The sequence below is a fragment of the Enhydra lutris genome, unplaced genomic scaffold, assembly GCF_002288905.1.
Source record: "Enhydra lutris kenyoni isolate GAN:26980312 unplaced genomic scaffold, ASM228890v2 scaffoldscaffold22, whole genome shotgun sequence".
NCBI lineage: Eukaryota > Metazoa > Chordata > Mammalia > Carnivora > Mustelidae > Enhydra > Enhydra lutris.
Window position 1 is genome coordinate 16250279 of NW_019154106.1, and position 63926 is coordinate 16314204.

The 63926-nt window shown below is 45.9% G+C and overlaps 5 protein-coding genes and 1 pseudogene across 11 annotated transcripts; 2 read left to right on the forward strand and 4 right to left on the reverse strand.

Annotated features, from left to right (window-relative positions):
- The first annotated feature begins 3439 nt into the window (after positions 1–3439).
- On the forward strand, positions 3440–7859 carry LOC111150265 (C1q and TNF related 4). The gene is given in 6 exon segments (XM_022507708.1): positions 3440–3487; positions 3490–3546; positions 3549–3626; positions 3628–3679; positions 3682–3849; positions 6761–7859. Coding segments are annotated over 6 exon segments (1386 nt in total). The 3' UTR covers positions 7744–7859.
- Positions 7860–8549: 690 nt separating this feature from the next.
- On the reverse strand, positions 8550–10703 carry LOC111150184 (family with sequence similarity 180 member B). The gene is made up of 3 exons (XM_022507585.1): positions 10619–10703; positions 9706–9776; positions 8550–9486 (listed from the first exon to the last, which is right to left on the reverse strand). The coding sequence occupies exons 1-3, from the start codon at positions 10701–10703 to the stop codon at positions 9091–9093; spliced, it is 552 nt and encodes a 183-aa protein (XP_022363293.1). The 3' UTR covers positions 8550–9090.
- A 1190-nt stretch (positions 10704–11893) lies between these two features.
- LOC111149396 (NADH:ubiquinone oxidoreductase core subunit S3) lies at positions 11894–17403 on the reverse strand. Of its 2 annotated transcripts, none has more exons than XR_002640762.1 (7): positions 17083–17403; positions 16775–16840; positions 15267–15364; positions 14908–15057; positions 13685–13810; positions 13429–13548; positions 11894–12142 (listed from the first exon to the last, which is right to left on the reverse strand). XR_002640762.1 is itself a non-coding variant. In XM_022506422.1 (7 exons), the coding sequence occupies exons 1-7, from the start codon at positions 17015–17017 to the stop codon at positions 11975–11977; spliced, it is 795 nt and encodes a 264-aa protein (XP_022362130.1). In that variant the 5' UTR covers positions 17018–17077; the 3' UTR covers positions 11894–11974. The 2 variants fall into 2 exon arrangements, 1 of the variants encoding a protein (XP_022362130.1); XM_022506422.1 differs by lacking the exon at positions 17083–17403 and adding an exon at positions 16951–17077.
- Positions 17152–22525, forward strand: LOC111149394 (kelch repeat and BTB domain containing 4). Of its 6 annotated transcripts, none has more exons than XM_022506417.1 (4): positions 17152–17181; positions 18106–18723; positions 20517–20623; positions 21066–22525. In XM_022506417.1, the coding sequence occupies exons 1-4, from the start codon at positions 17163–17165 to the stop codon at positions 21924–21926; spliced, it is 1605 nt and encodes a 534-aa protein (XP_022362125.1). In that variant the 5' UTR covers positions 17152–17162; the 3' UTR covers positions 21927–22525. The 6 variants fall into 6 exon arrangements, with proteins under 6 accessions (XP_022362125.1, XP_022362124.1, XP_022362123.1 ...); XM_022506416.1 differs by having other exon boundaries at positions 17163–17202; XM_022506415.1 differs by having other exon boundaries at positions 17163–17182; positions 18080–18723.
- An 863-nt stretch (positions 22526–23388) lies between these two features.
- On the reverse strand, positions 23389–29622 carry LOC111149395 (protein tyrosine phosphatase, mitochondrial 1). Its single transcript, XM_022506421.1, has 4 exons — positions 28903–29622; positions 28709–28789; positions 25703–25894; positions 23389–24393 (listed from the first exon to the last, which is right to left on the reverse strand). Exons 1-4 carry the CDS (start codon positions 29290–29292, stop codon positions 24235–24237), a joined length of 822 nt encoding a protein of 273 aa, XP_022362129.1. The 5' UTR covers positions 29293–29622; the 3' UTR covers positions 23389–24234.
- Positions 29623–36033: 6411 nt separating this feature from the next.
- On the reverse strand, positions 36034–37323 carry LOC111149917 (annotated as a pseudogene).
- Between the last annotated feature and the right edge of the window lie 26603 nt (positions 37324–63926).

The following is a 63926-nucleotide window of genomic DNA, read 5'->3' on the forward strand; positions in this document are numbered from 1 at the left end:
TTGAGTCATGGAAGGTTTCCTCCCCAAGCCCTGTCTAGGCCACCTCACACCTTTGCTCATATTCTTACCTTTGATGGGATCCCACCCCTGCTCTTCCACCTCACTGCCAAATCCTTGCATTATTTAAAAATAGCCTTCTCTGTCTCTGTCTCACTCAGTCAGGACACCATCAACTCTTGATCTCAGGGTTGTGAGTTCAAGCCCCAAGTTGAATGTAGAGCTTACTTTTTAAAAAATGTAGGGCACCTGGGTGGCTCAGTGGATTAAAGCCTCTGCCTTCGGCTCAGGTCATGATCTCAGGGTCCTGGGATCCAGCCCCGCATGGGGCTCTCTGCTCAGCAGGGAGCCTACTTCCCCTTTCTCTCTGCCTGCCTCTCTGCCTACTTGTGATCTCTCTCTCTCTCTCTGTGAAATAAAATCTTTTAAAAAATGTAAAAGAGCTAAATTTAAAAAGAAAAAGAAAGAGCCCCCTCTGTGACATCTTCCCTATACACACATCCACCCCACACACTGCTGGTGGAATTCCTCCCTCCCTGAGCTCTCATAGCACTTACCAGCTCAGCTCTGGAGGCTGATCTCTTTCACCTTGTTAGGGTTCTTTCTATGCATATCCAGCCACTCCCACTAAAGGATTAGCTCCTTGAGGGCAGGGTCTCTAGATCTTTTTCATCTCAGCTTCTTCCTGGGCACCTACCTTAAGACTGTGCCTTAAAACCCTTCACTGGTGTTTCCTGGCCCAAGATGGCAAATGGGGCTCCAGACTTCATGTATGCATTCCAGGAAGAGGGAAGAGAAAAGGGGATAGCAAAAGAGAGGGCTTTCTAGCTGAGTTGGCCCCTTTCAAGCACTTTCTTTCCCAATAGCTTCACATTGGCCATGCCTAGCCCCAGGAGAAACCGGGTACATTGCTTCCCTTTAAACTCAAGAGCCCATCCCTTGTTTTACACATAAAAATATATGATCCAAAGAGGATCAGAGAATTAGGGAGGCTGCTGAACACAGTGGTTAAGGATCAGGTTTTGGAGCTAAGCACACCTGGGTTTCAATCCCTCCTCTCCCTGCATATAACCACTTCATTCCTCATTTGTAAAATTGGGTTAATGGTATCTACTTCAGGGGATGTTAAGAAAATTAAATAAGGGAACAAATGTGAAAAAGCACATACCACGGTTTAAAACACAGTTATTGTTCATTGTCTTAGTTTGGGTTCCCCCAAAAGCACACTTCGAGTCAAAGATTTGGGTATAAGTAGTTTATTTAAAAGTTAATCCCAAGAAGCAGGGTGAAGGAGTAGGGAAGTGAGACAAGGAAGGGAGAAAACCAAATAAAGCGAACAGAGAAGAGTGGGTTTTTCCCATGGGTGACTTCAACTTCATGCTGGAGTCTCTTAGACCGGAATGTGTCTGACAATCGGGAGTTGTCCCACCGAGGGCCCGAAACCCATAGAGTTTACCCACTAACTCTGGACCCTGCTTGCTTGAGGGTTCCCCTGGGGGTGTTATTTCTCCACTTGCAGCCTACCGCACACTCACTTTCCCAGCCAGGAAGGTCCCCGGAGAGACTGGAAGCAAATTCAGGAACTGTCGGCCAACGACCTCCAGGTCGACGTGGGGGTGGGGGTCACTAATAATATCTGCTACACTCAGTAAAAGGAGAACATTAAAATTGTTATTGCGTTATAATCAATGCACAACAAAGTAGGAGCAGGCAGGGAGTACAACATAGCCTAGGGCTCTTTCCACCTCCTCCTTCCATTCTGGCACACCCGTGCCCCCCACTCTAGCCTGCCCTAGTCACCCACCAGCTCATGGCATCCTCTTTCTCCAGATCTCTTTCCCAGTGGCCCCTAACACAAACCCTGCTGTCCTCTGCCCCAGCCACCTGTCTCCCCAACCCTGACTGCTCCTGTGGAACTTTTTATGGACCCAGGGAAAGTGTCAAATGGCTTTCAGTCTGAGCCAGGCCCCCACCAGGATATAATGGTCTTGCCTAGAGAACCCTGCCTTCCTCCCTGCCCTCCCACCATTGGAATGACACTTCAAAAGGCAGTTTCAAGATGGCAGCCTCACCCTTCTGGTCCAGAAGAGGACCAATGTTCTAACAGGCTTGTGGCTGACACAAGTCAGCATCCTGCCTTCCTCAGCCCTCCTGCCACATCCCTGCGTGGCTCATCCCACTCTTCCTTTGCCTCACGCCTTCCCATAGGCTCCTGACCCAAGCTTTTGAATCCGGTGAAGGGCACAGCCGTGATCTAACCAGGACTAGACAGGTACTTCACCGGAGGCCCCAAATATCCCCAGTGCCCAGCACGAAATGCCTCTGTTCATTTCCTTCCGTTGAGGCAAGTACGCATTCATCCTTCACCTAACACCCTGAAGAAAACTTAATGAGCCCATCATCATTATCAACGCCTTCATGAGAACTAACCTGCATCAGACTAACTGGGGTCACATGAGTTTTCGAGAGTTCCAGAAGGAAAGCTCCAGAGGGCAGACGGCTTCCCAGGGCGCCAGGCTTCTCTGGGTCCACACACAGGGTCTGTGACAGAGCCAGGACCAGAGCGCAGGTCTTCCGAATCAGCCAGAGGGAGACGGGGGGCACCAGCTCCTAGCAGCTGAGAGTAGGGCCCTTCTAGAGCCATCCACTCAATCAACACCTACTGAGTGCCAGGCAGGTGCATACCCCCACAGCTGTTGGGAGAGAGCAGCAGCCCTGAGGAGGGAGTCCAAGATGGCTGCAGGAGTCCAAACCCAGAGTGGAGGCCAATGGTGGTGGGGCGGGGGTTCTCTGGTGAGTGCTGAGATGGGAAGACAGCTGTTCCTGGCCCTGGTGTCTGGCTGGATCCTGCTACCCTCACCCCAGGTAGGCAAGGTGTCGGTGTCCCTCTGCAACGGGCCCTCCGAGCCCGCCCAGTGCCTTCTCCTTTCTTATGGGCACTGGGGAAGCAGCCTAGTCAGCCAAAACTCAATTCTGCCCCAAGGATGACCTTCCTTTGCATCCCCTCCTCAGGGGGTCCATCCTGACCCACCGATGTCTGGGGGCTTGGTCTTCCTCCCTTCCTTCCTAACTATCTATGGGCATTTTCAGATTCAGAGGCAAGGAAGAGAAACTAGATCACTCCAAGCTCTTTCTTTACTGGTGACATTGACCCATTTATCCTTCCCTTCCCTCAGACCCCCTCCCCCAGTGCCATTCAGCCTGGACATCTGTCCCAGCCAAAATCTCACCTTCCACTGTCCTTGCCGCCCAGCGGCTTGTCCAGTCTGTGTTCTGCGGCAGTCCCCTCTCCTCAAACCGGGGAGGAGGCCGGTCTGGAGAGTGCCCCAGGCCACCCCCAGTTTGTCCTCTGCCTCAGGCCTCAGTTTCCCCGTTTGCTAACTTGGGTTGATGATGTGTGTGTTCTATGGAACCAGAGCCTGAAGCTCCAGGGAGGTCACGGATGAGGAAGAACCCAGGGCTCGGCGCAGCCTGCGCGGGGGGCCTCCTCCGTGCGGTGCCCCTAGGCCCTGCGCGGCTCCCCTTCTTCGGCGCGCCCCTCCCTCTCCTTTCTCCTCCTCTCTCCCCCTTCCCGCGGCTCCCCTGCCGCTCCTCGCGCCGGTCAGCTCGCCTTGCTCTTCAGCCGTCCTCGTTCCCTGTCACCTCGCTGCCTCGCGCCCGCCCCGGGGTCCCAGGGTCCCAGCGCCCCGCCGCCGCCACCGCCGCCACCAGGCCCGGCCCCGCCGCAGCGCGGGCGGTCAGTGCGCAGCCCCGGCGCCCGTGTGGAGCCGGGAGCCCGGAGTCCAGACCCAGCAGCCCCGAGCCGGATCGCTGGCTCGGAGCGGACCCGACCCTCCAGCCGCCCCCAGCCAGGTGAGGGCAGCTCCGGGGCGGGGAGCCAAGCTTTCTCCCGTGTGGAAGCGGGGGCGGGCGAAGGCGCCGGGGTAATCGGGTTCCTTGATCGCTGAGAAGCAGGACCTGAGAGCTTTTTCATGAAAGAAGCTCAAGGGCTTTCACTCGGAAGGGATGGATGAAGGAAGGTTGGCAGGGGGGCGGACGGGGGGGGGGGCGTCTAGGGTACCTCCTCCCGAGGGATTTCTTTTCTCAGGAGGAAGGATTAATTGGCTTCTGTAAAACGAGGGCTTATCTTCTTGGGAACATGAGGGTCTTTCAAGGTGGGAAGAGGTTTTAGCGAGGCTTGAAGGAGGGGGTCATTGGGGAGTGGGGTTTGGCGAGGAGAGGGGCTCTGAGATCCCCTTCGCCTGACATAGCGGCACCGCCCCCGTCGGTTCCGCGGCTCTGGGTCTGCCCAGGTCTCCGTGTCCCAGTTTCGTCTCTTTGAAGATGACTATTTTGAGCCTCACCTGGACAGAGCTAGGAACAGCCATTTCCTTTCCTGGAGCTATGATGCCCACCTGACACCCTCCCACCTCTGACCGGCCCTGGGGTCGGGGAAGGGGGTTTAAGGAAGGATGGGGACGTAGGGATCTGGGAAATGGCAGTGCTGGTGAGAAATGGGCAGGGGGTGAGTACTGTACACACAGGAGGACCCTCTGGTCCTCGTGGAGTGCACGAGACTCTGCAGGGAGATCGCTGAAGGCAGGGTGGGCAGGTGCTCCAGGGGCAGGACCTGCTAGAAGGAGGAGTAGGGTTAGAAAGAGCTGAGATGTTCCCATACTCCAGGAAGGCAAAACGCTAGAGTTCTTGCTTGTTTCATTGGCTTCATTTCCTTTTTGCTTTCTTTCTCTTTCACCCTGAATCCCAAGATTCATTCCACTTCTCCCCTCTCCTATTTTTCCAAAAAAGGGAAACCGAGGCTAAGGACAGGTTCCCTGGAAATATCTGTGTCTATGAGGAAAAAAGGTGGTGGAGAGGAAGGCACACTGAATCTGGAGTCAAAAGACCTCGGTTCAAGGGTGCCTCAGTGTGCATGATTACCTTGGGCCAAAATTCTTTCCTTGTTTGGGCCTGAATTTCTCATCTATAAAGTGGGAGAGGGCCCACCTGTCTCAAAGTTTTGCTGCAAGACCAGATGTGTCCAAAGAGCTTTATGAAAGGGAATACTCAGGAGGTGCAATCTTCATCACTGTAGATGGGTCCCCTTCTTCCTCCCTGCCCTCATCAAGGGTATCGGCTACCCCACGGGGTGCCTTTGTAGGAATTACAAAAGGTCCCTCCTCTGTAGGGAGAGAAGGGTTAGAGACTTGGGGTCCTAATTAGAAAAAGGCACACTTCCCCAGGTGCAGCAGCTCTACACTGTAGGGCAAGTAGAATGTGGGCTAGATTCTAGTGCCCACCTACCCGAAGACGAATGTCCTTTTGGAGCGTGCTCTGCCCCTGGCAGTCCTTCTCAGCAAGCCCCCAGTGTCTCTAAGAGCCACAGAGCTACACACACTCCCGGAGTACTTCCCAGGCTGTTGTCAGCTCATTTTCTTTCCCACTTTGTCTCCACTTCAGGGCCTTTGGGTATTCAAGCTCCAAAGCCTATGCCCTACAGAAGCATGATGGAGTTAAGCATTGCCTTCACAAGCTCCCAGGGGTAGGAGTTACTGAGTCCCTAACTCCTCATGTCAAGAACTTGACCAGATCACTTTTCTCAAGTCTGAGAAGCACCTGCACACCAGGGCAACACTACCATTCACAAATGGGGTTTGCACCTGCCACCTCAGAGTATCCTCACAGTAAGACTGAGGCAGGTCTCCCTATTTACATAAAAGAAGCCATGCCCAGAGAAGTTAAGGACCTTGCCAAAGGTTTCACACATTTAAGTGGTAGAGCCAGGAACTGAGCCCAGGTCTAGCTGTCAGTCTTTCCCTCCACCACTACTGAGGAACAAAGCTGCTGACCTCACAGCCTTGCCAAAGCTTTGTTGCAGTTGTTGCTCCCCCTCTCTATTCATGGGAGCCTCTGATTCTCTTCTTCTGCTCAGGGACCAGCCCTCAAGCCCAGAGGAAAGAGTCTTACTCTGATTTCACCCATGGGAGGTTGAGGGGTGCAGACAGAGCTATGTCAAAGCCCAGCTGTTTTGACCTCTTTGCTGCAAGAAGGGCCCCTGGGGAGTCCAGAGGTCCAAAGTGGTGGCTGACCCTTGTGGGTCAGAGGCCAGGAAAGGGGTCAATGAGCAGCTATTTCCTTTCCTGTCCATGTGGGGGTTGAAACAGTGGCCATCAGTATAGAGAACTAGTGCTTGAGTGAGGGGCAGGCCAAGGTCCATAGAATAGCCACAGGAAAATTTAGCAAATCAGGCTGAAAGAAACAGATGCCCTGACCACCCTCTGTGGTGCCAAGGTGGGGAGGGGGTAAACCCAGCTGATGGGTTACAGGCCCCTTCCACCAAAGCATTTCTGCTTGTATCTGTGTTACAGGTGTGTGAGCCTTCACTTGAGAAAGGGGTTCGTTTCTTACAAAAAAAAAAAAAAAAAAAAAAAGAGGAGATTCACTGGCTTAATCTTCTGGTTCCCAAAGTGCGGTCCCTGGACCAGCAGCATCTGCATTACTTGGAATTTGTTAGAAATGCAAATTCTCAAGCCTCATCCTAAACTTACTGAAATTCTGGGGGTGCGGGCCCAACAACGTGTGCTCTAGTAAGCCGTCTACATGACACTGAGGCCCGCTGAAGCTTGAGAACGGCTGACCTGGTCCAGCTGCGTAGGAAACAGAGTCCTAGTTGTGGGTCAGGGGCAGGCTGTGAAAATAGCAGCGCCTCCCAGTCTCGGAACTCTGGGCGTTTGCGGGTAGCCCCTGCACAAGCCCCATCTCCTTCCCCTTCTGCCTCCCCTCCCAGGCACCATGCTGCTGCTCCTGCTGGGCCTGCTGGGCCCTGCCGCCTGCTGGGCCCTGGGGCCCGCGGCGGCGGGCTCGACAGAGCTGCGCTCGGCCTTCTCGGCGGCACGCACCACCCCCCTGGAGGGCACATCGGAGATGGCGGTGACCTTCGACAAGGTGTACGTGAACATCGGCGGCGACTTCGACGCGGCCACGGGCCAGTTCCGCTGCCGCGTGCCCGGCGCCTACTTCTTCTCCTTCACGGCCGGCAAGGCCCCACACAAGAGCCTGTCGGTGATGCTGGTGCGCAACCGCGACGAGGTGCAGGCGCTGGCCTTCGACGAGCAGCGGCGGCCCGGCGCGCGGCGCGCCGCCAGCCAGAGCGCCATGCTGCAGCTCGACTACGGCGACACGGTGTGGCTGCGGCTGCACGGCGCCCCGCAGTACGCGCTCGGCGCCCCGGGCGCCACCTTCAGCGGCTACCTGGTGTACGCCGACGCCGACGCGCCTGCGCGCGGGCCGCCCGCGCCCCGCGAGCCGCGCTCGGCCTTCTCGGCGGCGCGCACGCGCAGCCTGGTGGGCTCGGACGCGGGCCCTGGGCCGCGGCACCGGCCGCTCGCCTTCGACACGGAGCTCGTCAACATCGGCGGCGACTTCGACGCGGCGGCGGGTGTGTTCCGCTGCCGCCTGCCGGGCGCCTACTTCTTCTCCTTCACGCTGGGCAAGCTGCCGCGCAAGACGCTGTCGGTGAAGCTGATGAAGAACCGCGACGAGGTGCAGGCCATGATTTACGACGACGGCGCGTCCCGGCGCCGCGAGATGCAGAGCCAGAGCGTGATGCTGGCGCTGCGGCGCGGCGACGCCGTCTGGCTGCTCAGCCACGATCACGACGGCTACGGCGCCTACAGCAACCACGGCAAGTACATCACCTTCTCCGGCTTCCTGGTGTACCCCGACCTCGCGCCCGCGGGCCAGCCGGGCCTCGGGCCCCCGGAGCTCTGAGCCCCGCCCGGAGAGACGAGCCCCGGGGCGGCCCGGGGCGTGCATGCGGAGCCGGGCCGCGGCCCGAGCGACCCGCCGGCGCGAGCATGATGGCCCATTCCGTGCGGCTGACTCTGCCAATAAAGTGGGCCTGCGCCGGCGCCTGTCCGCCTGGGGTCCTGCGCTCTGTCCTCTCGGCGACGCTGTGGTCTCCGGCGGGGCGGGAAGGCACGGACTACTGCAGACCGCGGTGGGGGGCGGAAGGCCGAGGGCAGGATCTGGTCAGGCCCTGGGTGGGCGAGGAGATGGGAATGTGATTGAACGGAACCCGACTCGCCCAACCCCTCAGGGACTCCCTTTCACGTTCCTTTCCAGTCATTCCCTCTACCTCCTTCCCACAGACCTACGACGTCACTCTGGGTGCAGCTGGTTCTTTCTCGTGACAAGGGACCACACCCTGCTCCCTTCAAGGAAACAGAACGTTCCTTCTTCTAGCAGGGTTATGGGGGATGAGCGGTTGACACCTGGTTACCCCACCTCCTGCCCTCCCAGGACAGGGAAGGTGATTCGCCCAGGGCAGGGGTTAAACAACTTACTTGGGCATAAAAAGACACAGGCTGCAGGCCAGAACAGAACATTTTATGGGACAGCTACACAGAATCAGGACTACATCAGCCAGGTTCAGCTTGTCTCAGTCAGTCCCCTCGCAGCATCTCTTCCCCCTCCGAGGTGTTCATCTGAGCCTTGTTGAGATGGACCAAAACACCTGCTCCCCCACCCCCTCCACCCCACAACTCCACCCCTCCACCCCCGCACCCCCAGCCAAGGAAAGGTAACGTGCTTCCACCTGCTTACCTCCACTCCTCCAACAGACCAAACTAAAAATGTCCAGTCTATTCTAGACTAGACGGGGAACATGGGGCACAGGGACTCCAGAGCACTGGTTGGGATTTAAAAGGGGTATGTAAGTTAGGACTGGGTGGTGCGCATTCACAAGGTCCCCATAGATTCTGCAAGACTTGTCACAGACTGCCAGGGTAGGAGTTGGAGCATCTGACTTGGCCTTCCTTGGGGCAGCTTTCTTTTCAGCATCTCTTGAACATACTTCTCAACCCTGACCTCCAACACACACCTGCAAGTCCTGCTTTTAGCTCTGTGCCTGATGCCTGAGACCCAGGTTTTTAGCCTCCCAGGGCTCAGGGAAGAAAATGGGGAAGGGGTAAACTGGGTTCCAGGGTACAATCTAAGCCCAGAGACCTGAACACAGTGGGAAGGACCACGTGCCAGATGGAAGCCACTGCCCAGGATGGGTCTGGCTTGGGCCACGGGTTGGGGGGCAGTGGTGGGTTGGTAGATGAAAGGGGAGGGTCAGGGAAAGAGGTCAAGGATCAAGGCCCAGGGCCCCAAAGATGGGGGCTTCCCCTGGGGGCAGAAGCCCTTGCACAGGTCCCAGAGTGTTTCCTGTGCTAGCAGGGCGAAGACCTGGGCCCAGCGACCCCTCTCCTCAGCCTCACTAGCCTCGTGGAGCCGGTAGACACAGGACAAGCCTGTGAGAAGCAGATGTTCAAAGTCCCAAGGGCTAAGAGGAGGCCCTTTCCGCAGATCCTGGAACTGCTGCAGCCGCTGCTTAGCACCCTCCAAGTCACCGGGCACGTGGTGCTGCAGGAGGAGCCTGAGTCGGCGGCCTGGGCGTGTGGATGCCAGTTCCTCATCCTGGATGTGCAGCTGCCCCATGACATCCAGCTCCAGCCCAGCCCAGAGTAGCTGCAAGGGGAGCCATGTAAGGGGTGGGCTGGGGTCTGGGGGCAGGGCAGGGAGCAAGAGTGGGCTGGGTGTGGGGGAGCATAAGCAGGCAATAGGACCCATGCTGGGTTGCCCCCCTCCCCCGCCCAGCAGGCCTAGCTTAAGACATCCCCCTTCCCAACCCTGAGCTTAGGGACCTCTGGACACTCCCTCCCCCATATCCCAGGCTGGAGGAAAGACCTCAAACATCACTTCCGGGGCCTCTGGCTCCTGCAGGCCACCTCCCACGCTGGCGCTGTCCATGGGCTGCCCTGGGGCAGCAGAAAGGAATCAGGCTCCTGCCAAGCTCCACCCTGAATACCCCAGCCTCCCAGAGGTGCCCCTTAGCTATGTGGTAGAGAGGCCTAGAGGTTCTTCTATCTACAAAACCAGGAAGACCATCCCATGTTCCCCTTCCTTTAAATGCGCGTGCATGCGCGCGCACACACGCACACACACACATTGACATTCACCCTCCGAGGCATAGGTCTTGTGATCCCCAAATCATCATCCCAAACCCAGATAGCACCTTGGCAAATGTCCAGGACTCCTCCTTCAACTTCTACAGTTCCCTTGGCAAAGAACTCCTGACCACTGGGTCACAAGACACTTCACTTCCCCTCCCTATAATCATCTGGGACAATGTGACCTAAGACAGTGCCAGTGACTCTCCCCAAGGGTTGAGGACCCCTTTAGGAAGAAATCTGCTCCTTCCTTGCCCCTCAGTAGTGATCATGCGGAAGGCAGGGAAGCCAGCCAAGGCAGGTTGTCTGCTGCAGCTTCCTTCATCTCACACTCTGGTGTGCTGCCCAGACCTTAGAATGATGGTCCCGAGCCCAGGGCAGGTCCAGAGGTCCTGTTTGCACATCTAGAATAAGGGCACCGCCCACCTCTGTCCAGGGCTGGTGTTGAGGGCACTTGGGACTACCTCCCTTCATTTGGACCTCTCTGGTTCCAGGGTGAGGGCCCAGACTATTAACCCCTGCTGCACAGCTTAATCTGCCACTGTGCCCACGGTGCATAGGCCCTGCTAGGTTCAGATAGAACCAACTTTAACTGCTATCAGCAGGCAGCATTCCTTGGCTCCCATCCACCCCACCCTAAAGCCCCGTACCTGGATGGTGCTGGGTTGTAGTCACCCCAGGGAGAAGGCAAATGGCTACTATTAGCCAAGCCAGGAATTGCATGGTCCCAGCCATACCCCACCACGTCCTCTCAGTCTTCCTCTCCCCAGCTGCTCTCTGTTCCTGCATCCGCCTGTCACACAACACGACTCCAACTTTCCACTGCAGGCTGCTCAGGCGTTCCCTATTTTGTGTGTCAGTCTTCAATGCTAAACAGGGAGGGGCTGGCTCTGACTTCCCAGGACCTTCCGTCCTGTGGAAATGTGGAATCTTAAGTTGCTGGCAGTAGGAGCCTGGCTCCGGCTTCTCAAGCCCTCAGCCTGTTCCTGTCCAGATGGGCGGGATGCTTGCTTGCTAGAAAAACGGTGCTTGGTAGCAAACAGCTTTAGCTTGGCCCTCCCAAGAGGTAGGAAAGAGCCCAGGCGGTAACACTACCTTACTATCTGTCCTCACCCCCAAAGTATCCTGTAGCTGAGCTCAGGCTCTAACACCCAGTCCAGTCCAGCCCAGCCCAGCCTCCAGGGACCCCCTCAGCAGCCAACAGCATCAGCTGCAAAGCTTGGTTCTGGAACTGCAGTGGTTCTCCAACTACATGATGGGCTGGCTGGGTGGTCCCATGGACCAGCAGAGCTGAGCACTTCCACCTCAGGCACTCAGCCACCAGCCATACAGACCACAGGCCGGCTAGGGTAGAGTCCTGTCACCCAGAAGACAGATCTGCAGCTTCTGAGTATCTTTTGCGCCAGCCTTGGGACCTCCTTTGCTTGCTTACAACATTCTTAGCTCTGGCTGGAGTCTAGGAAGATTACCTTAGCCCAAACATGATGGGCTGTTAGATTGTAGGGAGCAGGATATGGGGTTCAAGACTCAAAAATGAGCTTTGGCTCATGGAACCCTATGGATGTTTGGATGGGATGAGTGGGGGTTTCCTGGGTTCCACCCAGACCCCTCGATCGTCAGCTGCCACCAGTCTGCAGTGGCCAGGGGTTTTCTCCTGCAGTTGTTGAGGGCCCTCCAGCTTTCAGGAGATGCCGTGCCACACCCATCCTAAGCCCTGTGGACAGTGAGAACTTTCCATTTCAGCTCCAGAGTCCCTCTCTCAGAAGTACGTCCAGGCCTGCAGGTCACCATGTCTGCAACTGTACTACTTAGTCCCATTAAAAGAGATTCCTGGGTTGGTATTCACTTTAAGGAAGACGGGAAAAACTGCTGAACCTCCCCTCTCCCAAGTCAAGCTTCATTTCTACCATTAAGCACACAAGAAATGGTTAGTCTCAGGAGTTTATTTACAGGGATGCTCAGTTATAGATAAAGCGCTTTCTAGTATCCACATGCCTTCGCTGGAGCTACTTGGTTTCAGGTTTCTTGTCTCCTGCTTCAAGCTTGAGACTCTCAGGGGGCTGGCGATAGGCAGGGAAAGCCTCCCATGGGCTGTTCAGGTCAAACTTGCGGAACTCCTGGGCCAACTCCACTGGCTCAGCCACCACCCGCTTCACCTCATCGTCATAGCGTAACTGCAGAAGAGAAAGACAGGCTTAAGCACTGAGGAAGACCTCGTTCAGAGCTATTGAGCCGCTAAGGAGCCTCCTTTTCCACAGGCACAGGTGACTTCACCAACCGCATTACTTCTCTGTCCTTGAGTGTGATCCCAGCCTCTGTCAGCAAGTGTCCACACACATGATTACCGATCAAGTCACATCCTACCCTTAGTCCAAAATGGCCTGCCGTCACCCAGCCAGGCTCCCCTGCTCACCATGCCCACATAAACTCTGAGCTCCTTTTCCAGCACAAATGACTTTGCTTACCCATCCATACTTACAAAGAAATGGCGAGCATCAGCCCAGGATTAGGAAGCAAGTCAGTGGCTGAAAAGAGTGACCCTAAACTGGCAAGCACTCAAGTTCTGACCACGTGGCTTTTGGCATTATCACTCAAGATGCAAGGCAGTGAATTTGGGATGCTTTTCTTGGTGGGAGGATCAGCTGGATAAGGTAAAGACAAACTGGTGGTGGGGTGAAGAGGCAACCAGATAAGGGAGACCGTGAAAACAAGGAGAGGGAAGTAGCCCTAACCAGAAGCAGCTGGAGAAGCAAATGGGCCCATGCAAAACACTGAGAAAACAGGCATTTCTGGGTACTGAGGAGAAAAGGTGGATGGCTACTATCTCAACATTTCTGAAAAGTTACTTTGCTACAAAATCACAAGTTTATGTATGCAATAGACCATCTTCCTGCTCATGAACAACCTGTAGCAAAGGTGGTAAAGCAAAGCACTGGAATTCTCCTTAAGGCCTTTGTAGTCACATGTTAATTATCCTGCCTCTGAGCATTCTCAAGGGCTAAACGTTTAGTGTCCTCCCTGTCAGCTGCCTTCTCAGAGGTCCAGGGCAGGGTAAAATGGTCCTTCGCTTTTAGATCTTGTGAACAGACGAAGTGTGTCCTCAAGGTCGCCTTGGTCATTAAAATGATCATTACGATAATGGCTAATGTCAACTGAGTATTTACAAGACACCAGGCTATACGCATACATCATTCAACTCACCATAAATCTTATTAGTTAAGTACTACTGTTCCCATTTTGAAGCTAAGAAAATCGTCATAGAGAAATTAAATAACAGGCCCCAGAATTACAGAAGTGGTGCTAGGATTTGAATCCAGAGCCTATGTTCTCCCCGCCCCGAGCCTATGCTCTTAGGCCCACCACAATACACAGACCATATTTCCCGCCATGCCCAGAATATCCCAGGTTCCCTGCCAGTCTTTCACTGAGGCTGCTGTCCCAGTTCCATGGTTCCTTCTACCTCAACGTAGCCAGAGAGGGGAAAGTCTTTCCGGAAAGGATGTCCCTCAAAGCCATAGTCTGTCAGGATCCTTCTTAGGTCAGGGTGGTTAGCAAAGAAGACTCCAAACATGTCCCAGATCTAGAAAAAAAAAGAGGCCCTCAGGCAACTAGTCCATCATGACCAACATAGGGCTGAGGATGCACTGCATACAAGAGTTTCAGCCAATTCTGCAACTCTGGCCTAAAGACAGGATCCGCCATGTCCAGTAACTCACCTCCCTCTCATACCAGTTAGCTGCCTTAAACACAGAAACCGTGGACTCAATGGGTGTCAGCTCATCTGTATAGGTCTTCACACGGATCCGAGAGTTGAAGCGCAGAGAAAGCAGGTTGTAAACAATCTAGGAAGAGCAAAAGGAGCTGGAAGACCAAGATGGCTACAGTACAGGGTCTAGGGTGGGAGTCCCTGAGTGAGAACATCAATAACGAGGATACAAGGTGGGTTAGGATTCTACCTGTAACGTGTCTTCCGTCCTAAAGCTCAAAAACCTCAAGGTTCTCCTATATTTAGAACTACTTCTGAAGGCCTAAGCCACGCTACAGCTTAGCGTGTCAGCATGCTTGTCGTTGCTCATGCTATTCCCTCTGTCTGGGATGACTCTGGACTCCCCTCTCCCAGCCCCAGTCCTTACTGGGCTAATTCCTGGTCTCTTGGTCATCCGTGAAGGTTCAGCACAAACACTCTTTCTTTCTTCAAAGCATCCCAGACAGAACTGAGTGCCCCTCCTGTATTCTCCTATCATCTAACATCCCACGCATTACATGTTATCACAGTCAGCTCTTTATGTGTCCTTCTCCCTCACCAGAGTTGGGGGGACTCCTTGAAGGCAGGTATTGGGTATTACTTCCCCTTTAATCCCAAGATCTAGCAAATAGATGATCAGTAAATATCAACAGCTAAATGTATTAAGAACATCCCATGTGCTGGAAGTCTACTTGTACTATCTCATTTCATCCTCACAACCACTCTATGAGGTAGGGACAATTTTATTCTTATTTTGAACATAAGAAATGTAAAGCTTAGGGGTCCCTGGGTGGCTTGATAGGTTAAGCATCTGACTCTGGCTTGGGTCATGATCTCAGGGTCCTGGGATCAGGCTCCCCACTCAGCAGGGAGTCTGCTTCTCCCTCTGTCCCTACCCTGTTTGTGCATGCGTGCTCTCTCTCAAAAAAAATAAGTAACCTTAAAAAAGAAAGAAAGAAATCTTAAGCTTAGAAAAATTAAAATGTCTGAAGTTAAAAACGTAGCCTATTCGTGGCAGAGCTAGGACTCAAACTTGAGGTTTGCTTGATCTGCGGCCCTAGTTTAACTGCTGTGTTGTATTGTTTGACCTGAACTAAAACTAAGGAGGCCTGCGGCTCCCATTGGTAGCTATTACTCTGGGACTTGTAGTCCCTCTTCTTTACCCACCAAATCTTCTCAAATTTCCCGACTGACCTCAAAACGGTTCTGCCGAGTGGGGATGTCCACTGCTGTCAAGTCAGCCAAGGACTTGAATTGTGCATTGGTGTGATCCCTGAGGAAAGTCAGCACTGGGATGACTCCATCAGGATGGATACAGATCTCTAACTCATTGAAGCAAGACACCTGCAGACATGGAAAGGGAGAAAAGAAGGAACAAAGAGCTATTGAAAGAGCAGCTAACTTCAGCTGGAGTCTCCTGGTTTAGAACAGAGAAAGAACACCAAGTGGCAGAGAAGAGACTGGTTTCTTTGACACGAGGCTGCCTACTCCTACATGCCCTGAAAACATGGTTCTTTCTTGACCCATGACCAAACAACCATTGTGAATATTACCTGAACTTGCTGGACATACTTGGGCAGAATTTCAGCCACATACTCTCCAAATGCTGAGAGCTGCTTGTGGGCCACATCATCCCGTGGTCTGACAGTGGCTGGAAGGAGAAGGCATATTTAACAAAGGAATGGAGAAGGTAGCAGCCACCCCTGCATTCAGTCTCGGGCTCACAAGCAGGGTTGTCTCCCAGCAGGGCTCCCTGCAGAACCTTGAAGAAGGAGAGGGTAGAGAATTCCTCTTCCAGGGAAAACTTTGGAAAAATGTCACCTCAGAATCTACAAAGACTCTTCTTATTACTGCAGTTGAGGTATTTGCCTCTTCTCAAAGCTATTCCCTGGTTCTTCCTTCACAATGCCTGCATTTCTGCTAAAGCATCATATTATCTCAACTCTTTTTTTCTTTTAAAGATTTTATTTATTATTTGACAGACAGAGATCACAAGTAGGCAGAGAGAGAGGGGGAAGCAGGGTCCCTGCTGAGCAGAGAGCCCGATGTGGGGCTCGATCCCAGGACCCAGAGACCATGACCTGAGCGGAAGGCAGAGGCTTTAACCACTGAGCCACCCAGGCGCCCCTTATCTCAACTCTCTTACCAGACCAGGAACTCTTTAAGGTGGGAACCAGAACTTTTGCTTCTTTGTATCTCCTTAGCACCTGGCTCACAGCAGGTTCTCAAGCTAAGAACTTCAGGGCTGAAGGGCCCTCAAAGACTATCTAGTCGAAAACTTTTTTAAGGGGGGTGCCTAGGTGGTTCAGTCGGTTCACCCTGTTCTCTCCCTTTCCTCCTTACTCATGCTCTCTCTCGCTGTGTTGCAATTTCTCTCTCAAATAAAATCTTAAAAAAACAACAACAACTTTTTCCCCCACTGATGCGTAAACTGAGGTCCAAAAGGAGGAAATGCCAGGTCTCCTGACTCTATCTGCTGATGTCGATTGTAATATATCTCCGTACACCCATTCACGCATCCCTCAATCACTGAGTACGCACACATCACAGGTTGCACACACCATGGTTCAGCAGGCAGGCCTGCTGCCACTCACTACCTCTGTGACTCTGGGCAAGTTACTTCTCTGAATTGTTTCCTAATCCACAGGAGGAGGATCACAATGCTATCTACCTCTTAAGATTGTTCTGAAGACTAAATAAAATAATTCGCTAAACCACTTAGAAAGCTGCCTAACATACAAGTACTCAATGTGAGCTACTATCCTAACAGGGCTCTAAGACCCGAACGTTGTTTTCTGCTCTCAAAGAGCTGATAGTTTAATCAGAGAGAAAAGGAATCACGGAAACGGACAAGGGGTAATCAGGGCCATAAGAGGGAGACATAAGAACACAGGGAGAGCCCGATTCTGCTCGCAGAATGAGACCTACTACAGTCAGGTCTCCACGAGCAGAGATTTGACAGAGGACACAGGGAAGGGCAACCCAGGGCAAACACCTGACGGAAAGAATGAAGGGGCCCCCGTCTACAGTCCCGAGAAGGGCCCGGCCCGCACATACTCACGGCGCGTGTCGGCCGCGGTGCTTTCCCTCCTCACCGGCAGCAACAGCACCGAAGGTCGCCCGGCCCCTGCACCGGAAGATAAAAAGACACAAGCGCGAAGTGAGGTTTGATGGGCTCCCTTCGCTAAGCGCGCCTCCGCTCCCGCCCCGGGCCTCAGCCAGCTGCCCCCAGCTTACCCCTGGCCAGCGCCACGGACCCCACAAGGCCCCGCCACCAGCCCCTCGCCGCCGCCGCCGCCGCCATGTTCCCCGATGTAACCAGGCAGCCAAGGCAAGACCCACAGGGCACGGAGCCCCAAGGGCACGGACCGGAAGCGGAAGTGTGCGTCTGATTTTCTTCCGGGCGGACGCGGGGCGGAAAGCAGAGGTTCCGGATTCCGGGCTTAGGAATGAAAGGAGGGAAGGCAGGTGAGAAACCGAGGCAGGCAGGTGGGGAAACCGTGAGGTGAACGTGATCTTAGTTTGGTGTAGCAGAGGCTGGAGAGGAAGCGAGGACCCTAAAGAACCCGACGGGTGAGAGGAGGGGAAGAGGCGGGAGTTCTGGGTTCCACATTCCACTCCCCTCCCCCGCTCCTGGAGCTAAGCTTTTGACGCGGGCCGGCGGGCGCCGGGAGGGGGCGTGGAGGGGAGTCGGGGGCGGTGGAGAGATGAACGGTTTCCCTAGCGACCGTTTCCTAGGCGACTCCAGGTGGCGCGGGGACACAGCTCTCGGTGAAGGGCCTACTAATGCCCCAGGCTAGGGAGGACTGGGCTTCCTCGCGTTCTGGGACGAAGTCTTGGGGAGTCTTTAGGGCGAGCAGGGAAGTGCAGGAGAGAAGCAGAAAAGAGAAAATGTGGGGCTAATCCATATCCCATGGCAAGCCTCATTTTGGGAAGTCTGAACTCCATTCGCGGGGGAAGAGGGACCTTTGCCACAGGAAAGCGGGGGTCTGTTTGTCGGGTTCTGCTGCCCAGAACGTCACTAGTTTTGTGCCCAATAGTCATTTGGTTAGTAAGGCTTTTTGCCAGGCTTAAGATCCTAAGCTTCCGCCAGCGCCTGGCTTTCACATGTCGGCCTAAATACCGAGGCTTTTGTTACATCATGGAAAGGAATATTATGTTTTCTTAGGAAAACACCGAGAATAGGAAATTTTACTGATTTCATTAGGGATGGAGTGCCAGTGCAGGAGAATGAACTCAGTTTTGGTTAGAGGAGAGCTTCCGAGATGTCATTAGGACTAAGGCCAATCTCCACCCACTTTGCTGTGTCTTTTACCTTCTCCCTCCCTGAATTGAGCAGTTGGATTCATAGACTGTGGATTCCCCATTACTCAGGGTGGTGTTGCTTTGCAGACAGCTGGCAGAGAGAGAAGTTGGCTACCATGGAATCACCAGAGGAGCCTGGAGCATCCATGGATGAAAACTACTTTGTGAACTACACTTTTAAAGATAGGTCACACTCCGGCCGTGTGGCTCAGGGCATCATGAAACTGTGTCTGGAGGAAGAGCTCTTTGCTGATGTCACCATCTCAGTGGAAGGCCGGGAGTTTCAGCTCCACCGGCTGGTCCTCTCAGCTCAGAGCTGCTTTTTCCGGTCCATGTTCACTTCGAACCTGAAGGAGGCTCACAACCGAGTGATTGTACTGCAGGATGTCAGCGAATCGGTTTTCCAGCTCCTGGTGGATTATATCTACCACGGGACTGTGAAACTTCGAGCTGAAGAACTACAGGAAATTTATGAGGTGTCAGACATGTATCAGCTGACCTCTCTCTTTGAGGAATGTTCTCGGTTTTTGGCCCGCACAGTGCAGGTGGGGAACTGCCTTCAGGTGATGTGGCTGGCAGACAGGCACAGTGATCCTGAGCTCTACACCTCTGCCAAACACTGTGCCAAGGCCCACCTGGCCCAGCTGCAGAGCACAGAGGAATTTCTCCACCTGCCCCACCATCTACTCACTGATATCATCTCGGGTAAGTTGAGGTGGAGGGGCACATCATACTCAACTAGTTGGGTATGACGTTTAGTGGAGATTCTAGTTCAGGAGAAAGGAATCTTCAGACTTTCTGGTATTAATTTACATTATTATTCCTGGTAGGAATTTAGATCCCTTAGAGACTGAGGTGAGATTTTAGCTGCTGTCGTAGGCAGTCCTTTCCAGAGGAAGAACCCTGAAAAAGAAAAGCAGTACTTTGTGATACACAATTAATCCTTGAACAGTGTGGGGATAAGGATTGCGACCTCCGCATGGTCAAAATCCGTGTATAATTTTGACTCCCCTCAAACTTCACAAATCCCCACTATTGATCGGAAGCATTATCAGTAACATAAGAAATCAACATATATTTTGTATGTTGTATGTATTATGTACTGTGTTCTTACAATAAAACTAGAAAAAAGAAAATGTTATTCGGAAAATCATAAGGAAGAGAAAATACATTTGCAGTACTATACTGCATTTATTGAAAAAAAATCTGCATGTAAGCGTACCCACACACTTCAAACCCGTGTTTTTTAAGGGTCAACTATATACAAGTATTGAATCAAAAAAAAAAAAAGAAGCAGTGCTTATCCCCAAAAGGTAGTGAGGAGCTGTTTTGTATATAAATGTTCTCATCTATCCTGCACTTTCCCTGTACCTATGAGATTGATTACCTAAGTAAATTGATGATGAGTTAAGATATTTACATAACAGGGGCACCTGGGTGGCTCAGATGGTTGGGCCTCTGCCTTTGGCTCAGGTCATGATTCTAGGATCCTGGGATTGAGCCCCGCATCGGACTCCTGCCTGGCGGGAAGCCTGCTTTCCCTCTCCCACTCCTCCTGCTTGTGTTCCTGCTCTCGCTGTCTGTCTTTCTTTCTGTCAAATAAATAAATAAAATATTAAAAAAAGATGGGGCTCCTGGGTGGCTCAGTCATTAAATGTCTGCCTTCGGCTCAGGTCATGATTCCGGGGTCTTGGGATTGAGTCCCACATCAGGCTCCCTGCTCAGCAGGAAGCCTGCTTCTCTGTCTCCCACTCCCCCTACTTGTGTTCCCTCTCTCGCTGTGTCTTTCTGTCAAATAAATAAACAAAATCTTTTAAAAAAAAAGTTTTGAGAAAAAAAAAGATATCCACATAACAGACATTTTAAGTGAAGAGCCAACTTTAGCTAACAATCCTGACCCTGGGAGTGCCTGGGTGGGTTGATTGATGAGCTTTATTCTCACGGATTCAGCTCAGGTTCTGGTCTTGGTGTTGTAAGATCAAGCCTCATGTGGGGCTCTGCACTCAGCAAAGAGTCAGTCTGCTTGAGATCCTCTCTGCCTCTCCCTTTGCATCCCCCCCCCCGCGCTCTTGCATGCTCTCTCAAATAAATCTTTTTTTAAAAGATTTTATTTATTTTAGAGAGTGCGTATGTGAGGGTGCAAATGGGAAGGAGCAGAGGGGGAGGGAGAAGGAGAAAGAATCTGAAGCAGACTCTGCACTAAGCAGAGAGCCCCATGTGGGGCTTGATCTCACGACCATGAGATCATGACCTGAACCAAAACCAAGAGTCAGATACTTAACCAACTGAGCCACCCATGTGCCCAGTAAATAAATCTTTAAAAAACAAACAAAAACAATCCTGACTGTGCAAGTGAGGTAAGCAATTTAGGTTTATTTCTTACACACACACACACACACACACAGTGATAGTCCAACAAAGTGATTCACACTGGCTCTAAATTTCCCTTTTGGGTTATTGGATTGCCATTGACCGTGTCTTTCCTTTGACTCTCACAGATGGAGTTCCATGTTCCCAGAACCCAACAGAGGCAATAGAAGCCTGGATCAATTTCAATAAAGAAGAAAGAGAGGCCTTTGCTGAGTCACTCAGAACTAGCTTGAAGGTAAGGCAAATTTCTCTGTAGAGTTGGGACACCATAATATCTATGCATTCCAGCTATTAATCTGGCCTCTTTGATAGCTGGTGAATGAGTCATCTCTGGCTCAAAGTTAAGCACTGGGGAGGAGGATGTCTGCATGAGCCCAGAAACCACCAGCCTCTGAGCTCCACAAAGTTCCTTGAGAGAACTACTTTCACTATTGCATTATCCTAAGCACCTTTTTTCTAAAGCACCCACTTGGAATGAAAACAAAAGATTCTCTGCCCCAGCATAAAATGTCTGAAAGAAAGTGACTGGAGGACATCAGGATGACACACAGTAACTTGAGGGTAGTAGGTTAGAGCAGGATTCACGTGTGTGGTCCAGAACCTTAAGGGTAGGTGTCTCAGCTGAGCCTTAGCCTAGAACTGATAGATGTCATCTGTGATTTTAATTTTGCCTATAGGAGATCGGGGAGAATGTGCACATTTACCTGATCGGCAAAGAGTCATCTCGTACCCACTCGTTGGCTGTGTCTTTACACTGTGCAGAAGATGATTCCATCAGTGTAAGTGGCCAAAACAGCTTGTGCCACCAGATCACTGCAGCCTGTAAGCATGGTGGAGACTTATACGTGGTGGGAGGGTCCATCCCACGGCGCATGTGGAAGTGCAACAATGCCACTGTGGACTGGGAGTGGTGTGCGCCTCTGCCCCGGGACCGGCTCCAGCACACCCTGGTGTCTGTGCCTGGGAAAGATGCTATCTATTCACTGGGTGGCAAGACATTGCAGGATACCCTCTCCAATGCAGTCATCTATTATCGGGTAGGTGATAACGTCTGGACAGAGACAACCCAGCTAGAGGTGGCTGTGTCAGGGGCTGCTGGTGCCAACCTTAACGGGATCATCTACTTACTGGGGGGGGAGGAGAATGACCTGGACTTCTTTACCAAACCTTCCCGACTCATCCAGTGCTTTGACACAGAGACAGACAAATGCCATGTGAAGCCCTATGTTCTGCCCTTCGCAGGTCGCATGCACGCAGCTGTGCATAAGGATCTAGTGTTCATCGTGGCTGAAGGGGACTCCCTGGTGTGCTACAATCCCCTGCTAGACAGCTTTACCCGGCTTTGCCTTCCTGAGGCCTGGAGCTCTGCCCCATCCCTCTGGAAGATCGCCAGCTGTAATGGAAGCATCTATGTTTTTCGGGACCGATATAAAAAGGGGGATGCTAACACCTACAAGCTTGACCCTGCCACATCAGCTGTAACTGTCACCAGAGGCATTAAGGTGCTACTAACTAATTTGCAGTTTGTGTTGGCCTAAGGCTGTGGGGGGAAGAGCAGCTGACTTTTACCCTCCCGTTTTCCAGCACCTATCCATCCAAATTCCAAGTCCTTGGGGCCCTGATCAGAGTACTATGTTATTTTTTGGGCACATGTTAGAAAGGGCAGCACCTCAGTCTTTCCTGAACCTATAGGGGTGTTTCATTTGGGGCTTTTTAGACTGCTGCTGCTCAGGTGGCTGCTCCAAGAGTAGGCCATCTGTCCTGGGCTGTCCCCTGGTAACCCTGTGCCTCCCTGCAGATGGCTCCGAGTAAGCCATTTCTCAGACCAGAGGCACAGCCGCCTCTCGTTCCCTGATCAATGTCAAGTGGAAGCACCGCTGATCCCAGGACAAAAGGAAAGATACCCCCATCTTCCTTTTTTCTATAACCTGCTAAGTGGCTAATTGGTAATTTTCCCACAAAGAATTAAGTGTTAGAGTTTTCCTTCAGGCTTTGGTTGGAAGAATGGTCTAAGCTGAAGGTGTCCTTCACCAGCAAGCGCCAACTCTAGAATTCAGGACACTACATCTCCTGTTTTCTCACCTCTCTCTCAGGAAATCAACACTTTGGGATTTTGTTTGGTTGGTTTTTTTTGGGGGGGGTTCTTTTTTTTTTTCCCCAAGATTTAAAAAATTTATTTGACAGAGAGGGAACACAAGCAGGGGTAGTAGGAGAGGGAGAAGCAGGCTTCCCGCTGAGCAGGGAGCTGGATGTGGGGCCTGATCCCAGGACCTGGAGATCATGACCCGAGCTGAAGGCAGACACTTAACGACTGAGCCACCCAGGCGCCCCTGGAGTTTTTCTTTTTCCTCAATATACATGCTATTTATTTTTTTTCCTTAGACTGTATTGTTTCAGGGGTACAGGTCTGTTGATTCATCAGTCTTATACAATACCCAGTTCTCACCACAACACATACCCTCCCCAGTGTCCATCACCCAGTCACCCCATTCCCCCACTCCCTCCCCTCCAGCAACCCTGCTTATTTCCTAAGATTAAGAGTCTTTTATGGTTTGTCTCCCTCTCTGTCATCTTGTTTCATTTTTTTCCTCTCTTCCCCTATGATCCTCTGCTTTGTTTCTTAAATTCTGCCTATCAGTGAGGTCATATAATTGTCTTTCTCTGATTGACTTATTTCACTTAGCAGAATACCCTCTAATTCCATCCATGTCTTTGCAAATGGCAAGATTTCAGGTTTTTTCATGGCTATGTAATATTCCACTGTATGTATATGTGTGTGTGTGTGTTTATATATATATACCATATTATCTTTATCCATTCATTTGTCGATGGACATCTGGGCTCTTTCCATAGTTTGGCTATTGTGGACATTAATGCTATAAACATTGGGGTGCAGGTGCCCCTTCAAATCACCACATTGGTATCTTTGGGATAAATACCCAGTGAATACTTTGGTTTTTTTGCTCTTGTTTTTGTTTTCAAGATTTCTTTTTATTTATTAGAGAGAGAGAGAGAGAACGAGTAGGGGAGGGGCAGAGGGAAATGCAGACTCCCCACCAAGCAGGGAGCCCAGTGTAGGACTTGATCCCAGGACCTGGGATCATGACTTGAGCCGAAGACAGATGCTCAACCGACTGAGCCACCCAGGCGCCTAACACTTTGGTTTTATTTTTTATTTACTCCAAGGAGTAAGCCAGAAAGAAATAGTATTATTTCTGATTAATAGCAGAAACTTTTTTCAAATTTAAGTATATAAGGTCTTTACTCTTTTAAAAGCCCTAAGGTAAGCCAAGAGCTAGGAACTCTTCATACAAATAAAAGTTTTGGAAGGGATATGTGTGTGTGTTTTGAATTCTGAAGGAGTGACTTCCTAAGGTAAACAGATTATATACCCGCCACAGGTACAGGATTGGATCCTGTACTTCCTTTTCTACATACAGGATCACTGCTCCAAAAGGGGAAGAGAGCCCATGAGGCCAGTGAATCGGGGTCTGACAACTGAGCTGAGTATTTCTCCTCTTTTCCCAGTGTTAAATGTTTCTGAGTCGTGCTAAATATCATTAGCCAGAGTGTTAGATACACAATAGATTTCTTTGACCCTATTTAAGAAAACAAGGACCCTCGTCCCATATCCCCATAACCAGTGAATTGAAGCCACACTAAATCTCTCTAGACACACAACAGTGTTACGTCAGGAAAGTGAAACAAGACAAAGGGAGCAAAATTATCCATTAATTAGCACACTTCTGCTACGTCAAGTCTGGGCTTAAGTCCCCTTGGTCCTGTTAAAATTATTTGATTCTGTAGCAAGCAGGGTTGTCTTGAGTTCTTTCTAATCTGTGTATTTCACGTCTGTGATGTATGACCAGTCTTATCCTTTGCTGCCCCTGCAGTAATCTCCTTGTGGAACTCTTTGAGAACTTCCATCTGGCCAGATCTGATGTGGATGTGTGACCGGATCTTGGTGATGGCTCTTACAGCCTCCTCTGGACTCCAGTTGTACACCTGAAGTACAGGATTGGGAAATCAGAGAAAGAAAGGAGCAGGTGTTAAGGTGTCCTTGACCTAATAACAGGTGCTAATGGACTCTCAGAATTTCATTATTTTAAAAACTTCATTTTGAGGGGGATTTAAAAAACATGTCCCAAATGTTATAAATGGGGGTGGGTACTATAACCCCCTCAGTCAACCAATCCTACAATACTTCGCAATAGGCTGAGGGAACAAGTCAGTCTTTCTACCTAATTCTTGCTCTGCCAAACCCTGGAAAAACAAGGTTGAACATGCAAAGCTGAGATCCTAATTCAAGCCTGCATGGGCCTATTAGATGTCCTCTGGGAGCTGGGCTGTTGGTTGTGAGTTTCCTGGAGAGAGTATATGGTAGATGTTTTTACCCAACTTGCCACCTCGGCTAGGAAAACAGCACTCTTTAGCTTTAAGTAGGAGGGTTACTTCTGTGTCGTCAGGTTTAGAACTCAATAAAACCGAGAAACTACAGATTTCAAGCCCAGCTGGGTCAATTCTCACTAAATCCAAACTATCCTCCTGAGCACCCATTTCCAGTAAATGGAGTCCTAATGATCAAAGCTTTAATACTGTTAAATCACATACTTTCCAGTCCACAGTAACTCAAAGCCAGGCTGTTATCTCTACATTTCCTTTTTCCTTAAACTATCCACATAACTTAGTAAAATGCTCTACAGGGGCCAGACAGGTAACAAAAATGAGTCAAGTTGGGAGTTGTGTAACAGGGAGTAAGGGACTACAGAGTATTTGCTTATAAATATTCTTAAAAGCCTCACAACTGCTGTTCGTAAAGTAATAGACAAAAGTTCATTGGATCCTCTGTTTCTAGAAACTAATATCTGGAACTTTATTCTGAAATACTTTAAGAAATCTTGAGCCCTACAGAGCTGTAAGTGACTAGCACTATTATCTATAGTACTAGATCTTCTGACATGCTATTTATAAGAAGTGCTTTTATTTTAGCCTTTTTCTGGTGTTAACATCCTTTGCAACTTCATTTTTCAGTACCTGTTGTAGGTAGGTCAATGCTTGACATACTTTCTCATTCAAGCTTCATGACACATTTAGTTTGAGGATCGGAGAGGGGAAGCCACTTTTGCCTAAGGTCACGCAGCTGTTAGGTGGCAAAGCCAGAGATCAGCCTATCTGCAAGCTTCAGGTGCTTTCCACGTCCCAACAGTCTGAAACTGGGGACATGGCTCCTGCCACCAAGGCCTTCTAGTAGACCATGTTACTGAAGTTCTAGAAATATGCTGTAAATAGACCAGTCCAGAAAGACCTTTCCTACCTGAATCAGATATGCTGCCACCATAGTGGCACTTCTGGAGCGCCCAGCCTTACAATGCACATAGACAGACTGGCCCAGCGCCTGGTACTTGAGAGCAAACTGGACTCCTTTCTGGAGGTTAGCCAAGGTTGGAACTCCAGTCATGTCTACTGTGCTAAGCCGCAGCTGCTCGACTCCTACGTTCCTCCATTCCTGGAACCAGGTCCGCCAGCATAAAAGAGAATGAAAAAAGCCCAACATGAGTGGTATGAATATAGGCTACCAAGAGACAACAAAACAACAAGGAAGCTTAGGGTTTACTACAATGTGAATATACCTGGGGCACCTAAGTGGCTCAGTTGGTTAAGCATCTGCCTTTGGCTCAGGTCATGATCCCAGAGTCCTGGGATTGAGTCCCACATTGGGCTTCCTGCTATGTGGGAGCCTGCTTCTCCCTCTCCCTACCACTCCCCCTGCCTGTACTCTCTCTCTGTGTCAAATAAATAAAATCTTAAAAAAAAAAAAGGCTGACCTGCATGGTTGGTCTTTCATCAAACAACAGCTATGCTACTGAGTTAGAATTATGTTCAAGATTTAAAATGTTCTTGGGGCGCCTGGGTGGCTCAGTCGTTAAGCATCTGCCTTCGGCTCAGGTCACGATCCCAGGATCCTGGGATCGAGCCCCACATCGGGATCCCTGCTCAGCGGGAAGCCTGCTTCTCCCTGGCCACTCTCCCTGCTTGTGTTCCCTCTCTCGCTGTCTCTATCAAATAAATAAATAAAATCTTTAAAAAAAAAAATTAAAAAAAAATTTTAAATGTTCTTAAAGTACCTTTGGGTATTTGAATCTTTAGCTGCATAATATTAGCTGTATAAAATTCATCTACAAAAGTTGTATAACTGTTTTTGCATAATCTTGGCACGGGTGCAGTGACCGAACTGCAGGGTTGGACTACTATATTTTGCAAGAGCTTTTTATTTCTCTGTAAGTCTCTTCTTTGCCACATTTTTTTGAGAGAGTACATGCTGGAAAGTAGAATTACCATTTTAAAATTCAAACAACACACCTACCTTTGTTAGTACATTATCACTTCAGAAAAAAAGAATAAGCAATAGATGAAATAAGGCCTCTGGCGTATCAAGCAATTTTTCTTCCTTAAGACTCCAGATAAGGTGGTACCTGTCTGACCTTGCAACTTTTGATCTGGTTCTAAGTTCAAGTCCCACCTTGAGCTTAGATTACTTAAAAAGTAAAATCTTAGGGGGGGAAAAAAAAAGACTCCAAATAGGCTCCAGCTAATCTGTTAAGCTGTTTAGTTGAAACCAAAGACTTTATGACTGAGTGAAGGTCAATATTTTATACTGCTCATGAAATTAACAAAAAACAGCAGGTTTGCAGCATGGGGCTTTGCGTCAATTATGCCAGAAATACCTAGGGAGTTTGCTAAATACTCGATTCCTGGACCCCACCCTAAAGTTCCTAAGTCAGAATTTCTAGGGGGTTGTACCTAGAAATCTGCTATTTTAACAAGACTGCTCGATAATATTTATGCTTATTAAAATGTGAGAACCACTGCCATGGAGCTTTCTCTAGGCTAGTTGGGTAATATAGCTGCATTGAACAGGTGTCAATGTCTCAGACCCAAAGATTTTTTGTGACTCTTACACCACAGGACTGATCACACAAAGGAACATTTAACATTTTGGCTAATAATTCCTGAGGCCTTGTAGCAAAGTACTCTGGGCAGTCCAAGGAACTGTTACCCATTTCTTAAAAATGTATGTTATCACTAATGAATATATTTTAAACTTTTTTTTTTTAGATTTTATTTATTTATTTAGTTGACAGAGAGATCACAAGTAGGCAGAGAGGCAGGCAGAGAGAGGGGGAAGCAGGCTCCCTGCTGAGCAGAGAGCCCCGTGCGGGGCTGGATCCCAGGACCCTGAGATTATGACCTGAGCTGAAAGGCAGAGGTTTAACCCACTGAGCCACCCATTCATCCCATTAATGAATATATTTTAAATATGAGTCCATTTCTAAGGTTACAAAAAAAAAAAAACCCCTATGGGTTGAAATAATAGCATCTTCATCAGTTTGTATCAGTAAACAAGAAAGATGATTGTGTAGTGCTAATAGATGTCAACATGATAAAGATAGGGCAACACCGTTGTTTATTTATTTGATGTGGGGAGGGGAGGGAGAGAGACAATCTTAAGCAGGCTTCACACCCAAAAAGGAGCCAGAGGTGGGGCTGATTTTAAGACTCTAAGACCATGACCTGAGCCAAAATCAAGAGTCCCATGCTTAACCGAGTGAGCCACCCAGGCGTCGCAGGGCAACGTCTTTATATAAAGATAGTGCGAAGTCTAATAACCATTGTGGAGAGTTCCACAAACAGGCATTGAAACTTAATGAAAATTATGTTTTAGGTCTGAACTCTGTTATGACAATACTTTGGAGTTCCACTTTATGGTTAACATATGAATAAAAATTCCCTCAAATTAATGCCAAATGAAGCCTATGCAATTTTTCAGGAGGTGGTTTTATGATAAATTACTCTTGGGGACTGGGGGGGTGGCTTTTCTTCTTAGAGTTTATAGGGTCTTCATCTTGAATGCCTAAGGCAATGCTTGATGTTGTGCTCAGTAAATGTTGAATGAATGAAATCAAGCCACAGAAAAATTGCCTTTCGATTTGGTTACTGACTCGAGTTAACGGAAATTAAGAATATATTTGTGCACAACGGAGTAGGCAGACTTTGTCAATGCTACTTTTAAATGCCTTTCACATCGGTTTCTCTTTAATAATTAGTTTCTACTTCCAGCGAAGCCATTTAAGTTTAGAGGGCGGACCTTCCTCCTGAAGAGGCGGAAAAAGCCTGGGGGCACGTGTCTCTGGGGCACGGTCACCTGCAGCTCGCTCTCCACCAACTTCGCCCACCCCGCTCCCCCAGGCCCAGCCAGGGTGGCGGGCGGGGCTGGCGGGCGCCCCTGCCCTTGGCCCCTGGCGCGCTCCCAGCCCCTCACCTTTGAGGAGTTACACAGGAACCGCGTCTCATACTCCTCGTTCATGGTGATGACCCCGCGCACGTTCTCGTCCTGTACCAGCTGCCGAGGCAAAGAGGGGCTCAGACAGGGCCGCTGAGGAGCGAGCGGCGCTTGCCGGCTCCCAGTCCCGCCGCGGCCCGGCCTCCCGGCCCGGCTCCCCCGCCGCGGCTCACCCGGCGCGTCATGCTCCGCAGGGGCAGCGCCCCCAGCAGCACCGTGGGGTCAATGCGGTGGTACCACTCGCGGTGCGCCCGGCCCGGCACTTTCCCACGGAACACGGTGTACAACAGCGTCGGGTAGAAGAGCACCCGGGCCAGGCCGGCTTCCAGGAGCGCGCCGGCCGCCATCCCGCCCCAGCCGGCCTGGCGCAGCCGCGACCTGCCCACGCCTAGGCTCGAGGTCAGCGGCCGCGAGGGGAGCCCTGAGGACGACGGGGGCGGCGAGTCGTCTACCGCCTCCCGCGAAGGCGACACGGTCGGCGTGGGCCTCTCGGGCGCCGAGACTCCGGGACCGGCCTCCTTGCGCTCGGCGGGAGAGCCGGCCCCCCGCCCGCCGGCCTCCATGGCTCTGGAGGAGGGGCCTCCGGCCTGTGGGAGGGACCAGGGATTTCTCGGCGCGAGGCCTGCGACTCTACCACGTGTGAAACAGGGACCCCTGCCCGTGGCCTGCGGCCTCCCTCCCGAGGGAGGGGACTGGGACCCAGGTGAGGGGGCGTTCTGACCCCGCAGGGGAACCGGCCCCGGGCCGAGGAAGAGCGGGCCCTGGCCAGAGGGAGGGGGCTGCGACCCCAGGTGAGGGTGTGACCCCACCAGAAGAAAGAGCAGCCCAGGAAGAGACTCTGCGGTCGGGGCAGCACTGAAGGGGCGAGTTGAAGAAGGGGCTTTAAGCTTTTAGCCCGGGCGGGGGTGGGGGCTCGGCGGAGAGGGTTGGAGGGGCACCTGGGCTGATACGGCCCTCCTCCCACCCTCCCATCCGCCAGAACTCCTTGCTCCCTCCTCCTGCCCAAACCCCAGTATATGTGTGTGTGTATGAAGAAAAAATACATAAATATAATATCTAACAATTATGAAAATAAATTGAAGTATTGTGATAAGCTTAAATGTAAAAACCACACCCTACAGAGAGGTAAGAGGAATGGTTGTGATGCCGCTTATTTACGTTTAAGTGTAAAATAGTTCTGGTGCTATTTTATTTTATTTTAAAGATTTTATTTATTTGACAGACAGAGATCACAAGTAGGCAGAGAGGCAGGCAGAAAGAGAAAGGAGGAAGCAGGCTCCCTGCTGAGCAGAGAGCCCGACAAGGGGCTGGATCCCAGGACCCTGGGATTATGACCCTAGTGGAAGGCAAAGCCCCTCTGGTGCTATTTTAAAAAGGTTTCTTTTCTTCTTGTAGAAGTAATACATACTTCTGTGGTGCCCAGCTGGCCTAGTGGGTGGAGCATGCAACTCTTGATCTCTGGGTTGTGAGTTCAAGCTCCACATGGGGTTAGAGTTTACTTAAGAAAACAAGAAAAAAGTCATATGTACTCATAGCAATTGGAAAATACAGTAAAGTAGAATTTAATTATCCATAATCTTACCACCTCAGATGCATTTGTTTTTTCCTCTAATTTCCTATGTATACCACTAGAAAACTTTTTTAACAGCTTTGTTGAGATATAACTTACCCAGTCGTCCTATACCATCATTCATTACCCATTCTTCTGTGATGGAAATTTTTGTTGGGTTGTCTTTTTTTTTTTTAACTGTTAAGTGGTTTCAGCCTTTTTTTTTTTTTTTTTTTTTTTTTAACAAGGAGTTCAGTAGCTTTTTTGGTTTTTTGTTTTTTAAAACAAGGAATTGCGGACTCCTGGGTGGCTCTGTCAGTTAAGCGTCTGCCTTCTGCTCAGGTCATGATCCCAGAGTCCTAAAATTGGGACCCGTGTTGGTCTCCCTGCTCAGTGGGGAGCCTGCTTCTCCCTGTCCCACTCCCTCTCCCTCTGCCTCTCTTGTGAATAAATAAATAATCTAAACAAAGAAATAAAAAACCAAGGAGTTGGGGTGCTTGAGTGGCTCAGTCGGTTGAGCATCTGCCTTTGGCTCTGGTCCTATCTGAGGGTCCTGGGATCAGGACCACATCAGGCTCCCTGCTCAGCGGGGAGTCTGCTTCTCCCTCTCATTCTGCCTCCTCCCTCATGCTCTGTCTCTTTCTCTTAAAAATAAATAAAACCTTTTTTTTTTTTTTTTTTTAGATTTTATTTATTTGACAGAGAGACACAGCAAGAGAGACAACTACGAGCAGGAGGAGTGGTAGAGGGAGAAGCAGGCTTCCTACTGAGCAGGGAGCCTGCTACAGGGCTCTATCCCAGGACCCTGGCATCATGACCTGAGTTGAAGGCAGACACTTAACGACTGAGCCACCTAGGCGCCCCAATAGATAAAATATTTTTAAAAAATTAAAAAATAAACAAGGAGTTTAGTGTGTTTTTTGTATTTTTTTTTAATTTCAGCTTTTATGCAGATATTTTATTGTCACTCCCTCTACCCTGGTTTTGCTTTGTAGTTTCTCATTATAATAACATGTTTATAAAAAAATGCAAACACTTCAAAATGATATATAAAAAGTGAGGGTTTCCAGTACTGGAGATAATTGTTTCAGTTAGATGTATGTTCCCCCAGGGATTTTGGTTTTTTCTTTTTAGAGACTGTCCACCAAAATTCTTTATCCACTTCTCTTACAATATCTGAGCTGTCATATGCTCAGTGTCCCTTGCAGTAAGAGGGGATACAGGACTCAGTCGCCTCCGATGGAATGTGAGACGAAGTGATGTGTGTGCCAGCATCAAGACCAACAGGCCCAGTCCGTAACTCCTCCACAAGTCTCCTTCACACTCTTTTTCTCCTCTTGGGGGCTGGAGTAGTGATGAGGGCAGCTGGAATCATCTCAGCAGGAATGAGTTCTACGTGGCAGAGTCCTGATTAATCTGGGTTACTAAGGGTCCCTGGGTCAGTTAAGCATCTGCCTTCAGTTTGGGTCATGATCCAGAGGTCCTGGGATGGAGCCCTGGGTAGGGCTCCCTACTCAGCAGGGAGCTCTCCCTTTCCTCCTTCTCCCACCCCCCACTTGTGCTCTCTCTCTCCCATTCTCTCTGAAATAAATAAATAAAATCCTTTTTTAAAATAGTAAATTAATTTGGGGTGCCTGGTTGCCTCAGTCATTAAGCGTCTGCCTTCGGCTCAGGTCATGATCTCAGGGTCCTGGGATCCAGCCCTGCATCAGTCTTCCTGCTCAGTGGGAAGCCTGTATCTCCCTCTCCCAATCGCCTGCTTGTGTTCCCTCTCTCGCTGTGTCTCTCCTGCCAAATAAACAAAATCTTTTTAAAAAAGTAAATTAATTAAAAAAAAAAAAAAATTCCCCATACCACCCTTCCTCCAGCCTCTGGTAACCACTGCTTTTTTCCCCTTTGTCCCTCTCTCTCCCTCTCTCTCTCTCTCTTTTTTTTTTTTTTTTAACATTTTTTAATCTCATTTTTAATCTCTTTTTCTTTCTTTCTTTACTGAATTATAATATACATATAGTGTTGTATTAGTTACAGATGTACAATATAATGGTTAACTCTTTTGGGGGTGCCTGGGTGGCACAGTCACTTAAGTGTCTGCCTTTGGCTCAGATCATGATCCCAGGGTCCTGGGACCAAGCCCCGAATTGGACTCCCTGCTCGGTGGAGAGACTGCTTCTCCCTCTGCCTGCTGCTCCCCCTGTTTTTGTTCTCTCTGTCTTTGACAAATAAATAAAAATCTTTAAAAGAAACAACTCTTTTTTATGATTCAACAAATATTTTTTTAAGATGTTATTTATTTGACAGAAATCACAAGTAGGCAGAGAGAGAGGAGGAAGCAGGCTCCCTGCGAAGCAGAGAGCCTGATGCGGGGCTCCATCCCAGGACCCTGGGATCATGACCTGAGCCGAAGGCAGAGGATTAACCCACTGAGCCACCCAGGCGCCCCAACAAATATTTTTTAAAAAATTTTATTCTTAAGTAATCTCTAGAGTTGATATGGGGCTGGAGCTCACAACCCTGACATGAAGAGTCTCATGCTCTACTGACTGAGCCAGCCAGGCACCTCTCATCATCACTCTTAATCCCCTCTATCCTCACTTCTCTCCACCCACCTTTCCTCTGGCAACCACCAGTGTGTTCTTTTTATTTAAGAGTCTGGCGGGGGGGGGGGGGTTTGCCTGTTTTTCCTTTGTTCATTTATTTTGTTTCTTAAATTCCACATCTGAGTGAAATCATAGTATTTGTCTTTCTCTGACTTATTTCACTTAGCACATCCTCTAGGTCCATCCATGCTGTGGTAGCTGGTAAGATCTCATTCTCTTTTATGGCCAGATAATATCCCAATATATATGCCTCATCTTCTTTGTCCATTTATCTATGGATGGACACTTGAGTTGCTTCCATATCTTGGATATTGTAAATAATGCTGCAATAAACATAGGGGTGCACGTATCTTTTCAAATTAGTGTTTTCATTTACTTTGGGTGAATACCCAGTAGTGGAATTACTGGATCGTGTGGTGACCCTTATTTTTATGTTTTTGAGGAACTTCCATGCTGTTTTTGAGGAACTTCCATGCTGTTTTCCAAAGAGACGGCACCAACTGGCATGCAACAGTGCATGAGGGTTCCTTTTTCTTGCCAACACTCGCTGTTTCTTATGTTTTTTATTTTAGCCATTTTGACAGGGGTGAGGTGATATCTCACTCTGGTTTTGATTTGCATTTCCCTGATGATGAGTGATGTTGATATCTTTTCATGTTCGTTAGCTGCCACCATTCTACTTTCTGTTATTGTAATCTTAACTACTCTAGATACCGCATATAAGTGAAATCACATACCATTTGTCCTTTTGTGACTGGATTATTTCACTTAAGATAATATCCTCAAAGTTCATCTGTGTTGTGCCAGGTGTCAGAATTTGCTTCCTTTTTTTTTTTTTTAAGATTTTATTTATGTATTTGACAGAGATCACAAGTAGGCAAAGAGGCAGGCAGAGAGAGAGGGGAAGCAGGCTCCCTGCGAAGCGAGAGCCTGATGCGGGGCTCCATCCCAGGACGCTGGGATCATGACCTGAGCTGAAGGCAGCGGCTTAACCTACTGAGCCACCCAGGTGCCCCATAATTTGCTTCTGTTTTAAGGCTGAATAATAGTCCCCTGTGTGTGTACACACACACACACACACACACACACACACACACACACACACACACTCCCCCCTGTCGGTTATAGAGATGATTTAAATAAATAACTAAAAAAAAAAATGAGTTGGGCAGCACCTAACCCAGGTGTCTGTCAGTGGATGAATGGATAGGCAACGTCAGTTTATCTGTTGAAGTAATGTCTCTGCCAAACGGGGTCTCAAACTCACAACCCCGAGTTCAAGAGTTGCATGCTCCTCTGACTGAGCCAGCCAAGCACCCCTAGATGCCCAAATCTTAACTAGCTTGGGCAACATGGATGATCTACTGACTCATATACAAACCTCGGAAAGGGCAAATAGCAACAATCCAGGGACTCAAATCCCGTCAGAAATTCGTATCTCTCAATAGTCCTTCCCAGGCCCACATCTTCCCATATTTACCGCCTACAAAAAAACTAACCCTCTTCCCTCAGTTATTAACATGGAAGATTTGAATATATATTTCTTTAAAACAAAAATGGGAATTTTGTAACTTGCGTTTTAGTACTTAACTGTGTTTTTAACATCTTTCTGTGGCAGCTTATATATTTTTTCTTTTTTAAGGATTTTATTTCTATGTAATCTCTACACCCAGCACGGGGCTTGAACTCACAACCCTGAGATCAAGAGTCACATGCTCCACCGACTGAGCCAGCCAGGTGCCCCTATATAGCTTTCTAAAAGATTTTGATAGACCCATGTGTAATAATTGTACTATCATTTTTTCATTTCTCAAAGTTATAAACTAGTTATAGAATATTTACTTTAAAAACAGCATTTTACAGGGGTGCCTGGGTGGCTCAGTGGGTTAAAGCCTCTGCCTTTGGCTCAGGTCATGGTCCCAGGGTCCTGGGATGGAGCCCCGCATCGGGCTCTCTGCTCCGCAGGTAGCCTGCTTCCCCCTCTCTCTCTGCCTGCCTCTCTGCCTACTTGTGATCTCTGTCTGTCAAATAAATAAATAAAATCTTTAAAAAAAAATAAAAAAATAGAAACAGCATTTTACAAATATTATATATATATACACATATATGTATATATATATGTAAGTGATTTATTTTTTTAAGAGTTTATTTATTCATTTGATAGAGAGAGACACAGCGAGAGAGGGAACACAAGCAAGGGGAGTGAGAGAGGGAGAAGCAGGCTTCCTGCTGAGCAGGGAGCCCAATGTGGGGCTCAATCCCAGGACCCTGGGATCATGACTGAGCCAAAGGCAGATGCTTAATGAGTGAGCCACCCAGGTGCACTATATAAGTGATTTATTTATTTATTTATTTATTTATTTATTTTTAAAAAGATTTTATTTATTTATGTGACAGACAGAGATCACAAGTAGGCAGAGAGGCAGGCAGAGAGAGAGGTGGAGGCAGGCTCCCTGCTGAGCAGAGAGCCCGATGCGGGGCTCGATCCCAGGACTCTGGGATCATGACCTGAGCTGAAGGCAGAGGATTAACCCACTGAGCCACCCAGGCGCCCCTATATAAGTGATTTAAATGAAAACTCTAAGATACATATTTTCAGGTAGGTATTATTGCTATCTATACTTTCACTCAATTTATTAATCTGCTTCAAGTTCATAAATTTACCATGAGGTACAAAACCCAACCAGGATGGGACAGAATGTGTCCCAAGTTAGAAGGGGAGTGCATGTCCCCTCAGCAACTTCTTTCATAGAGCGCCAGTGCTCCCTTGTACAATTAAAGTTTTCTTCCCGCATATCTGGATGGGACCTTCTGGATCCTCTGGCTGTGGCTGGTTTTGTCTCCTGATTCTTACAGGCATGCTACTTTGTTGCCTAGGACATTGATCCGAGCTTCCTGGCCTCTCTCCCTCAGGCCCCTTCCAAGCCCCTCTGTTACATATGCGTGAGATTCAGGAAAGCTGACCCATCGGAAGGCTGGGAACACTTGCTTACAGGTGGAACCCCCATGCCAGCATACACTATCCTGAATCCTACTGCAGAAACTGCTTTCCTTCCGGGTCTGGTGAATCCTAGATCATGGCCAACAAGCAGATGTTCGAAGTGGCTTTTTCTGAGACTTCCTCCCCAAGAGGGAGCCATCTGGCCACTTGCTTTTTATCACATTGCTAATAGCTGCTCCATTTCCTCAAGGGCTGTTGTAAAATCATTTACTTGACTGTCCCATAAAATCTGCCGTTCTGTGAACCGGGCCCTCTCTTCTTTGATCTTCAACTTTACTTTCAGGGCCTGGAACTCCTTCATCTGTATTTTGGCTGTTTCTTTTTTTCTTTTCTTTTTTTTTTTTTAAAGATTTTATTTATTTATTTGACAGACAGAGATCACAGGTAGGCAGCGAGGCAGGCAGAGAGAGAGAGAGAGGAGGAAGCGGGTTCCCCGCTGAGCAGAGAGCCCGATGTGGGGCCCGATCCCAGGACCCTGGGATCATGACCTGAGCCGAAGGCAGAGGCTTTAACCCACTGAGCCACCCAGGCGCCCCATGGCTGTTTCTTTAAAAAGCTTCAGCTCACCTTACAAAGTTTCTAACAACACCATAGAGGCCACGGGATCATGGGATTTTTGCTGTGATGCCAGGGTCTCACTCACTGCTTGAAACTGTGTTGGCGCCTTTGCCCAGCTGTCCGCCAGCAACATTCCCAGCAGCCCCACCTATTGGGTCACGTCTTTCCGTCTTTCCGTTCTTCCTGAGTTTCAGTCAGCTTCTGGGGCAACTGCTCCTGGATAGCCTGGAGGTGGTTCCTATCCTCAAGCTCCTCCTCTGATTCTGCTTTACTCAGTGGTTTGCAGCTCTTTCTGACCTTCCTCCTGATGGCAGTGTCTGCAGTTTCTACCTGTCCATTCTCTTGCTTCAGTTTGATGATTTTCGTTTTAAAGATTTTATTTATTTGAGAGAGAGCGAGAACAGAGCTGAGTCAGACCGGGGGCTCTGTCCCAGGACCCCAGGATCGTGACCGGAGCTGAAGTCAGACACCCCTCAGTTTGATGATTTTTGTACCATCATTCTTTGAACCTCCTGAATGAAGAAGTCTGGAAACATTGACTTCTTTGGACTTCACAGATAAAAGCCTCCGAGAAGTGCTTCACATTTGGGGGTGGGGGGCGGGCCGCCCCTGAGCACGGAGGGAGGCTGCAGTGTATACACTCTCTTACCATGCAGGTCATTGTATAGGTCACACTGGCTGTCCCCAGGTGCCTGCTGCTCCTGCCCACTGCTCTGGTTGCTCCGGATTCACAAGACACTCTCCACAGCAGCTACTGGATACAGCATTTCCATAACTATTTCCCTATCGATGGATGGGGAACCCAACTGGATAGCGCCTTTTTTTTTTTTTAACCAATTAGAAATATAGTCAGTTCCATGAGGGCAGGGACCTTGTCTATTGCATTCATGCCTATAACCCCATTGTCTAGCCCAGTGCCTGACTAGTTGGCACTCAATAAATACTAGTTGGCCAAGTCAAAGAATGCTGCAGGAAAAGCCTTGTATATGCTTCACACACTTATGTTTCTGAAGGAAACATTTCTAGAAATACACTGGCTATATTAAGGGATATGTGCATCTTTTTAAGGGGTCACAGAAAATTTTTTATAGTTTTCTTGAGTATAATTGACATACACTAAACTACATGTATTTAAAGTATACACTTTAGGGTTACCTGGCTGGCTCAGTCGGTGGAGCAAGTGACTCTTGATCTCAGGGCTGTGAGTTCTGGACCCATGCCAGGCGTAGATTACTTTAAAAATTAAATCTTTTGGGGTGCCTGGGTGGCTCAGTGGGTTAATGCCTCTGCCTTTGGCTCAGGTCATGATCCCAGAGTCCTGGGATCGAGCCCCGTGTCAGGCTTTCTGCTCGGTAGGGAGCCTTCTTCCCTTCCTCTCTCTCTGCCTGCCTCTCTGTCTGTTTGTGATCTCTATCAAATAAATAAATAAATAAATAAATAAATCTTTAAAAAAATAAATAATAAATAATAAAAATTAAATCTTTTTTAAAAAATTAAGTGATTTATTTATTTTTATTTATTTTTTTAAGATTTTATTTATTTATTTGAGACAGAGAGAACCTGTGAACACGGGCAGGGGGAGGGGCAGAGGGAGAGGGAGAAGGAGACTCCCTGCTGAGTAGGGAGCCTGAAGTGGGACTCAGTCCCAGGACCCAGGGATCATGACCCCAGCCGAGGATAGAAGCTTAACCAACCAGCCACTGAGGTGCTCCAAATCTTTTTTTTTTTTTAAGATTTTATTTATTTATTTGACAGACAGAGATTACAAGTAGACAGAGAAGCAGGCAGAGAGAGGAAGGGAAGCAGGCTCCCTGCTGAGCAGAGAGCCCAACGCGGGGCTCGATCCCAGGACCCCGGGATCATGACCTGAGCTGAAGGCAGAGGCTTTAACCTACTGAGCCACCCAGGCACCCCTCTTTTTTATTTTTTAAAATAAAGTATATACTTTAATACATTTTGATATATGTATGTACTTGTGAAAACATCACCATAATGAAGATAATAGAATGTATCCATTACCTCCAAATAAGAGTTCTCGCTTTCCTTTGTAACCCCTTCTTCCCATAACTCTTTATTCCCTTACTCTATTCCTCAGCAACCGCTGATCTGTTATAGATTAATTAGCATTTTCTAGAATTTTATATAAATAGATATGAATGTTTTTAATTTTAATGATTGTTTCCCTCCTATATGGCTGTATGTATACACACCGAGAGTGCCTAATGTTCACAACTCCATCATTTCTAAAAATTATTTAATTTATCTCCCATTTGACAGTCCAAAAAATCCACATTGTTTTAATTTTAATATCTTTAATTATTTGTTAGATTGAACATTTTTTGTTTATTGGCCATTTGTTTTCTTTCTGTGAATTGTATATTTATTTCCTTGTCCATTTGTCTAATGGGTTGTTTGTTGTTATTCTTCCTGGCCATAGAAAACACACAAATTCCAAGTGTAAGGTGTGATAAATTTCACATATTTATACATCCATGAGACCATCACTCAGACAAAGATGTAACACATTCCAATATTCCAGAAAGTTCGCTCATACTCCCTTTAGTTCATAGTCAATCCCCACTTCCTGGCAAAGATTACCTCTATCCTGACATTTCTTATTATTTTTACCTCTTCTCAAACTTCAATTAAATAGACGTGTGCAATATGTGCTTTTTTCTTTTTTTTTTAAACTATCTTTTTTTTTTAAGATTTTATTTATTTATTTGACAGACAGACAGAGATCACAAGTAGGCAGAGAGGCAGACAGAGAGAGAGGGGAAGCAGGCTCCCTGCTGAACAGAGAGCCCGATGCGGGGCTCGATCCCAGGACTCGGGGATCATGACCTGAGCTGAAGGCAGAGGCTTTAACCCACTGAGCCACCCAGGCGCCCCTGTGCTTTTTTTTTCTGACTTGTTTTACTTAATAGTATGTCTATGGGACTCATCCATAGTAGCAGTTTCTTCCTTGTCCTTGCTATATAAATAGTCTGCTATAAATATATTGCACAATTTATCTACCGTTTTGGGTTATTTTTTGGGGGGGCAGGTTATTACTAATAAAAGTGCTACAAACAATTCTTTTGGGAAAAAAAAAAGTACTAATTTCTGTTGGGAATGGAATTACTGCATCACAGGGTACATACAAGTCCATTTAATTGTTTGGGTTTAGAAGATACAGTCAAACGGTCTTCCAAAGTGGTTGTACTGTTTTTATTCCAACTACCAATATGAGAGTTCAAAAAAAAAAAAGCTTCAGGGCACCTGACTTGCTCAATTGGTGGAGCATGTGATTCTTAATCTCAGGGTCATAAGTTCAAGCCTCTTCAAGCCTTGGTGTGGAGCCTACTGGAAAGAAAAGAAAAGAAAAGAAAAGAAAGAAAGAAAGAAGAAAAAAGAAAGCAAGCTTCACTGAAAATCTCAGTGGGAAAAGATGGTCTTTCTAAATGGTAATGGATCAGCTGGATATCTACAGAGAAAGACAAAAGAAAAGAACCCTGACCCTCCTCTCAAACCATACACAAAAACAGTAGATGGATCTTAGTGTGAAAGATTAAACCAATAAAGGAGAAAATTTTCATGACCTGGGTAAACAAAAATCTCTCAAACAGAACACAGCAATCACCAACCATAAAATAAGGACCAAAAAACAGGACCTTGAAAAAAACAGAACAAAACAAAACAAAAAACAAGGCCTTATTAAAATTAAAAATATTTTTCATAAAAGAAACCATTAAGAGGGGCACCTGGGTGGCTCAGTGGGTCAAAGCTTCAGCCTTCAGCACAGGTCTTGATCCCAGAGTCTTGGGATCGAGCTCCACATCGGGCTCTCTGCTCAGCGGGGCGCTTGCTTCCCCCTCTCTCTGCCTGCCTCTGCCTATTTGTGATCTCTGTCTGTCAAATAAATAGATAAAATCTTAAAAAAAAAAAAAAAAGAAACCATTAAGATGGTAAAGTCAAGCCACACCGGCAGAAGACATAAGCACTACACATATCAGCAAGGGACTTGTATTCAAAATATAAAAAGAACTGGAGCACCTGGGTGGCTCAGTCAGTTAAGTGATCTCCCCTCAGGTCTGATTTCATGGGTCTTGATCTCAGGGTTGTGAGTTTGCTCTGCACTGGTCTCCACACCAGTCGTGGAGCCTACTTAAAAAAAAAAAAAAAAAAAGTATGTACCTATCGATATATCTATATCTCCTATAGATATACCTGTATCTCCTACTAAACTAAAAGAGTCTCGGGAGAGAGAGGGAGAAAGGCTTAAGTAGATGATTCACAAGAAAGCATATTTATTTATTTATTTATTTATTTATTTTTTTATTTATTTTTATTTATTTATTTTTTTTTAAAAAGATTTTATTTTTTTGACAGACAGAGATCACAAGTAGGCAGAGTGGCAGGCAAGAGAGAGAGGAGGAAGCAGGCTCCCTGCTGAGCAGAGAGCCCGATATGGGCCTCAATCCCAGGAGCCCGGGACCATGACCTGAGCCGAAGGCAGAGGCTTTAACCCACTGAGCTACCCAGGCGCCCCTATTTTATTATTTTTTTAAAAAGATTTTATTTATTCACTTAACAGACAGAGATCACAAGTAGGCAGAGAGGCAGGCAGAGAGAGAGGGGAAGCAGGCTCCCTGCTGAGCAGAGAGCCCGATGCGGGGCTCGATCCCAGGACCCTGAGATCATGACCTGAGCCGAAGGCAGAGGCTTTAACCGTCTGAGCCACCCAGGCGCCCCAAGAAAGCATATTTAAATAGTCAATAAACATTATATAAAGTCTCTCAACACCATTAAGGAAGTAAAAATTTAAACCACAATAAAGGGTGTCTGGCTGGCTCAGTTAGAGTGTGTGACTCTTGATTTTGGGGTTGTAGGTTCAATCCATAGTGAAATATCACTATATCCTAGCAGAATGACTAAAATTAGGGCAATGCCAAGTGGTGAGGATTCAGAGCACTGTTATTTTTTTTAAGATTTATTTTTTTAATTACTTTTTTTTCTAGAGAGAGAGGGAGAGAGAGGATCTATTTGACAGAGAGCGCGAGAGAGCGCGAGTGAGCGTGCTCGCCAGCACAAGTAGGCAGAGTGGCAGGCAGAGAGGGAGAAGCAGGCTCCCGCTTGAGCAGGACCCTGGGACCTAAGCCAAAGGCAGACACTTAGTCAACTGAGCTACCTAGGCACGCTGAGAGAGAAGATCTTAAGCAGGCTCCATGCCCAATGCTGAGCCCCATGCAGCGTTTGGTCTCAACCCTGAGATCATGATCTGAGCCCAAATCAAGAGCTGCTTACTTAACTGACTGAGTCATCCAGGTGCCCCTTAAGATTTTATTTCTTATTTTTATTTTTTTTTAAGATTTTATTTATTTATTAGACAGAGAGAGACAGTGAGAGAGGGAACACAAGCAGTGGGAGTGGGAAAGGAAGAAGCAGGCCTCCCGCTGAGCAGGGAGCCTGATGCGGGGCTGGACCCCAGGACCCTGAGATCACAACCTGAGCAGAAGGCCAGGCGCCCCAGAATTTTATATTTTAAATTAATCTCTACCCCCAACGCGAAGCTCAAACTGACAACCTCAAGATCAAGAGTCATGTGCGCTCAACTGACTGAGCCAGCTGGGTGCCCCCTCTTTAAAGATTTTTAAAATTTATTTGAAACAAAGAGAGCAAAGCAGGAGAGAGAACACAAGGAGGGGCAGAGGGAGAGAGAGAGGCAGGCTCCTGCCTTGGTAACTAGATGCAAGAGGAAGCCTGGTACCTTGCAACAAGTGTTACTTCCTCTGCCAATGGGAGCCCTAAGTCAAGAGGCAGATAAAATAGGGGAAAGTTTCTGGTTGCCCTTCAAAGAAATATCTAAGTCAGATATTATGAAAAAAAAACAAAAACAAAAACAAACCTGGAGAAACAAGAGAATAAGAAAATGGTCGTGATCCCTACCTTCATCTAACTCATATTCATATAATTTATAATCATATATATATATTTTATTATTAATATATTAATTTAAATTTTAAATTTTATTATTAATATATTATTTATATATAAATATAATATATAATATATTAATATATTTATTTAATTTATTATTAATATATTAATCATATATTTATAATCATAGATTCTAGGAAGCTTCTGAAGGCTAAACAATTCATTCTCTTTTTCCACAATAAACACCTAGGTATGCTTATTCAATTCAACAATATGTATTGACGGGGGAGGGGAAGTGGATAAAGACAGTCAAAAGGTACAAACTTCCAGTTATAAGTAAGTACTTCGGATGTAATATACAACCTGATGACTATAGTTAACACTGTGGTATGGGCTATGGGAAAGTTGTTAAAGGAGTAGATCCTAAGAGTTCTCAACACAAGAAAGAAAAAAAAAATTTCTATCTTTATGAGATGAGGATGTTAACTAATCTTATTGTGGTAGCCATTTCACAATATATCTAAGTCAAATTTAAAAACCAGTATTTGGGGCGCCTGGGTGGTTCAGTGGGTTAAAGCCTCTGCCTTTGGCTCAGGTCATGATCCCAGGGTCCTGGGATCGAGCCCCGCATTGGGCTCTCTGCTCAGCGGGGATCCTGCTTCCTCCTCTCTCTCTGCCTGCCTCTCTGCCTACTTGTGATTTCTGTCTGTCAAATAAATAAATAAAATCTTTAAAAAATAAAAAAATAAACAGTATTTATTGAGCATCTATTATGGGTAGGCATTATTCTAGGCCCTGAGGATATAAAAAAGACTAAGATCCTATTCCTGTAGAATTTACCATCTAATTGGGTGGGGTACAAATAAAGAAAGTAAAATATGAAGTACAAAATACACTCTGTTAGATGGTGATTAGTAATTTGGATAAAAACAAACCAGAAAAGGGGGATTAGAAGCATGGGTGTTTGTGTGTGTAATTTTATTTCATTATTTCTGTCTTTCTGTGTGTGTGTGTGTGAGATTTTATTTATTTTTTTAAAGATCTTACTTGTTTATTTATTTGAGAGAGAGTGAGAGATAAAAAGAGACAGCACAAGCAGAGGAGGGGGCAGAGGAAGAAGCAGACCCCCGCTGAGCAGGAAGCCTGACATGGGGCTGGATCCCAGGACTTGAAGGCAGACCCTTAACTGACTGAGCCATGCAGGCACCCCTCTGTGTGTATAATTATAAATGAGGTTGTCAGCAAAAGCCCAAGTGAGAAGGTGACATTTACGTCAAGACCTGAAGGAGGTAAGGAAGTGAGCCTGGTGCGTATCTGGATGATTCTGTGGCCCACAAAGACAGTTTCTGTTTACAAAGTTTGTACAATCTGTGGCAGCTGGAGACCAATATAAAATTAATTGTGGTAATGTATATGACAGCATTCTATAAGTTGTAATGATCTATAAATATAGGGTGTTTTCAGTAAATTACACATATACTTATTAACAAGAACAAGATCACATATCAGCATTATAAATGTATACGAAATGATATAAACTATATGGTACAATTAGGGAATATGATAATGCATTAGGAGCTAATTGTTCCTGTCTGTATGGTACCAGAAAAACTATGGTTGGTTTCCCTCCAACCCCCCAAGGAGGAAAGAGGTGTTTCTAATACATGGGAAAACCCTTGAGGCTTCTGCTTAGGAGTGCCCTTATTAATTAATTAATTAGTTAATTAATTAAAATATTTTTATTTACTTATTTCAGAGAGAGAGAGCAAGCATGAACAGGGAAAGGGGCAGAGGGAGAAGCAGACTCCTGTCTGAGCAGGCAGAACCCTGGGATCATGACCTGAGTCAAAGGCAGATGCTTAACCAGCTGAGCCACCCAGGCACCCCTATTTTTTTTCTTTTTTCCTTCTTTCTTTTTTTTTTTTTTAAGATTTTATTTATTTATTTGACAGAGAAAGAGCACAAGTAGGCAGAGAGGCAGACTGAGAGAGAGGGGAAAGCAGGCTCCTTACTGAGCAGAGACCCTATGCGGGGCTTGATCCTAGGACCCTGAGATCATGACCTGAGCGGAAGGTAGAGGCTTAACCCACTGAGCCACCCAGGCGTCCCCAGGGACCCCTATTTTTAATTTTTTTGTGGTGAGGTAGAGTATAATCAGTATTTGTGGATATAGGAATTATTTGCTCTGGGAAGCCAGATGATGTTACAGAGAAAACATTTGCAAATCTAAGAGTTAATTGCCTGTTGCTGGGTCCAAAAGGGCCCAGAACTAAATTTTCTAGTTTCCTTCCTTTTCTTCTTTCTTTCTTCTTTTTTTTTCCTTTTCTCTTTCTTTCTTTTTCTTTCTTTCTTTCTTCTTCTTCTTCTTCTTTTTTTTTTTTTTTTACAAATGTTAGCTATTATTATTTTTAAAGATTTTATTTATTTATTTGACAGAGAGCGCTGCGAGAGAGGGAACACAAGAAGGGGGGGAGTGGGAGAGGAAGAAGCAGGCTTCCGGCTGAGCTGGGAGCCTGATAGGGGGGATTGGATCCCAGGACCCTGGGATCATGACGTGAGCAGAGGCAGAAGGTTAAGTGAGGAGCCACCCAGGCGCCTCTAAGTTTTCTTTTTTTATGTATATTTCACTGTCACATAAGGTGTAGGACCTGCATTAGCCTTTTTAAACAAACAAGCAAACAACAACAGTTGTAGTTTGAATTCCACCTAGATCTTGGGATTCCTGAGTCACTCTGAAGGAGGTCTTTTGGGACCTAACCTGGGTTGTTTAAAAAAATTTTTTTTTTCTGGGAAATGTAGGTTAGGGCTGAGCAATCAGTCTCTTAGTAAGAACCCTTACGAGCTTCCTGGCGCTGCAGGAATTTTTGCAAGGTTGTGCGTTCACAGGCTGGATCATCCTATTAGAAAGCACTTCCCTAACTCTGAAAGCTTGCAATGACATTCACGTTCCACATCTCAGCAAAGACGGAAGAAGGCCTGGATCTCGTTGCTTGTCTGTTGGGGCAGAAGGAGGATGTGTCATGTGCCCAAAGCTGGCCAAGCGCCATTCCATTCACTCATTCATTCATTCATCAAATATTTTATTATGCGCATAATTCAGTGTCAAGCAGAGGTCCTCGCCCACCAAGCCATCCAGAACTCCTGTGGGTACCGTGCGCAGGGCCAAGAACCTCAGACTCTCAGGCCGGGTCTTCAGACCCTTTGCATCAGTAGCGCTCCCGAGACAAAGAGATGCGCTCCTGCAGCTCCAGAGGCTGAGGGTTCCGCCCGCAGCGCCCAGGACTTCGGCGCGGCTGCTTCTCCACTCCCCAGCCCAAGGGGGCGCTGTAGCGCCGCGCGCTCCGCTCGGCCCTGCTCGGTGCTCCGCTCGGCTCGGCGCTGCGGGCGGCACCGCGGTGGTACGTTCCCTCTCACCGCCCTCCCCCTCCTCCTCCTCAGCCCTCCCCGCCGGTGGTAGGTGCCGGAAGTGCCGCCATTTTGGGGTGTTCTGCTCTGGCGGCAGCGGCAGCGGCGGCGGGACGCGGAGGCTCCCCCGGGACTCGGCCTCAGCAGCGAGGCGGCGGCGGCGGCTGCGGAGGCGCAGGCAGCAGCTGAGGCAGCGGCGGGCTCAGGTGCAGCCGCTGGTGAGTGCGGTGGCCACGGGTTAACGGGCCGCGGCTGGAGGGAGGGAGTGAGGGAGGGAAAGGAGGCAGGAGGAAGGCGCCGCGGGGCGGGTCCGGTCTTGGCGGCCGCGGGTCACAGGGCCCTTCGGGCGCGGCCGCTTCTGGCTCCCCGCGCCCCGGGGGCAGGTCGGCGATCTCCTCCCGCGTGTCGGGGCCCTCCGCTCCCCGGGTCCCGCCGCGCTAATCCGGCGCGTGCCCCCGCGCCCCGGGAGACCCACCCTCCTCGTGGCCTTGCCCCCTTTCTCCGCGCCCTTTGCCTTCACCCTGCGGGCCCCGAGGGCTCCGTTCCCTGCCCAGGGGTAGCTCCACTCTCTTTTTTCCGGCCGGCGTGCCAGACCCAGGCTGTCTGCCCGGGACACCCCTTCCTTCCTCCTGACGTCCCACGTGTTCTTGGTGCCGACCCCTGGAGGGGGGCCCAGGACCCCTGCCTTTGTGGGGGTTAGCGCTTCTGTTCGGGAGCCTTGAGAGCCCCCCGCACCCCGCCCCGGATCCGCTAGGGCCTTGGCTCGCCCTCCCCCCACATCAGGTGCTCACCCAGTCGTGGCCTAGTAGCAGGGCTGGAATCTCGCACCCGAGAGCGCGGAGAGCGCAGTGAAGAGCTTTTTTCTCTAGGGACCTGGCTTTGGATTTAAAGCAGGTGGTGTCTTGGTTGCGGTTTTAGGGGCAAGATGTTGTTTTAATTCTCAGGACTATAGCACAGGTTCCAAGGAGCTTCTCGTTGGTTCAGGCTCATCCTCCTAGTTGACGAGAAGGTGGTGAGATTTTGGTCGGAGCCTGTTTCAGCAAAATGGAATCTTTTTCTCTCCAGCAGAGTTAATGCTGTACTTTTATTACTCTTTATCCTCGAGTAGAAAGGCTATATAACAGTTTTGAATAGCGGGCGGCAGTGCTTTATAATGCTTGCAGTGTAAGAGGTTACAGATACTCTGCGAATCCTTTACAGGAACTTCTTTTAGAGGTCTTTTCTCTGTCTTTGATTCTTTGTAGATCGGAGAAGCTTTAATTGCATTCTTTCACCTTTTCCACAAGTGTTGGGTCGGCTCTTTTCCTCGAGTGTGGCGTCTCTTAGAGTGCTATGCAAGTTCAGTTTCTCCTCTTAACATTCTTGGTGAGGAAGAAGGCGTCTCCACATCGAAACACACCGGGTTTCTTTCTGTTTTAACATTAATGAGTCCACCCGGAAGATCATGAAGTTACCATAGCATGCACAAACTATTGCCCCCCACCGTGCAAGTTTTTATACTCTTCCTAGCTTTACTTACAGTGTGTGGTTTCTGATTATGAATTAGCCAAGATTGAAGCAGTGTTGTTAGTAAAGCAAAGCTGGAGCTTTCAGCTGTTGATTTAACCAGGAAGTTTGTGGTTCCTCCAGTGGTTTTTTCCCCTCTTGACTGTCCACCACCTGTTTCCATTAAGAATGGCTCTTGGCCCAGAGTGTAGGTCTCAACTTTTCTCCAATCATTCACTCTTGCACATTAGGTTTTCTTATCCTAGGTGGTATCTAGGCTTAAAATCCATTAGCATGTGGGCCTATTAGAGATAAAATATCTTTTCCCACTCTTGCTTTGCAGATGAGGAAACTGAGGCCCCCAGAGGTTGTGACTTACTTGCCCAAAGTTACATAGCAAGGATTCTTAAGAGAGTCTCATCATAAATTTAAAAAAACAAGCAGACAATATTAGGAGCAACAATGCAGGATTGTCTGGAATGGCAAGGGCCCTGTGATTGAAGTTAAAAGGCCTGGTGATCCTTGCTTTGTCAGTTGCTGGCTATATAGCCTTGACCAAGTCACTTAACTGTTTTGAGCCTCAGTTTATTCTCATCTGCAAAATGGAGGAAATAGTGTCTGTCTTCCGGGTGCTAATTCAGCTTCAGTGCAGTACGTGTGAAAGTGCCTGTGGTGTAAGAGACAGTGAGATTTTGAGCCAGAATGTTTATTTTTCTAAAGATTTCCACTAAATTTTCTTATTACAGAAGCTATTTTAAAAAAAGCTATAGATTTATTATAAAAAATAGAGAAAAGAAATGAAACTCACTCTTAGTCCCATCACTCATAAGTGATTCTTAGTCCTTGGTCTTTATCTTATCCTTTTTTAAATATTAGACAAATGTTTATTATTTTACCAAAATAAGTTTATCCTACTCACAGTTTAGTGATGTGTTTTGAAGGTTTAATAGTATATGATAGGCATGGTTTAAAAACACAGTTAGTTCATTATTTTTTTAAACAAATTTTTTTTTTAAAGATTTTATTTATTTGACAGAGATCACAAGTAGGCAGAGAGGCAGGCAGAGAGAGAGGAGAGATGAGGAAGCAGGCTCCCTGCTGAGCAGAGAGCCGGATGCCGGGCTCGATCCCAGGACCCTGGGATCATGACCTGCACCGAAGGCAGAGGCTTTAACCCACTGAGCCACCCAGGTGCCCCTAAACAAATTTTTTTAAACAAATTTTAAATGGTGCTGTGGATTTAATAGCTCCAGCGTATGTGAGGTGGGCCAGTGGATGTCCAGTACAAGCACAGAGAAGTTGCTCTTTCATTTATTTATTTATAAGGTTTTACTTATTTATTTATTTTAGAGAGAGAGCAAGAACACCTGCCTGTGTGGGCAGGGGGAGGAACAGAGGGAGAGGGACAAGCAGACTGCACTCGGTGGAGCTGGATGCCAGGCTCAATCTCACAAGCCCGAGAACCGGATGCTTAACCTACTGAGCCACCCAGGTGCCCCAGAAAAGTTGCTTTTTAAATTTTAAATTTTTAAATAATTTTTATTTATTGACAAAGAGCACAAGCAGGCGGAGTAGCAGGGAGAGGGAGAAACAGGCTCCCCAAGGAGCAAGGAGCCTGATGTGGGCTACAACCCAGGACCCTGGGGATCATGACCTGAGCTGAAGGCAGTCACTTAACCAGCTGAGCCACCAGAGCACCCCGAAGTTGCTCTATTAAACATATGCTGGGATGGAAGAAGAGAAGGAAAGGGAGGGCAGAGATCTAACATTTGTCATATGTCTGCCATATGAAAAAAAAAATTTTTTTTTTTATAAAGATTTGGACTCTCTAAATGTGCTGAATTCTGTCCCCCTTCCCATGACTGCCACTGCAGTTTCTTTAACTTAATTTTTCTGTGAGATTGGACCTAATAAGGAAGATAAGGAGGGTAGAAGGTGATGGTATGCCTTGGAAAGGGAGGGAAGAGCTGTCACTTGGAGGCCTTAGTGAGGAAGTTAGAGGAAATAGGAGCATAGTCACCACTACTCAGGGCTCAGGGTTCTTTGAACAAATTGCTCTTTTTAAGCCATGGAATCATAACATTTAGGTAAACTATTTTCTCAGCTTTTTTTTAAAAAACAGCTTTATTGAGATATAATTCATATACCATACAACTCGGTGGGTTTGATCTGTTATTTTATTAATTTTAAAAAATTGTGGCAAAGGCAGCTCTTTCTGCCCACAGGTCCTATCCCTGTACTTTAATAAAACTGCCTTTTTTGCACCCTCCCATAAATAAAAAATTGTGGTAAAATATATATGACAAAAATTGGCCATTTAAACCACTTTTTATATTTGCAATTTTTAAAGAAGATTTTATTTATTTGACAGAAGGCAAGAGAGCACAAGCAGGATGAGCTGGAGAGGGAGAGGGAGAAGCAGGCTCCCTGGAGGGAGCCTCATGCAGGGCTCCGATAGGGCTCCATGTGGGGCTCAATCCCAGGACCCTGGGATCATGACCTGAGCTTGAGGTTCATAACTGAAGGCAGATGAGCTACCCAGGCACCCTGGTGTATTTGTGTTTTTTAATGTAAAAAACAACGTGAAGCTTACTCTTTTTAACTGTTTTTGAGTGTGTAGTTCTGTGGCATTGAGTGCATTCCCATTGAGGGGAAACATATCTTCAGAACCTTTTTGTCTTGAAAATCTGAAACTTTATACCCAATTAACAACAATTCTCCTTTTTTTCCTTCCCCCAGCCCCTGGTAACCACCCATATGTTTCCTGTTTCTTTTCTTTTCTTACTTATTTTTTTAAATATTTAATTTATTTGACAGAGAGACAGACAGTGAGAGAGGGAATACAAGCAGGGGGAGTGGGAGAGGGGAAAGCAGGCTTCCCGCGGAGCGGGGAGCCCGATGCAGAGCTGGATCCGTAGACCCTGGGATCATGACCTGAGCCGAAGGCAGATGCTTAACAACTGAGCCATCCAGGTGCTCTTGTTTTCTGTTTCTGTGAATTTGACTGCTTTTGGATACATCATATAAGTGGAGTTATATAGTATTGGCTTTTTGTGACTGGTTTATTTCACTTACCATAATATCTTTAAGGTTCATCCATGTCGTAGTATGTGACAGGATTTCTATACTTTTAGAGGCTCAATAATACTAGGGCACCTGGCTGGCTCATTCGGTGAAACGTGCGACTCTTGCTCTTGAAGTTATTGGTTGGATCCCCATCCGTGTAGAGATTAATTATACTTATGTATAGTACACCCCATATAGGTGTAGAGATTACTTAAAAAAAAAAAGTGATTGATACTCTATTTTATATATATACCACATTTTGTTTATCCATTCATCTCTTGATGGACATGAGTAGTTTGTACCTTTTGACTCTTGTGATTAGTGCTGCTGTGAGAGTGCAGATATCTCTTAGAGACCCTTCTTTCGATTCTTAAAATAGCCAGAATTGAGATTGCTGGATCATATAGTAGTTCTATTTTCAATTTTTTGAGGAATCTTCATACGTTTTCCATAGTGGTTGCACTATTTTACAATCCCACTAACAGTGCTCAAGGGTTCCAGTATCCACATCTTTGCCAACATTTGTTATTTTTGTGTATGTGTTTAAATAGTAATAGTAAGGGTGTGAGGTGATACTTTTTTAAATTGAAGTGTAGCTCGTGTTCAATATTATTTTAGTTTCATACGAACAATATGGTAATAGGACATTTATATACATTACTTCACTGTGATTTTGATTTACATTTCTCTTATTAATGCTGTTAATTGAACATCTTTTCATAAGGTTGTTGGCTATTTGTATATTATCATTGGAGAAATACCTAAGTCCTTTGCTCATTTTTGAAATTAGGATATATGATTTTTTTGTTGAGTTGTTTTATATGTTGTGAATATTGATCCTTTGTCAGATACATGATGTGAAGAAACACTTTTTGTCCATGTCTTTTCAGTGTTGATTTTGTCTTTTGTCTGTTTTTGCTTTTGTTATCTATACTTTTGGTGTCTTATCCAAGAAATCACTGCCAGGTCTAATGCTATGAAGTTTTTCCCCTATGTTCTCTTCTAGGAGTTTTATGGTTTTAGGTTTAGGTCATTTTAACTTTTTTTTTTAAGAGTGCAATTTAGTGTTACTAAGTCCTCATCACCACTATTTTTTAAAAAAGTTTTCTTCATTTGAAACAAAAATTCTGTAACCATTAAGCAATAATACACCATTCTGCCGTCCTTCTACCCCTGGTAACCTCTAAACTACTTTCTGTCTTTATGAATTTGCCTCTTCTGATTTCACGTAACTGGAATCAGAATATTTGTCCTTTTGTGTATTACTTCACTTACATGATGTTTTCAGGGTTCACCCATGTTGTAGCAGGTATCAGGATGTCATTCCTTTCTGTGGCTGAATTTCTCTACTTTTCTGAGGTCAGGGATGTCTCTTTCATCTTTATTTATTTTTTAAATATTTATTTATTTATTTGAGAGTGCATGAGAGACTACAAGGAGGGGGTGGGGCAAAGGGAGAAGGAGAGAGAAACAATCTCAAGCAGTGTCCTCTCTGAGCACAGAACCTGATGTAGGGCTAGATCTTACAATCCTGAGATCATGAACTGAGCCAAAAACCGAGAGTTGGACACTCAACTGATTGAGCCATTCGGGCGCCCTAGGGGTATCTCTTTCATCTTGATACCTCATCCTCTCATGGAGCTCTTTCATAAAGGCTAGTGAACTGATTAGAATTCATACTCTTCATGTGGGTTGCCAGTCACAGGGGGATGTCCACTGACATGCAGAACTCTTGAAAATTAAAACATCAGTGTGTGTAAACAGTCTATAATGGTAACCCAAATCATCATTTCTAATTCTAGTCCAATTACGATTTCCAGTCTTTTTTTTTTTTTTTTTAAAGATTATTTATTTATTTGACAGACCAAGATCACAAGTAAGCAGAGAGGCAGGCAGAGAGAGAAGAGGAAGCAGGCTCCCTGCTGGGCAGAGAGCCTGACGTGGGGCTGGATCCCAGGACCCTGGGATCATAACCTGAGCTGAAGGCAGAGGCTTTAACCCACTGAGCCACCCAGGTGCCCCACGATTTCCAGTCTTTGAATGTACATCATTTTCAGAATATTTTGTTGTGTGCAGAAAAAGTGTCACATGAACGGAAGAAGAGTAAAGAATAGCCAAATTTCTGCCTTTGCTTTATAACTTCAGTGGTTGTGTTAGGGGTGGATTGATAACCGGGGATTCCATATTGTGTAGAGGTAGGGTTTGTTGTTGTTGTTGTTGTTGTTTAATAAACATAGCATTTAACGGTCTAGTTAGAATAAATAACTAATACTTTCAGGAAAAGAGCATTTTGAAGGTAATCATAAGGCCTCCTGGTTTGTTTCAGTATGAACAAAACTATTGAGTATTCTCATGCATAAAAGCCTTTATTTTTAAGTTGAGCGTCTTCTTGCCTTTTTTTTTTTTTTTTGAGGTTCGTAACTGATTTTGATCTGCTTATCTACTTTTCTTCTCTTTGCTTTTTGGACTTAGCCTCCCACTCCATTTTCCTCCTCTCTAGTTATCAAGGGAATTTTAATGCTAGTCCGCGGGGTAGGAATGAACTGGAAGTTTTATTCAGTCAGCCATTGTCTCAAAGAACTATTACAGTCCTTACAGTGCTTAACACATGGGACTTTATTTAGTGTCAGGGAGGACATACATACTTTCTCTTCAAACAACATGAAAACATTCTTTTGTTCAAAACTGTTTTTTGATTTTTGGTTATTTTTATAGTTAGAATATATTATGAAAGTATATTTCAGAAGTATAATTTGAACCAGAGATTAAATCCAATGTAGTTTTTCTGAACGGGACTTCTTTTTTTTTTTTAAAGATTTTTATTTGTTTATTTGACAGATCACAAGTAGGCAGAGAGGCAGGCAGAGAGAGAGAGGAGGAGGAGGCAGGCTCCCTGCTGAGCAGAGAGCCCGATGTAGGGCTTGACCCCAGGACCCTGGGATCATGACCTAAGCAGAAGGCAGAGGCTTTAACCACTGAGCCACCCAGGCGCCCCTGAACGGGACTTATTTTTTATTAAAAAACTTTATTGGGCGCCTGGGTGGCTCAGTGGGTTAAGCCTCTGCCTTCGGCTCAGGTCACTATCTCAGGGTCCTGGGATCAAGTCCCGCATGAGGCTCTCTGCTCAGTAGGGAGCTTGCTTCCTCCTCTCTGCCTGCCTCTCTGCCTGCCTATGATCTCTCTCTCTCTGTCAAATAAAAGTAAAACAAAAACAAAACCCACAAATGTTATTTATTTATTTGAGAGAGAGAGTGAGTGAGTGCATGGGGGAAGGAGCAGAGGGAGAGGGACAAGCAGACTCTGTGCTGAGCAGAGCCAGATGCAGGGGGCTTGGGGCTCAAGCTCAGGACCCCAAGATCATGACCTGAGCGGAAAGCAAGAATCAGTTTAACTGACCCAGCCACCCAGGCACCCCTTTGAATGGGACTTCTCAAAAAGGCCAAGGTTGATTGCTGTTAGTATTATCCTGTATATACCTGCATATTTCTTCCTAGAGGTGCTGTGGCATGCTGAAATGGTCAAGTAAAATAGAAACAACAAATTTGTTAAAACCTGGAAAATTAGTCTCCCCATAATTGAGATTTGATCTTTGATTTTCTTGTCCTTAAAATGGAAACTTATGGCTTGAAAGAATGATGTGATTTGAATGAGATTTATAACCATAGCCTGGGAGGGATAGGTGTAGTGTGACTTCTCTGGTCAATGACCTTAAAAATTGGTACCTTCACTGTGTCACCGTTAACATTTCTGGGCCTGCAGGGGCGCCTGGGTGGCTCAGTGGGTTAAGCCACTGCCTTCGGCTCAGGTCATGATCTCGGGGTCCTGGGATCGAGCCCCGCATCGGGCTCTCTGCTCAGCCGGGAGCCTGCTTTCCCCTCTCTCTCTGCCTGCCTCTCTGCCTACTTGTGATCTCTCTCTCTGTCACATAAAAAAACAAAAAAAAACAAAAAAAACATTTCTGGGCCTGTTTTTCCATCTTTAAACGGAGATAACAACGTGGAATGGTGATGTGAGAATTAATCGAGATAACTAATGCTTAGCACTGAGCAATGCCTGGTAAAGTGTTGATAATGTTATTTTTTTCATCTGTAAAAATGGGCATATATTTATCTCATGAGTCAGTCACACAGTTCAACCAAATGAAAAGCACAGTTAAAATGGTTAGCCAGGGCCATACATAAACAGGCAGTAAGTAAGTTAGTGTTCATTTTGTTTCCCCTTTTGGGTGTATTTTGTTTCACATTTTCTTTTGTGCTGGCTTAAGGGATAAGATTGTTACCTAAAGTCCAATTTGTGCATCTGAAATGTTTTGCTACACAAGGGCATCCTTCCCCAAAGAACCTTTGAGCTCATTGTTCCCTCTGGAATACTTGGGTAATGTGGTTTCCTAGATTCATCTTCACTGTATTTCTCACATGAGAATCTGTTGATAGGAGTCTCCTATATTCATAGAAAACTTGAAGAATACAGGTGAGAATATTACTGGATTTGTAATAGGATCACCTGGGTCTCTTTCTAATTAGGTAACTAGTTTTAGGCATGGAGGGAGAGAAAGCGGGCTCTAATATTTAGAGTAGTAATGTAGATGAAAGAGTTAATTATAATCAGTTTAGTTGTTTGCTTTGTAAACTATGTTGTAGGGAGAATCCTTATTTGAGCTTTGTAATTTGCTACTATTACCATTTACTTGATGAGTTCTTGGTAATTGTAACTTTGTCCTTGTCATGAAATTGGCTGTTAAAAAATTTTCTTTTCTAAGATTTTATTTGACAGAGCATGAGCGAGAGCAAGTGAGAAAGAGCACAAGCAGGGGGCGGGGGCAGAGGGAGAAAGAACACTCCCTGAGCCCAGTACCTGACTGGGCTCCCAGGACCCTAGGATTGCTTGACCTGAGCTGAAGGCAGGCGTTTAATGGACTTACCCACCCAGGGGCTCCTAAAGTGTCTCCCCCCCCCCCTTTTAAAGATTTTATTTATTTATTTGACAGAGAGAGAGCACTCCAAAGAGGGAACACAAGTAGGGGCAGTGGGAGAGGGGGAAGCAGGCTCCCTACCGAGTAGGGAGCCCATGCGGGGCTTGATCACAGGACCCTCAGATCATGACCTGAGCTGAAGGTAGATGCCTAACCACTGAGCCACCCAGGTGCCCCCTAAAATGTCTTTAAAGTAGAGGTTTCCTTACAGAATTAATCAGCAGAACTGTTACATAGTTTTTAATTTCTGCTGTGTAATGGAGGCCATGTGTGTATATGTTCATTTTAAACTTATTTGAATTCCAGAACTGTAAATTTTTTCAAGAATGTTTTATATGTGTCATAAAATTCATATTGACTTAACATTTTTTCTGCTAAGGATTCTCCCAAAAATTTTATCTGCTAGGCCAGAGGGATAAATATCAAAAATTTTTAAGGCATTGAGGCATGGGTTTTTGTTTTTTTTTTTTTTCCTTCAGACTGACCATTGTTTTACCTTTTTTTTTTTTTTTTTTAAAGTACGCTCTATACCTGATGTGGGGCTTGAACTCACAACCCTGAGATCAAGAGTCCCGTGCTCTATTGACTGAGCCAGCCAGATGCCCCTGATTGTTTTAAAAAAAAATTTATTATACAGAGAACATGAATTTTGTAAATATAAAAAGTAACATTAAAATTAGAAATTTTTTTTCCCCTCAAAGGATGAGAAAACCTAGTTAGGGGAAACTTTGAGTGCTGCATAAGTTATTTCAGTTTCTAAAATGATGAAAGCATTTTATATCTTAGAACTTTGTGAAGTTCTGATGGAACCCTCTAGCAGCTGACCTCCCCACTTTGAGGGAAATAGACTCACTTTCAGAACAGCTTTTGGATTGTAATATTTTGATATTTTTTTCCTCCACTTAGAAAATAATGGCAGCAAATATAAGGAAAAATGGTGAGCTCTAGTTTAGAGACTACAGTGAGATCTGATGGATCTCACTTAATTTTAATATGCCACTTTGGGATGTATTCATAGGTGCAGAGTGGCTTTAGAAGGAACTGTTCACTAACTCTCTGACCTCCGTAGACTGCCAACTCTTCTTTTAACAGCTGTGTTCAGCTTTGACAAAATGGAGTTGAATATCACTTTTGCCCCATGTTGAAACTCCACTGATACTTTATTTTCAAGTTGGGAAATGTCTTTCATTTGGGGATTATACAAAATGAAGTTTTTTGGTTCCAAAGCTGTTCAGTTTTAGAGTGTTATACTTTTAATTTTGGAAGGTCAGTAGTCTCCATTTACATGACATTGCTACTCTTCAGCAAAAGAATCACTAAATTAGAAACTGTCACCACTTTCTCATTGTTCTTTTGCCTTTTTTTTTTTTTTCCCCTGTGAGATTGAAGCAAGCTGTCACTGAGACTGGGGGAATGTGTGATATTTTGGTGATAATGTGGGGTAACTAAGTCTACAGTGAGTAGACTGTCTTTTTTAACCCAATATTATTTGGACATCTTTCAAGTTTTTGCTAGTTTGTTTTGTACAGATAATTTACTGTAGGCTTTTCCCAGTTTCTTTGTGCTTGTAGCTTTTGTGTGTGGAAAACTTTCCTCTTTTCCTCCAGTCCCCTCCCCCCACACTACCATCACATAGCTTGGCTACTATTTCTTTCTATCCTGCATGACTTCTGTTTGTGTGATGCTGCCAGTTACCATGCTAGATTGGTGGGATATTACTAGTGAGAAACACCTCTGTCTCCTGTTGGCCGCCTGCCTGATTCTGAATTCTGCTGTCTGAGCAAGAATCTTAGGGGTCTGGAGAGTGAAAGGAAGTCAGGGTAGTGGTGACAAGCAACTTGAAAATGTGTAACTGACATCATCAGCTAGCTGGTTATTAACTGCATATTGAAGCAATACTGTGTTGTGATCATATAGTCACTTTAAGCCTTAGAGCAGGTTTTCAACAAGGATGTTTCACTGGAGGTTGTTTATGTGGTAAAATACTATTCCTTAGGTCCGTAGTTCTTAGATGGCTAGAGCAAGAGGAGCAAGCATTGCATTTTTCTTTTGTCAGCCCTTCCCTGCTCATGGTCCAATTTCTGTTTGTCATTTAGTGCACAGTTTTTCATGAAGCTTTTTCTGTCCATCCATTCCAGTACTGTATCGTAGAATATTATTTAGCATTTACTAGACACATTTTTTCATTTCAGCAAGATTTTTAAGCTTTTTTGAGCATGGAGATTGCTTTACTGCTTAGTGTATTATATAACTTAAAAATTTTTTTAAAGATTTTATTTATTCATCTGTCAGAGAGAGCACAAGCAGAGGAGCGGCAGGCAGAGGGAGAAGCAGGCTGCCCGCTGAGCAAGTAACCTGATGTGGGACTCGATCCTAGCTAGGGACTCGATCCTAGCTAGGACCATTGGATCATGACCTGAGCTGAAGGCATTCGCTAAACCAACTGAGCCACCCTGATGTCCCCCCAAAATTTTTTTTAAAGTAAGCTTTAGGTCTAATGTGGGGCTTGAACTCAGGACCCCAAGATCAAGAGTCACATGCTTTGCTGACTGAGCCAGCCAGATACCTTGTGTATTATATAACATTTGAGGAGTTAGGCACATAGTCCCTACAATAATTATACTCTGTGACCTAACCCTCTTTGTAACAGCTTATTGGACCAGAGGTAGACGCTTAACTCAAGCAGGGCAAATCCATTCTCCTAGGAATTTGAGGTTATGACTGAGATTTAAGTCTGTCAGTCTGTTTTTTTTTTTTTTTTTTAGGATTTTATTTATTTATTTGAGAGAGAGAACATAAGCAGGGAGGAGGGCCAGAGGGAGCCCAGTGCAGGGGGCTCCATCCCAGAACCCTGGGATCATGTCCTGAGCTGAAGGCAGATGCTTAACCATCTGAGCCAGCCAGGCACCCCGAGATTTAAGTCTTTAGAGAACAAACAGATAACCTAAAAGCATAGAACATGAAACATAGGGGCGCCTGGGTGGCTCAGTGGGTTAAAGCCTCTGCCTTCGGCTCAGGTCATGATCCCAGGGTCCTGGGATCCAGGCCAGCATTGGGCTCTCTGCTCAGCGGGGAGCCTGCTTCCCCCTCTCTCTCTGCCTGCCTCTCTGCCTACTTGTGGTCTCTCTCTCTCTCTCCAATAAAAATAAGTAAAATCTTTAAAAAAAAAAAAACACGAAACATAATCATGTGTCAGGAAGCAGTGAAGGCCAGTCTGCAAGGAGGGATAATTAAGTAGATTCATCCTGAAAGAAGTATAGATGAGAAATGCACTTCTGGAGAGAAAGGCAGCCATCTGCATGCAGACTAGAAACCTCAGTGCTTAAACCCTTTCGAGTATGGCCTGTTGTACTTTCTGCCTTTGGATTCTTTGAGATACTCCGGTATCCTTTCAATTAATTCCTTTTTTTTTGCTTAGGCTAGGTTGAAGGTTTCTTTTAGTTACAACCAAAAGCTTTGAAAAGCGCATAGAGCTCTAACATATCTTAAATTCATTTGAATTTTAGAATAGTCAGGCCTAGGATCATGGCTCTTTGGAAGATTGCCCTTTGTCCCCAATATGCATCCCCCACCCGCTGTAGTACTCCCTTAGGCTGCTTGAGGGCTTGGCTCCTCTGTGGTATAGATTTCCACCTATGTTGTAGCTTTTGGTTTATAGCGCACTCTCTGGTGCTTTGCCAAATCAAGATTGAGATTTTCTTTTTACATGTTTTAAATGATTGTTTAGTTTATTTAGTTTCTTTGCTTAGATTATTCATTTTTTTCAGCATATGTGACTGATAATAAAATAATAACTGGTATTTCAGATAGGTACTTAAGGTGAGTCATCATTTTAAAATAATTTTTTGTGAGGCATATGGATTAAGTTCTTTTCTAGTTGAGTAACACGTTTGTTTTAGTTCCTGATTGTTTCCTCTTAAGGAAGGTTGATGGACTTGAATGGGATACAATAATGTGAGTTGAATGGCAGTTGAGACTTTAAACAAAGGGTAATGGTGAGTGGCTGTGTGCCCAGTTGATGGAGTCTGTCTGGTCCGGGCTCAGTTAGTAACTTCATGAATGATCTGTAATAGGAGCATCACAGTGGTGTTTTTCTGAGAAATGTTAATGAGGGAGAGAGGGAAGATCTGAGAAAGATCTTAAATTTAAGGCTTCTAATTTTTTTCTTCCTGTGATCATTTGGTATTTATTAAGTTGAAGGACTTTATTCCAGAAAAACATAAAAGTTAACCTCTGATGTTAAGGAACAGGAATTAAGAGACTAGAGACAGCTTTGAAATGTGGGTTAGCATACAACCAGGAAGGAGTGAATTTGCAGGGTAGAAAGAGCTGGAAGACATTATTTCACAATGGAGGCCAACCGAATTGTTGTGACTGTGTACCTGACTAACCAGTGCTGCCCCTTCATGGAGTGCATGTATGATACTGAGCTTAATGCTCTGCAGAAAGGAAGTTTTATTGTCCTCAGTGGTATTGGGCCCTTGTACAAAGTAGAGACTTGATAAATATTTTTTAAATATTCCATGTTTGGTTGAATGGCACTTTAATTTGTTTTGAGACCGTTCAATACAGAGGAATAGGAAGAAAATCTTTTAAAATTGTAATTCTAAGAATTTCGTTTGTTCACATCATTGTCTTTTGAAGATAATCAGTACTTCAAGGAGTTTTCTGAAAAAAATGTTAGCAGCTTCCCATTGAAAGACATTAAGTTGGTAAGATTTGTACTGTACAGGCCTTTGTGTACCTCTGTAATCTTGAAACCTCATATTGTATATTGGCTGAAAAATCAGAAGGCTCCTAGACAGTCCTGATTCTGGCTGTTTTCTCTAGCTCCAGAGAATAAGAAAAGGGGAATCTGATACTGCTGGCAGCCTGTGCTCTCTTGCTTTTCTGGGCCAAGAAATGCATTTAAAAATAAAATCAAGGAAATTGTAAACCAGTAGTAAAAATGAATAAAGCACCCAGGAGTTTGCTTCCTCTCATGTCCTGTGGCCTGAGTCTCTCTTTTTTCAAGCCTTTAGGCTGGTATTAAACTAATATGGCAAAACTGGCTTTGTCCTTCTGTACTTCCCCTTTAAGATTTACGGGAAATAATCATGGAAAGACACCATGTTTATTATTTATTTGTTTTTATCATATACTGTTTCTGTTTAATACCCTCTGGATACATTTACAAGTGCAATTAAAAAAAAAAAAGCTTACACACTTCTTTATTGAAATCCAGTGCTATTTTTATTTATTACTGTTCATTTGTCTGGTGTAACTTTGCTCTGGCCTAAGTAAAACCTAGAGAAAGACTTCCTTCTTTTCCAGGAAGCATACAACTTAGAAAAATGTTTTCTTTTGAATTCTCTGACTGCTCCGACTTCTATGAACAAACCAGATCCACACATCAGTTTGTAAATGATCTGTTTTCTTAAGGTATCTTCTAACAGAATGGGTCTCAGAGGAAGCTGAGTGGCAGCACACATTTAGCTGGGAGTAGCAGTTCATTTCCCTGACATATATCCCCTTTGTCCACACACAGCAGTTTTGGAGGCAGGCTTGGAATTTAAATGTACACTTCTCTGTTCTGGTTCAGTTTGTCTTATTTAATCCATTTTACTTATTACATTCTGTATGCCGATATATTTCTAATATAATCATATAGAAACTTGCTTTGGAGAACTCTGAAGTCTTGATGGCAAAAATTCTAAATATATTGTAAGCAAAATGGTGATCTTGAAAGAAATAGTATACATAGGTCACTGAAACTATTGAGTCTGTATTTGTTTTGTGAATGGGGGAAGGCTAAGACTTGAATATATTTAATTCTTTTGCAAGAGAGTCACTAAACAGTTTCTAATATTTCTTCAACATTGTATACTACATGATAATATTTCTTGAAGATAGCTTGCTGAAGAAAAATTCAATCAGCTTTCTGAATTGCCAGATCCAACATCAAAAAATGCTTTGGACCAAAAAAAAAAAAAAAAAAAAAAAAGGCCTGCTGGATCCACCCCCAGGAATCCTAGTGGGTCCCCATGGTAACAGCCTCCTTGCTTACAACTTGTCACTGTGTAACTGTCACTGGAGTTCAGAGAAAAGCCAGTATATCAAGAACTGTGCGGCATTAACTACTCCTTGATAAAATGCTCTTGCACATTTGAAAGGAGACAGAAATAGACAGTTAAAGGTTTTAATTTTTGTGTTCCATTAATTAGATGGTTTAAAAAGCTGCCTAATTATGGTAAGGTGCAGCAGTGGGAAGGTGGGCAGGCATAGGAGGAAGCCATAGGCTCAGAAGGTTAGAATCTTTAGAGATTTTTCTTCTCTAATCCTTTCATTTTGCAAATGAGGTAAGTGAAATGCGTTACTTATCTTGGAAGCAAGATTCCAGCCTAGGCCTTCTAAATTTTCCAGCATAATGTTCTCTTGTCTCTACTCACACCCTGCGTTTACTATGCCTCTACTTTTCATAAATGAAATCTCAATTTCTGAGGTTAGGAAAGGACCTTAGAGGTTATGCAGAGAAACTTTCTGCCCAGCAAAGGAGTCCTTTCTGCACCATCTTGGGCATGCAGCCTCTGCCTCTTCCCTCAGGTGGGGGTTATATCTTCAGTTAGCAAGAACCCCACTGCCTGAGTTCAGAGAAGATAGTTTTATGTGGGAAATTTTAAAGCTTATATGCTTTATTTTTCTCCTCTAATAAAATAGCAGTTGAAAACCAGACCTGAATGTTTTTCATTAACCTCTTCAGCTCCATTTAAGTCTTGCTTGTCAGCCGTGACAAGGCAGATAATTCTTTAAAAGAATTATGTCCTGCCTAAACCCTACAACTTTGAAAAGGCAATGCCATATTTGGAACAAGCTTGTCTTCTAATGGGTGGAAGGGAAGAGATTGATAAATACTATATTCAGCTTAAAGTATTTTATAAGATGCTAAATAAGATGAAATTGATTGTAAGCTAGAGTATCAAAAGAGGCCTCAATATATTTTAAAAGCAAAATCAAAGCCAAATAGGCAAGTGGGTTTGTATTTTTGTGGTGCATTTATGAATGCTTTTGTATAGAGTAGGTTCACTTACATAAAGTGAGTTTTGGGTTCAGAACCAACATTTTTAAAGTAATTATTAATCACATATGACAAAAAAGCAGTTTCTGGTCTGTTTTTTGGATGTTCTGTTGCTTAGTATGCCAGTCATCAAATGCCTTTGTCAGAGAGGGTTAGAGCTTTTATTTCACTTTTCCTCTTTCAGAATTGCTTGAAAGGTAGTAATAGGTAAACATCTAAGATTATAAGCTTCAGGGGTGCCTAGCTGCCTTAGGCGGTGGAGCACATGACTCTTGATCTTGGGGTCATGAGTTCAAGCACCATGTTGAGCCATAGAGCCTACTTAAAAAAAATTATTAGCCTGAGATTTTTTTTTTAAATACCTTTTAAGAAAAGCACACATGCATATTTTCTAAGATATACAGAAATGTTTTCAGTTTCTCATAACACAGATATTTTTTCCTCGAAGAATTTACCATACCTAAAAATGGAGAATTTGGCTCCAAGATTAACTTTTCTTTTTGTCTTACCAGAAAATTAAAGTGAAAATGCTGTTGGCAGTCTTCTGCTGTCTTGACTTCAACACAGTAGAGAATGCTATAATGAAAATGTGGCTGAGTTTTTAATATTCTGGAATTTCATGACCACCAGCACTTGTTGTGCAGCCAAGGTAATTAAGGTAATCAAATATTTTAGTCATTAGTAGGTATGTCCTGGCTCTTAAAAGAAATCTCTGATCCTAACTTTATGCCCTATGCCCTTTCCCTTTTTACTCTAAAACATACTTAAGTTATTCTGGCTCTTAATCTGACCAGTGAATTTTTCACATGAAAGTTCATTTGCAAAATTTTTCTTGATGAGAAAATATGCCAAATTATAGTGTAATGAAAGAAATTGTTAGACTTCGCATTGACAAGGGAGGGAGGAGAGACAGACAGACGAGTGGGATGGAAGAAGAGAGATATGGTTGCATCCTTACCATTTGGTAGACAAGAAAACTTGGCGTGTTAGGAACTTCACAGAGAAGAGTAACTTATTTAGGGCATCCAGCTATTAAGTAGTAGCACAGTGCTGGTCTATCAGTCCACACTGCAGATGCTGTGCTCTTTTCCTGTACTTTTAATTTTTTTATTTTTAAAGATTTTATTTATTTATTTGACAGAGAGAGCACAGGCAGAGGGAACCCGATGCAGGGCTCGATCTCAGGATCATGACCTGAGCTGAAGGCAGATGCTTAGCAGGCTGAGTGCCCTCCCTCCCACGTCCCTTCCTGTGCTTTTCTTACTTGTTGAGGCCCAGTCTCATAGCAATAATGAAATTATTTTTGTAGCCACTCCTTTTCAATGTGGTAGTATAATTTTTAACCATTAAATCAATGTTGTAAATTCAGTATCTCATTCTAGAAGTTCTTAGGTTGAGAGAGTTATGAAAGTGGACACATCTATTAACTGCCCTAATGTAAGGTATTTTTTTGTGTACCTTAACTAAACTGTTTACCTGTTTTTTTACTGAAAAATGGGAGTAATTTACCCGTAACAGAAGTGGCATGGAAATGGTGATTTTAAAGTAGGTAGCATTCACAGCATCCTCAAGTCTTTCTAAGGAGATGCAT

Coding starts and splice junctions, on each gene's coding strand:
- LOC111150184 (XM_022507585.1), bottom strand. CDS start 10,703: ATGGCTGGGACCATGCAATTCCTGGCTTGGCTAATAGTAGCCATTTGC. Junction 9,777..10,618: donor TACAACCCAGCACCATCCAG/GTACGGGGCTTT, acceptor CTGCTGCCCCAG/GGCAGCCCATGGACAGCGCC. Junction 9,487..9,705: donor CCCCGGAAGTGATGTTTGAG/GTCTTTCCTCCA, acceptor CTCCCCTTGCAG/CTACTCTGGGCTGGGCTGGA.
- LOC111149396 (XM_022506422.1), bottom strand. CDS start 17,017: ATGGCGGCGGCGGCGGCGGCGAGGGGCTGGTGGCGGGGCCTTGTGGGG. Junction 16,841..16,950: donor GTCCGTGGCGCTGGCCAGGG/GTAAGCTGGGGG, acceptor CTTCCGGTGCAG/GGGCCGGGCGACCTTCGGTG. Junction 15,058..15,266: donor AGTATGTCCAGCAAGTTCAG/GTAATATTCACA, acceptor CCATGTCTGCAG/GTGTCTTGCTTCAATGAGTT.
- LOC111149394 (XM_022506419.1), top strand. CDS start 17,979: ATGTCATTAGGACTAAGGCCAATCTCCACCCACTTTGCTGTGTCTTTT. Junction 18,724..20,516: donor ACTCACTGATATCATCTCGG/GTAAGTTGAGGT, acceptor TGACTCTCACAG/ATGGAGTTCCATGTTCCCAG. Junction 20,624..21,065: donor CACTCAGAACTAGCTTGAAG/GTAAGGCAAATT, acceptor TTTTGCCTATAG/GAGATCGGGGAGAATGTGCA.
- LOC111149395 (XM_022506421.1), bottom strand. CDS start 29,292: ATGGAGGCCGGCGGGCGGGGGGCCGGCTCTCCCGCCGAGCGCAAGGAG. Junction 28,790..28,902: donor TGCGGAGCATGACGCGCCGG/GTGAGCCGCGGC, acceptor TTGCCTCGGCAG/CTGGTACAGGACGAGAACGT. Junction 24,394..25,702: donor TGGCAGCATATCTGATTCAG/GTAGGAAAGGTC, acceptor CCTGTACTTCAG/GTGTACAACTGGAGTCCAGA.